Source organism: Lycorma delicatula, chromosome 10 (assembly GCF_047948215.1).
Source record: "Lycorma delicatula isolate Av1 chromosome 10, ASM4794821v1, whole genome shotgun sequence".
NCBI lineage: Eukaryota > Metazoa > Arthropoda > Insecta > Hemiptera > Fulgoridae > Lycorma > Lycorma delicatula.
In genome coordinates, this window is record NC_134464.1 from 15,181,503 (window position 1) to 15,253,591 (window position 72,089).

General features: G+C 30.6%; 1 protein-coding gene across 1 annotated transcript; it reads left to right on the plus strand.

Annotated features, from left to right (window-relative positions):
* Nucleotides 1-12,039: 12,039 nt before the first annotated feature.
* LOC142330841 (odorant receptor 56a-like) lies at nt 12,040-33,905 on the plus strand. Its single transcript, XM_075376301.1, has 5 exons — nt 12,040-12,133; nt 28,385-28,484; nt 29,559-29,660; nt 31,452-31,607; nt 33,786-33,905. The coding sequence occupies exons 1-5, from the start codon at nt 12,129-12,131 to the stop codon at nt 33,834-33,836; spliced, it is 414 nt and encodes a 137-aa protein (XP_075232416.1). The 5' UTR covers nt 12,040-12,128; the 3' UTR covers nt 33,837-33,905.
* Nucleotides 33,906-72,089: the final 38,184 nt, after the last annotated feature.

The following is a 72,089-nucleotide window of genomic DNA, read 5'->3' on the forward strand; positions in this document are numbered from 1 at the left end:
CTGCTCCTGGGAAGAGAGTATGCCCGGAACACGCTATGGTCAGTTAGAAATTAGGTCAACCAGTAGGATACCTCACCAAGTTGTTGTTGACCCACGGCTTGATCTGCCGTATCAGCCGATTAGTACTCCATCGGCCAGTGGAAGCTTCATCTTAGCGGGCTTGCCATTTTCGGAGAAGCAGTCTATCTCGTTTCTGTCAGCAACTGAATGATTTCAATCCTACTGCTTGGCTAACTGTTGAAACGAGTGAATTCCCGCAATGAGAAGTGCTGTTACCAATGTGATTTGAAGTTCAATTAACCACACGTCTCATAAGTGCTCGGCCTGAGTCTGTGGAGAATATCACATTTACATGCCTGTCAAATCATTTTCATCTCATTGGGCCTAGGGGAGGGAGCTTATTGTTCACTAGTTGAACATATTATGAAACGTATAATTAAGGAAGAAAAGAAGTAAATGAAGTTAAAATATCAGCTGTTTGAGGAAGATTAATGTTATCTTTTTTGCTAGTGGTGTATTTATAAGATAGTTTAAAATGTATGCCATGTGGAACTCTCAATTGCGACTTAGAGTGCTTAGGTATTTTATTGTTAATAATATTGTTGGAGTTTTATCGTTGCTAAGTATTAGATGCTCCTGATCAATTGTACTACTTACCTTAAGTCGCACATTGCCGGTGTCATTATTTTGGAACAGTTGACTGCTCATAATGGTGAGGGCGAAACAGCACCTACGAAGAATAACACTCCGATCAAAAGGAAACAGGGGCAAGCAATTGAATCCAGTAGAGATTCTCGAAAAACGAACGCTAAACTGTTTCGATGTTAATAGCAGTTTGTGGCACAGACATTCGGTCTTATGCTTTAGGGCGACCGAATGGTGTGGAGCCGGGAGAAATGCCAAGCAAACCGATTATATAAGGTTTCGAAATGTAGTTAGGGAACAGATTGTAAATAATTCTGAATAGCAAAGACATAAAAAATTAAATGACACTAGTAGTCCTATCAATCGTACGACTGTTGTCAAATTTGTTTTTCTAAATTCATGTAAACCAACTAACCGGGCTTTTCTGGAAATCCAATACAGGAACATTTTTCTAATATCAGTGCAAGGATATTTTATTTTTATTTTTAAGGTTGAACAAATGCAAATAAATAGATGAAAATAAATGTATAACTTGAACGTATGAGAAAACATTGTTTATGTAGTATACGTTTAAATTTTATATTGTTTTTTTTTTTTGTAGTAACCATAAATTTCAACCGAAGTGATTTGGTTAACCAACTTTAATATTACATAATATTTATTAGGTATTGTTTTAAACATAACTGAACAGAATTAGTTTTGCGATGCAACAGATGAAAGAAAAACATAAAAAGTTAAATATAATTAGATGGGATATTTATGCTGGTAATTAATTCGAAATTAAATTAAAACTGTCAATCATAATAAAATACAAACTTTTACAGATCAAAGTGTTGTATAAAAATCTGAAAATCTATTAATTTGTTTTCAAAGAAACATTTCTTGAAGGAGTTTTTTCGATGGTATAATATATCTTTGTTTAGTAATTTTAATGCTTGTAGCTGTATGAAGTTTTAAGTAATTTATTAAAATTACTTTTTATTAATACAGTGACACCGTTTTTTCAGTACGATGAAATGCGAAGATGTTTTGGAGAGTGTTCGTGGTTGGATAAACCACAATGGTTTAAGAAGACGTTACTTATAATGATGATCAGATCGGCTGCACCGTTGCACGTAAAACCTTTTGGATTATACGTCGTTAATTCAGAAAACTTCATAAACGTAAGTAGAGTTTTATATTATAAGGTTCTAGACTTATATAACTCGGTTGTTAAAAAGCAAGAAAATAAAAAATTATTATAAAACGATTAAAATTATCTAGATTTCTACTTCTATATAATTACTACTTTCTATAATATCAAAATAATTAATTTTATTATTCACATCAGGTGGCGCCTAAGGGTGTAATCTGCCGATTAATGTACCAGAAATATTTTTAACAACCAAACTTCCGAAAATTATAAGAATTTTTTAGAAATTCATTAGCTCATTTGTACCATAAAACGATCTAATTGGGTAAAAGAAAAAAAAAATTAACCATTATTTTTATATTTTTGTAATTTATTGGTGTAATTCTATTTTTTCTTGAACATTACAATAAAATAATATGAATGTTGATCTATATTACATAAAAAAAGAATTCGTTTCTCCGAGGATTAGTCAATACACCATATGTTTGTTTAACTAATTTTTGTTATTAAAACATGCGTGCCATGAAAATCGTTAGATTGGTATTTAGATTTGCATGTCTAAAAATATGGATTTTTTGGATGACCGCATATAGTCCGAGTGATTGCACAATCATGAACCACTTAATGTAGCCATTCATGAAATAGTGATTCTTTATTAAGCAAAATAATATCGTGAGTATAATGTGATAATTTCCCTTGTCTTCACGCTCAATAATCATCATCAATTCGCCTGAAGAAAAACAATTCTATCAAACTTCATAATTCATAAGTAGCTAATTTTGATGCACTATTTTACAAATTTATTTATTTGCATAAATTTAGAACTGATAATATTTATTTCATTATGCGTATCTCTTTATTGTTGAACAATGTGTTTAACACTGCAAACATGAAAAATTCTAAGCGCTGATTTTTTATTTCAATAGGGCACTAAAATAGAAAGTTACTCAGAAAGCTCAAGAATAAAGTTTAAAGGTCAAAAAGAAACTTTATAATATATTTGTGTAAACTTAATTAATTTTTTTTTAAGGATCACATCAAGAGTAAAAATATACGAGGGCAAGTCAAAACGTAACGTGAAATTAAAAAAAAAAAAAATTATTATTTGTACTTGCATAAATGATGATACATGCATTTTTTTCCAACATAACTCTCTCCTATTTCTATGCGCACAGTTCAATTTTTAACGAGCTTTTGAATTCCTTACTGCAAGAACATTTTCGGTCTGGTGTGCAGAAACCTTTTTACCGTTTCTCTGTCCTCTTCATTCAGATCGATAATGTTTACTGTTTACTGATTAACCTTTGGGTGTGAAGTAAACCAAAACTGAACCTTCCATATACGAAACATCTGAGTTTTAACCTTTTTTGATGTGAGAGGGAAATGATGTCTTCACACTAAACTTTGCCCATTACTCTCCGGTTCAACGTGATGGATCCACGTCTCATCCACAGTTAATATTTGTTTAAGAAATCTCCTTCATTTCCGTTACGTTTCAAAAAGCTTCTGGAATATTTCAAACGATTTTCTTTGTGGATGCTGGTCAATTTACATGGAACACAGCGAGCATAGACTTTTTGAAAGTTCAAAGAATTACGGCTGATTAAACGTGCTGAGCCATGGCTTATAATCAACTCTCTTGCAATGTTATAAACTGTAGCTCGTCGATTAAAAAGAATAATTTGTTTAACCGCTTCAATAATATTGTTAATCTTTGAAGTGAACGAGCTACCTTACCGCTGTTCATCTGAGACAAACGGTACTTCTTTTAAAGCGATCAATTCATTCCCGTTCTGAACTGAAGAAACGTAAGTGATACGTGAATGCTTATATGCAAGGATTTTAAGTAAATACTAATTATTCAACAAATTTTTTAATGAGGTTTTGCATACTTAACTTTTTTACATTGATAATTCACAAGATTTTTTTTTTTTATTGCTTTATTTCGTTAAAAACACTAATTTTTGAATAACAGTTTAAAATCCAGTATTACAGATTATTGAGATTCTTATAAGAAAAAAATTAACAATTAAATTCCTTCTTTTGTTTATTCGCTTAAGAACAGTTTACTTGAATAAAGGATTGGAGCTCTCTTAACTTTCTAAAAATGTAAATTAAGCATTTATTATTTTGTTATTTAAGTAATTATATAGTAAAATTTAAGGTCATTGGTAACTGATAATAACAAATTTTTTTTTTATTTTCTACAGGTATTAAAGACATCCTACTCATACTACAATATAATACGAACTTTAAAGTTAGCAACAACATGATCGTGAATATTTCAAGTTGATTAATAAGTGACTAAATTACTAAGAAAAGTAATTGTTTTTCTTTTGTTTCTGAAAGATTGTTTAATTTGCCATTAAATTAAGCGTTCCTGGATTAGTAAATTAATAAAATTATATCACTATATTCTCCATTGCTTTTCTTTAAATATAATTCATGAAATATTTTTAAGCTCAGATAATTATTTACAAAATCTAATTTTTTTTAATTGTGGAAAATTTCGTGTATAGGTACAGGTAAACTAAATTATATTTTCCGTTGACCTTATAGCCAGTGTAGAATAAAAGGGTATGCATAAATAAGTAATAATTTGAGAATTGGGGGTTCTTCTGTGTAAAATAAGATATTTCTTCACATTAAAAATACTTTAATCAAAAATTTTCGTCTTTATTTGTTTCTTTCTACCAACTGCTTTTTAGTATTGCCGACATGTAGATTTATTACTGAGTTTAAACACTGAAAAATAACTTTATAATGGAATACTCAATCTACCAATTTCTACCTTCAATTCGTAGATTTGCCACAATTTTTCGTAAAACTTGTTAGGCAGAAGTACACGGAAACGCTGATTTAATAATTGTAAATAACTACCTTTGGTAAACCTAATTTATCTCTTTCATTATTTAATTATTTTCTGAATGAGAGCAGACTGCACATAATACATTTTACGATTATTTATATTCCTGAACGGCATAATTTATTTGTAAAATCGAAAGTTTACTCTATCGATTTCAACAACAAATCTGCTGGTTACGTGTATTACTACATCCTAATCATAAACGACTACGACTACCATTTATTTAACCCATCTCTGTTTCATTAACCAATTTCTTTCTCATTACACTGTTAAAACTTATAATGAATTTTTGGATAATTAAGATTACTTCAACAAATTTAAGGTATCTTACTGTTTCTTTAATCGAGTAGTTGAATGTCTTTGCTCGGTACACGACGCAACGTTGCATTGGTAACATTGAAACCCCTGTAAATTGGTATCAACTAAAATTCATATTTCCTTTCAATCTTCCTGGAAAAAAAACCAGGCTTCTGACAAAAGTTTTCTAAATATATATTAAGGCATACTAGCCGACTTAACCTATTAACAACCATAGGAAAGCATTTTCAACAACGAAATGTACATGGTAACCTTACATTCAATATGTTGAATGTAAGGTTACCATGTATTGACAATGTAAAATGACAATACCATACGTACATTTCAACTCTATTCACATTAACAATCTCGTATTCGATTCTATCCGTTAAATTTTATGAATGCATGTACATTTTAATCTATGGAATTAATATAAAAGTAAAAAATGTTCCAACATGCTTATAAGTTGTGTTTACATATAAGATAAGTAATATACTTATACTTACATATGTATACGTATAAGATTCTTTGATAAATATCAATGGAAACCTCTTTGTGAATGTCATTTGTTATTTGTAATTAAATTTACCTATAGTTCCCGATAATTGGAACTGACTGTAAATAAAAATACTTTCAATGCCAAAACAAAAAAGCATCCCCGTTGGGATTAAAACATTAAAGAAGAAAAACGTAATGTTTTTACTTCATTATTATACAGAGTGCTTCATTTTAATCGCCCCGACGATTTTCTCATAAACTTTGAACAATACAAAAAAAATGACCTGAACAAAAGTTAATCAGGTTGGAGAGGGACACTTCATGGTGACCTTGGATTTGACCCTATTTTATTTCAAGATTAACCAATTTTTTCAAACGGATTGACTTATTTTTGAATCCACCAATGAAAATAGTGGAAAATCTAATATTTTAATGTGTAGTCACACATATGACTTTGGACCTTTTATTTGATGGTCAAAGGCTAACAACAAAGCTAGTGTTAATTCATTTTTTTTACCTGTTCTCATAGTGTGTAAGATAAATGACCTGGAATATAAATATTCTACGAATGGTGTATGAACTTCAAAAACGTGTAACTAATACAATACTATCTCTGATGAAAATTCAATTGAATGTTTAAAGATTTTAATTACTACTTTATTTCTATTTTATTTTTGTGTAATAAAAATAAAAATGAACAAAATTAAATCTCAATATACACATTAAAATAAAGAAAAAAATGTAGTAAAACTACAAGTAACACATCTCATATATGAGTTACATTGTTAGTATAAAGAATAATTAAAAACTGTTAGTGCGTTCAAATAATAATTAAAATATTCCTTTACTAAAAATACCTAAATAATTCGTTTACATAAATAGTGGTACTAAGCAATCTTAAAATAATATTTTATTTGTATTAATTACAAACAGAATTATAAATTAATATTTTTATTACAGTAAATGCCCTTTTGTGTAAGATTATCATTATGTATCTTAAAGAAATTATTTCATACCAAAAACAAAACTCAATTTAAACCTGAGGTTGTATTAAACAACCAGATATAAATAAAAAAATAAAAAATAAATGTTTGTTTTTTTGCTCAATAAGAATTATAATTTCAATCGGCTCTCCTGCGGAGCCATAAGTAAGTTTCCTGACAAAAGCACGTGATAAGAAGGTCCTTAAGGAACCCCGAAATTAAATAATACACAATAAACAGTTAGCAAGTAAACTTAAAGTCCAATATGAAATTTCAAGCTCAGTCGTAAATCACAAACCAATAATTTCAGCACTATGTAGTCCACTAAAACAAACATTAATAACAACGACAAAAGAAAAAGAAAGAGAAGTAACAAGAAATCAGATACGACACCACTAAACTTGACGGTGTTAGATTCCAAACTGTTACGCAGACCCTAAGTCGAGTACATGGGTTCGTTTCAACCGTCGGACGTCTCTGCTGTTATCGAGTAGATTAATTGCAAAGTGGTTTACATGATTCTCAAGCCTCTGTAGGTATTTGAGACTGCGCTGTTGTGCAATCTCACGAACCGATGGGAGCTGCAGATAATCCTGAATCTCTCATTCCGCGTGAACCGCGGAACTTCGGCAATTACCATCGCTACTTTGTTCTGAAGTCGTTGTATAATTTCCACATTACTAGTACTAGCCGTTCTCCACAATTCCACACCGTACATCCAGATTGTGCAAAGGATAGTCTTGTAAATTAAGATCTTGTTTGATAACGTGAGTACTGAGTTCCTCCGTAGCAGCCAATGAAGTTCCCTGTACCTTGCGTTGTTTCCTCATCATCCTCACGTGACACTTCCAGGTCAAACGCCGATCCATGTGAAGTCCCAGATACCGCACAGTCTCTGTTTGCGGGATCAAAACACCATCGAAGTACACACCGGGACAATCACCTCTCCGCATGGCAAATGTGACGTGCCTTGACTTACCCTGATTAACCTTTTTCTGCCACACGCACACACGATCCAGCGCCTATTTAGGGTCTGCGAGGCTAGGCCAGGGTTTTCGTTAACGGCTAGGATAAAAAAATAAGTAAAATAAAAAAAATGGTAATAAACTACTTCACTTTTATAAATTAAAAAAAAGCATAGATTGTTGCCGCTGGATAGAAATAGTTAATTTTTACACAATGCCAAGATATTACACTGATGTTAAACAGTGGAAAACGAAGGTTATTATTCTACCTGATGTGGTACATATGTAGCGTGTATATATATATATATAAATATATATAACTATGAGAAGTAGTTAACAAAATATAAAAAGGATTATTCTTTTAATTAACAGAGATTAGATAATTTTCTACAAATAAAAGTGACTCCCAAGTAATATATGAATTTTTCTCATGAGTACTCTACTCGAAGTCTGTGGTAATAGTACAATTTTACATTCGTTTCAATTCATAAGTGAAAATTTAAAAAAGAATATTTTCCCACCTCTAAGAGTATTGTTTTTGAGTTTCTTGTTTTTATCATGTATAACGATATCATATTCTATTTAATATATTTTAATATTATTAAGTAAATCCGTAAATAACATGTTACGTAAGGATTTTACTTCTGAACTTTGAAGCCATGTACTGGAAACTACTATTAACTATCTCCTACCGGGTTTGTGCAATTGTAAAAATTAGTCATAAATTAAGCTTTAATTTTTTTTACCATTTATAAATATTGTTTTGTTTTATTCAAGAAATATGGTAAATTTAAAAAAAATATATATCCAGCTGAGCATAACAACAGCAAAGCAACGTTTGAAAGAACACCAAACGTTTTACTTATATTTAAGAATTGAGGTAATAAATTTTATTATATTCAATGATATTTTGTAATATCATTTTTCAAATAATGGCAATATTACAAAATATTGTTGGGTATAATTTAATTAGATATTTTTAAATCGACCACAATTACGGATAAAAGCGATGGTTTTCGTTGAAAAAACTTATATAAAATTTTATATTTTTATGTTGCCTATCTTACTTGAGTAACTAAATAGATCACTTATATGTAATATGTAATTCTAGTAATTCGATAACAAAATTTATTGTTTCACGTTGACTTTATTACAGTTATTCGTGTAATATTTAAGTAAGAAAAAACAGGGTGGATATTTTCAACGAATATAATGAGATATTATCGAGTGAATTTATAAAATGTTATTCTGAAAATAATTGTTAATGTTCTACCAGCACAATGTGGCAAATGCAAAATTAAAAAAAAAAAAACCATTAAAGAAATAGTAACTATTTATAAAAATATGCAAACAACTGGATTGAGAGAACAAAAATCTCTCCCATAAAAACTGATTAGGAATACGTTACAAGAAGAAGCAATAATTTAGCAAGTTCAATTTTATTTTTGAATTTAAAATACAGGCTAATTCCTACGCTACAAAACTTGAAATTATCAGGAAAGTAATTTTAATTATAAACGCTGCTATTAAATTTTCAAACATCCAGTAATTTTAAATCATTGTAAATAATCTGAACATACAAAATATATATATATATATATTTTGGAGAGTTTATGGTATAATATATATTTAGGTTATAAAACGTTGGAGGCTAAATTACTAACCTTAATGCGGTTTTAATCATTTTTTAGATTAATATAAATTTTAATAACATATATTTTAATATAACTATCTGCGTAACTATATTTGATGGCCTATTATATGTAATGTTAAAAAAATAATAACAACATAAAACATGTGGTAGCCACATGTTTATTAAAACCTGTGGCTGTCTCCAATGTTCTAAAACGTAATAAATTTCTTGGATAACTAAGTAAAGAAAGAATATCCATTATTAGATTATAAGGAGCTAAATACAAACTTATGGATAATTTTTTTATAAAGGTTGACTAAATTGTGGACGGCCCAAAGAAAAAAGAATAACCTAACAGTTAGAAACTGTTAGGTCTGTTAGAAACTTTAGGGAATTGTTCTTTTCCATCGTCATATATAAGTACTGTAACAAAAACACTGCAATTTACTGATAAAAGGTTTATGAGCGGAGAGATCTCCGGTAAAGAGAAATGCTTCATACATTAAACCACCATAAAAAAGTATGTAACACAAAATAAAAATGGTGATGCTTTGGGATTTATTTTGATTTTTCTAACATTAAAAATGTGATGTGAGCACAAGGAAGTTAAGTTCCTTGTACGTCTATTAAATTATATACACATTTTTAAACGTACATAAAATTTTATTTCATTAATAACTTCTGATACTTTTTCATATATATATATATATATATTTGTTATTTATTATAAAAACGTTTTCACAATCGGAGGGTAATAATTATTAATAAATTAATATATTTAAATTAAAAAAGAAAAGTAAAAAAAAAGGAGATTAAGTCTGATTCTAACCGATGTGCCTTCCCCTTGACAGATCCAAATATTACATTAATTAAAATCTTATTTGGCGATAACTCTGGGACCAATGAAAATAAGTACCACTAATAAAAAGTCCAAAATACAATTTTTTTTTTTTAATTTTGGTTTCCTTTGGAGTCTTTTGGTCCATTTGATAGCAACTAAAAGGGGAGGTGCGCAACTAGATGTTATAACAGACCTAAATCCAAAATTTCAACATCCTATGCCAAATCATTTTTGAATTATGCGAGATTCATATCTAAGTACAGACTTCCCGCTGTAACTAATCAAAATGGAATCAGGGATGGCCAAAATGTATATTTCCGTTGAATTTTGAAAACCTAAATTTTTCTCGATCATAATAGATTTTACTTCGTACAAGGAAGTAAAAACAATTCAAAAAGCCAATTTTATAAATCTGTGTTTATGTGTGCGTCAGCGCATTTAAATTCAATAAGTATTACTAAAAATATTGTTTCGCCTACAGAAAAAAACCGTCCCAAAAATTATTTCTGAAGCGACAATGTAAGAAACGTTTATTTTCATAGCAATAATAATATTTCTATTAAACCAGTGATAAGATGTAAGTTTCGATTTTGAATTAAGATACGAGCTGAGTCAGAGTTAAAGCTTTATAAAATCCGATTGTATGACATTTATTTCCTTTGAATTTTTCTATTGTCATTGAACATTTAAGAAAAAAAATTTGTAAATTATTAAATTGGTATGAAGCTCTGTGCAGGTGTCTTTTAAGTACATAGCTCCTAATATTAATGATAAAAAAAGTTGTATTAAAAAGTTTTACGGTTATAATATATTTTTTATTAATGTATTTCACAATATCTAGAAGAGAAATAAAACGCGACTTCAAAAGTTTTTTAACCTAATGTGGGGTAGCCGGGAATTCACCGTACCTCCTAAATTTAGAACCAAAATTTATATTGAGTTACAAATAAAAAATGTGATATAGTAATGAATTATTTTATTTACTCACTTGATATACAGTATTAAATTTAAAGGTCCAGTGATCTGTGTGTTCGCTCTCAAGTTGCGCGCACAATATACATCGTGACATCATTTCTGTTATGCGACGGAGCATTTCTGGTGATACGTTGCAGAAGGCGTCCCTCACAGCGTCACGCCATTCTTCATTCGTGGTGTAGCCACGTGCAGATACGTGTGCCTTGATAATTCCTCATAATGAATTGTCTGGTGAGGTAAGATCAGGACTTCGTAGTGGCCATGATAACGGAGCTGGTGACAGTGAAGCGGCCGATCCAACGTCCGGGAAATTTTTCATTCAGAAGCGCGTGAACTGATAGATAAAAAAGTGCTGCGCCCCATCGTGCTGCAACCATACTCGTTCCATGAGATCCTTCTCTTGAAGCTGTGGTACTAACCGTGCTTTCAGTAGTTCTAAATATGTTTGTGCAATTCACTGGCTCGTCAAAAAATTAAGGACCAAAAAAAAACGACGAGCTGTCATTCCAGCCCATATCATGACGTGGATCTCTTTCAAACTTTCGCGTAATAAGGATTTTCTTTCGCCCAAAATAGCATATTTCTGACATGCGAACTGCTATAGATTGCATATTCGTCAGAAAAAAACACTTTTCTACGATGCACTGCAACGGGGAATTTTCTAATAAAGCCCGGCAGGATGCAGTACGATGTTATACGTCTGCATTTGACAGTTAATTGATGAAAATCGGACGAAATGACTTAATCGTCACGTCTTTTTTCATGTGGTGTTGCATTATCCTCCGCGGTACACGAAGTTCAGCTGACCGTTTCCGAGTTGATTTCATTAGGGACTGTTCAGTGGAAATTGCAACAGCAGCACATGTTTTTAACCGAGTTAACTTTTGCCCACTTCGCGGCCTGTCTTTAACACTGCCTAAGTCAAACGCACATTTTTCCAAGCCAACACTGTTGCTTTTCGTGGTCGCAGTTTATTAAAGCGTTACCGAAACATATCACTAATTAACTTCATTGCTTGATTTGTCTGCTGTCGTTCATTAACTCACACATCTGTCATTAACCGCTCCTCAACGCTATAACTACTCGTGACAGCTGTTTTAGCACAACTGTCTTTTACTTAGAATGTGTGATGTAAAAAACTGTTGCCAACTGATCCCGACGAAAATACCGCAGACTCATAGAAATCGCTTTAATAGGAGAGGAACAAGGTTTGAGTGCTCATACGAATATGTTTAGGTTTAATCGATAGTCTAGAATTATATTTTTATTGTACTAATGCAGAAAAAATAATCGATGTGGTAAGTTTTAATATTAAAATTACATTATTTAACGGTTTGATAATTACAGTTATTAGTACAGAGTTAAGGTTGAATTCAACTTACAATTTTTTCATTCTTTTTATATAACGTTGTTCTCATTTATTATTAAGGTAAAACATATGGGAACTTCAATGACTAATTTCGTAATCAATTTATTTTTAACTTCTTTCGAAAAACAAATTTAGATACCGTTTTATTTTTATACTTCTATTATGCGCCGAATCAACATTTCTGGTCACCCACCAGAACACCATTACCCTTGTTTTACATATTTGTACAACATCGATTTATAAAGTCTTTGCAAGTGTAATATCTTCATATTTGTTAACGATTACTGAATATATGATTTAACTGAGCTGAAAAATAAAAAAGTATACAAATTATTTAAAAACCATATGACTTCTTAAAATAGAGTTTTTAAAAACACTTTCTCCCTTAAAAATGATAACTTGTTTAAAAATATTTTCTGGCAGAATACTCAAATAAAATTCATTATAATTCACAGTTTTTTTTTAAAGAATGTGAATCGTTTCACATTATGCCATCTTCACGGATATTAATTTAGATATTAAAAAAATTAACACTAAAAAAGTAGTTTATATCGTTTTCCTAAAATCAGGAAACAACGTAAAATATTGTTAGTCTATTTTAAATAGAATACTATTTATTTTATTTTATTTTGAATACCTATTTATTTTGAATGCCTATTTTATTTTGAATACTAGATCGTGGATACCGGTGTTCTTTAGTGGTTGTGTTTCAATTAACCACACATCTCAGGTATGGTCGAACTGAGAATGTACAAGACTACACTTCATTTACACTCATACATATCATCCTCATTCATCCTCTGAAGTATTATCTAAACGGTAGTTACCGGAGGCTAAACAGGAAAAAGAAAGAAGCCTATTTTAAAATGAATTGTAATTTAATATAATTTTTTGTTGTAATTGTTTAAAAATTTAACGTTTAGATGAATATATGAACAACTCTTCTAATACGTGAGATGTAGGAAGTTTGAGATAAAACTTAAAATAATTATTCTATACAACTAATGGAATTATAAAATGACAACAAAAATTAGGATAAGAATTCATGAAAGATTTTATCGCATTAATCCAGTAATAGACAGTTGCTAACATTTGTACACATTCAAAGAATTAGTAGAAAAACTGAAGTTATATAAATATTTATACAAAGTTATTAAGACCTTGTAGAGTTCCTAAATACTACGAACTATGTATATAAATTTAAATGCGTTTCACATAAATTATAATAATGATACCGTAAAAACTTTCTTGGGGGCATTCAGTAAATATTGATTCAGTAAGTAAACAAAATAAATCTACTAGAAAGTATAACTACCAGGATTTACATCATGATGATGTAATGATTTTTTTTTTTTTTTTTTTTTTTTTTTTTTTTTTTTTTTTAGCTAGGTCACTGCGAACGTGTATTTTAGCCCATTAAAATATTTGTTAAGAATTGTTTTTTCTGTTTGTTTTTCCCCTGATCATTTCTATAGTATTTATTTATATAATAACATTATATAAATATAAATCTAAACTAATATAATAATCTAAATTTAAACTAATAATCTTTAGCAAATTTAAACAAACTCATAAAAATTTAGTCAATTTTACATTCTTTATATGTTTCTGAATTCGAATAATTTTTGTTAAATAATATAATTATATGCAAGATATTGCAATATGTGTAAGATATTACAATATAATTATGTGAAAGAAAAAGAGAAATATCCAGCATTCAACGAGTAAGGATTAAATAAATTTAACAACAAAAAAATAAGTGTCGTTATCAGCGCCAGTACACAGTATTAATATGGTTAGAAAATTTGAAAATCGATATTAAACTTATAGATGTTAAATTCAAAATCACTTTCCTTTTTATTGTAACTTTTAACATTTATAGCAAAAGGAATTAAAAAAAAAACCATACCGGAACATAATTTTCCAAGACATCAGCACAATAAAGCGTTTAGATTTTGAGCAGAATACAAATAGATCTATGGCAGATTGCGTTTGTAAGGGGGTATAAAATATGTACGTTTGTTAATAACAGTGGTCTACTTAAAGCGATGTAGTGCTGGTGCTAGCCTATTTTTTTTTTGCCTAAGGTTGTAAATCTTTTTTAAAAATTGTTAAAGCTTAAAGGTTTTGCGTGGGAAATTTAAATGGAATTTTGTAGCATATGAAAAATGCCTGGCCAAGATTTTTAACTCGGAACCTTCAGATGGAAATGCCGAGGCGCAACTATTCCGCCATGGAGATCGGCACTTTTTATAATACGACATTTGTGTAATGTCTTTCTTTAATTTTCCGTTTTATATAATAATAATCCGAATTTCCAATGCTTTTTGAATAAAAGTTTCAGCGGAATTCATCATGCGTCACTCATACTGTGATTTTCAAAGATTCGGTGATTGGTGACCATATTAATTTTAGAAAGAAGATAATGGATATACATTCTTTAAGAAAATTTGCAGTAAGTTCAGGTAAACGTTGAAGATACCACAAAAAATGGTAAAAAATAAGCTAAGTAGACACTTTAGTTCATTTAACGTAGCTAAATGATGTTAATTGATAAACTCTTTTATTGTCTTATGTATATATTCTTAAAATATTTAATGTCATTGAACAGATTACACTCAATCTGTCTAGAAACCAACGATGTTTGTACAAACTATAAAACAAATTTTATTTCCTCACTTTTGTTCATTTTTTAAAAAAAGGATATTATAAATATTTTAATTCATATATCATACGAGTTAGAACACGTTTCATTATTGATACAATCAAAATAATGACTAATTAATATTTTGCGGAGTAGTATAACTATAATTTATGTATCAGATTTTATAATTTGCACTCAATTTAGTGTAAATCAATTGCTCGAACTTCAAAAAGATCCTGAATAACCTATATATGGTGTTTGATAATCCGCCTTATGAGAGCAAGAGATTGATTTAATTAATTTTAAAATAAGTGAAACAAATTTATAAATTAATTTCTAATTGTTATTTTTTAATATTTTTTAGGTAAACCTATTAGGTTAAAAATTTTGGTTATTTTAATGATCTATACTATTATGTCAAAAACTAACTTATTAAAACGTATCTTATATTTATTTAGGTTTAATGAAGAAAAACATACATTCCAAATAATAATTTTTAGAATGACAACAGCAATAATGTTTTGTGGAACGGTATTGAAGATTTACAAAATATATATCTTCTTATATTGATGTAATTAAACGATTTACAGCAATAAGAGATTTAAATTTTCTCGTATCAAGGTTTTTCGTACATATAAAAATAATAGTAAAACTAGAAAACATATGGTCATTGATGAAAATAATTATCTTTACGAAAAAGAAACTATTGACCATACCCTGAAGATAAAATTGTCAAATCTACAACTAAACGTAATAAGACATAATAAAACGTTGCAAAACTTTTACTTGAAAATTATATTGTATGTGGTATCAATGATATCAATGATAACAAACGTAGTAGTGATGATGATTTTAGAGAGGATCAAGATGAAAGATCTTCTTATATTAAATCTAATTTTGTTAAAAGTAAGATCGATTCAAGAAAATTAAAATTATATGTTATGTACTTAGTAATCAATATAATATATTCTGCACATAAGTAAGGTATTAACTAAACGGTTTTAGCGCGTATATTTAGATTATACGAACAAACCAATCCGTCAACTGGTTTCCTCAGTAATGAGGCTTGAATAATTAAATGCAGTTCCCTGATTAAATTATGACTTGAAAATTCAATTGAAATACAAATCTCAAATCTGTAAACGTTACGTCTGCATTAAAATTTCAGTAAAATTGTTATTAATGAAGCCTCCAAAAAACAACCACCATCTGCTATATAATGTAATATTTTTACATAAAAGTCATTGTATAATAGCAAATAAAATGTAAGTCAAAAATGTAAAATGTCGCTTATAATAAAAGATGTAACTATTAAAATTTAACCCCGATAAATTTTGTAAATATACAACTTTATAAAGTGGAGAACAGATGAATATTACTATAATGTACTGAAGATAATCCATACGGAACACAATCTTCGGCATAGTTCACTATTTAAAAACAATTGTGTTTATTCTCACTGTAATTTTGAGCTTAGCCGGTATTTTTATTTTAGTAGTACACTAGAAAGACTAGTAAAGTTTCAAACCCGTTTAAACTTTAAAAAAATCATAATATAATTTAATAGCAAAATATAATGCTAAAACAAGCTCGCAACTCACATATAGGACTTTCCCGTCACGCGGCTTACAGGCGCAAACATACACAATTAATTTAGCTTGCCAGTGCTACACTAGCGCTCCTTATCGTGACAGGTTATACTATTGACGCAGTATACCCACTTAGCCACTAGTTTAGATCATTTTTTTGGGTAGAGGTGAGATTTTTCAAAACGTTTTTTGTAGATATTTATTTTTTAAGTGTTAACAAACGTGTCTAAGAAAAATAAGAGCTTAATTGGGTGAAATCTCGAGTTACTGAGAGTTACCTTACTCTACAGCCTCACCACTTTGACCCTTTTAAGTTGAAAATTAAATGGAATATAAAAAAGTAATCTAACTTTAATCACAATCGGTGGAGTAGTTTTGGAGATATAAGGTGATTTAGAGTATGATAGAAACACACACGTACATACAAACATTCGGAAAGTTCCCATCGGTTTTTTTTATTTATTGGGTTCCTTAGGTGTCACAATGTCAAGATGCGGTGAAAACCGCATTTGCCAAAATTGGACCGATTACAAAACTTTCCCTTGTAAAGCTATAGCTCTGCTATTGCGCTAGAAGGGAAAATAAAGTGTAAGATATGTTATTACTAATCATACATATATCTACAATCAAACAAGAATTATGAAAACAATGAATTTTTAGTTAACATTGGCGCTGCATCTTGTAAAGAAATTATTTCTTAAGAAGAAAGAAACAATTTAAACCTGTGATTTCATTATACGCTAAACATAATTTTAAACCGAATACTCTGAGAAATCATTTTACTTGTACATATTACACATTTGAAAAGGTTAACGGATTATTCCATCGGATCGAAAAGGTAAACTTTTACACGGTACCTAGCTCTTCTATGGCAGACAGAGTAATGAATGGGAACAGTTCGTTCTGCTTGTTGTAGTGCGTATATATACAAATAATTATGAGACATTGTCTACAAATTATACGTAGGTTTAGCGTAAATACAGACTTAGTTATTGTCCATATACAGACTAAGATAATTAATAAATTGTGAAGATCTGCTCTTCAGAGGTGGCGACAAGGACCCCACTGTAAGTTCTTCTTACCTTCCTCTGACGCTCTTGTCTGTTTAGATAAGGTTTTCGAGATGAATTGTACCTCCGTATTAATAGTAGGTTGACGTCTAATCTTTCGCTAATGGACGACCAATATGGTTTCCGTCCATGTTACTGACGGTAATGACGAAATAATACCATGATGAAATAAAATATTAGCAAAATAGTATGGTTAACGAATTATAATAAATATTAATGAAGTTTATATTGAAATAAAAGTGATGATAATGAAATAATTGATTACACATTTTATTGAAATGATATATATAATAAAATATGTTTTAATAATATGAGGATATAAGTTTATTATTACGCGAATTATTTTAAATATTTTACAGTATGATTTAAAATAAGATATATTATGCATTGTGTTAAAAAGGAATATTACTATAAGGATTTTTTAAAATTATATATTGTTTGTAAAGGAAAATGGATGTAATAACTAATAATGATGTTTAATTTGAACCAGAGTAGATATATTAAATGATTTAAATGTTACCAATTATAAAATACATTATTAATTGAATTATTATTAAACGACTAGATTTTAATGGAAAAATTTAGCTGAAACTTAAAAATGTAGAAAATACTTATGAAACACTTAACTGGAAATAATTTAATAACGTGTGAAAATAATATTTATTATGTGGTGTATAAAAATTAATTTAATATTATATGAGACTATATATCAAAACATTTTGTTGAATACTTGTAGAACTGTATTGCATATAATTTTCACAATCAGAACACGTGAAGATAAAATTACAAATTTATATTACAACATATGTACAATGATACAGAATAATACACACACACACACACTATATATATCTTTTAAAATTCAGTAATTATACGTTAAAATAAAATATTTATTAGCATCAGAAAATTTAAGAATAATTAATTGTATTAAGTAACAATTAACACGCACGCGCGCGCGTGTCTGTAGATACATAAATTGATCTAAAAGAATTTTGAACTTTTATTTTTAAATTAATTTTTTGATTATTTTTGTTATTTTTATACGTATATATTCCAATATAATTCAACAGTTCGAGTTTCAAACATGGTTTTATTTTTTCATAATTATTTATTTGTGTTCAATTTTTATAGTTTTTAATTGTAGTTTTAATAACATATTTTTGCTGAGGAATGTAATTTGAGATATAAAAATGTTTGTAGTAATCTTTAATCTTTTCGAAAACAGATAATAAAGATTCATTAGTACTAGATTTTTTGTTTGTTTTTTCTTCATTTATATGTATAAGTAATTTAAAAAAATTCTCAAAAAATCCTTAATATACTGTAAGTCGCTTTTGTAAGTAAAATTCTAAATATTAATTTTAACAATACTCTTGCCCTTATGATGAAAATGGGTTACAGACCCTGCTGGACCTCAGGTAAAAAGTAAAATTAGCATATGTGGTTGGGTAAATTGTGATCGTTGTAGTGAATTAACAACACGTAATAAGAACAACTAACTGTAAATTGCAAAAATATTTTTTATGTAATTAATCTATGTATTATACTAGTTACCGATTATCAAAATCTTATACAGTGTCTAAACTATAAATAAATTTTGTTTTGAATGACTTTTTTGCAAATTTTTTAGAATAAAATAATCGTTTTTAAAACTCCATCCAAATGAGTCGTGTTTGTTCAAAATCGTGTTTGAATTTTATAATTTTATTTTTGTATATTCATGTAAGATATATACAATTTTAAAAGGTTAAAATTTTGTCATTCGATTACACTGCTAACTGCAACAATTATTCCACGGAGAATTTGACAGAATTAACCTTTCTTTTTCTGTTTAGCCTCCTGAACCTCCGAAAGATGTTGCTTCAAAGGGTGATATGTATGAATGTAAATGAAGTGTAGTCTTGCACAGTCTCAGGTCGAGCATCCTGAGATTTGTGGTTAATTGAATCCTAACCACCAAAGAACACTGGAATCCACGATCTAGATTTCAAATCCGTACAAAAGTAGCCTTTTACTAGGAATCTTAATTAGGATTTGAACTTATAACTCTTGACTTCGAAATCAGCTGATTTTCAATGACGAGGTCACCTCTAGAATTTTTATTTTAAATCATTCTGTTTCATATGTAAAAATAGAGTCTGTGCTCAACATAAAAGAGACGTTTGTATTATATGTTGAAAAAAATAACTTTTTTCAGTGTCAAATTACTATTATTTAATTATATGAATTTTAAATAATTGGTAACTTTTAAAATCTGATGTGGGCACTACATGATTCCTTGTACGCCTATTAAATTACATATACATTTTTTAAAAAAATGAAAAGTACATAAAATTTTATTTCATTAATAACTTCTGATGTTTTTTCATTTTTTTTTTATTGATATATTTGATATTTATCGTAAATTTGTTTGTACAATCGGAGGATAATAATTATTAATAAATAAATATATTTAAATTTAAAAAAAGTTAAAAAAAAGGAGATGAAATCTCATTCGGACAGATGTGCCTTCTCCTTCTAACATACAAATATTTCTTTAAGTAAAATTTCATTTGGCTTTAAATTTGAAACCATGGAAATAAGTACCAATATTGATATTGTTGAAAAGCTCTCAATGAGAGCTTATTATTGCAGTTAAGAAAAATTCCAAAATCAATTTTTTTTTGGATTTTCGGCTTTTTTGGACACTTTTGGTTCATTGGATTGCAATGAAAAAGGGAGGTGCACAACTAGAAGTTACAACAGACCTTTATCCAAAATGTCAACATCCTACGGCTAATCGTTTTTTAATTATGCGAGATAAATTCATACATACATACTTACATACAGACGTCACGCCGAAATTAGTCAAAATGGTTTCAGGGATAGTCAAAATGGATATTTCCGTTGAAATCTGAAAACCGAAATTTTTAGCGATCACAATATTTTCTTTACTTCGTACAAGGAAGTAAAAATCAATAATTTTATTAATAGTGTGTGATTTTTTTTTAATAATTTGGTAACTTAACTTTATAAAATAATTTTTGGGTGCCATGCAACCCGCTTTGCATTCATTTATGTTAAATTTGCCTTGGCATTCCAGAGTTAATGTAGCGTTAAAGAAAGTTAACGAAAATTCAGAAGTATCACAGTATTTTGGTGTATATAGATGTTAAACTATTTTGATTATTCTGTATGTTAAGTATTAGGAGTTGAGAATTGAATATTTTGAAGAACGAGATCGATGATTATTACAAGGATAGTTAACATAATCCGTAGATTATAAAAATTTTAAAATGAATTTAGTTAAAAAATAAAAACATACAGTTTTACGTATGATTGCGTGCATATCAATAGCAATTAAACCAACAAAGACCTAGTTGGTAACATATCTATGCCGCTAAATTAAGGGTTCACTTTTGATTATAAGGTAGTAGATGTGGCACTTTGTAATAGGTTGATTTCCGGGATGTTAACTGGTATTCAAATTTCTAACAGACTTTCACGCCCTGAGTTGGTCTAGTGGTGAACTCGTCATCGCAAATCAGCTGATTTCGAATTCGGGAGTTCTAAGATCCTAGTAAAGGACTTTATACGGATTTGAATACTAGATAGTGGATACCGGCGATCTTCGGTGATCGGAATTCAATCAACCTCACATCTCAGGAATAGTCGACCTGAAATTGAACAAGACTATACTTCATTTAAATTCATACATATCATCCTCATTCATCCTCTGAAGTAATACCTTACGGTAGTTTTGGAGGTTAAAACAGAAAAAGAGAGACACGTTTAAAATAATCCAACAGAAAAAAGAAATGCTATATCGACGAATTTTCTTTGTCTTGATTTCAAAAATTTATGTCTACAATTGTACTGAGTATGATGTCGATTTTATTCTTTAGCATTAAATATTAAACTGTTTTACTTGTATCTCACGCGATCCTATTTTTTTTCAGTTTTTACATTTTCTCATGAATTACTTTGAGAAATATTCTTTATTATATACTACGTGTAAATTTTATGTATTGCCGACTACATCTTTTCAATTCGAACAATAGTGAAAGCCAGATATAGAAAAACTATTTTAATCCTACAGTTTTATATACATGTATATATATATATATATATATATATATATATATATATATATATATATGGAAGAGTGCGCGTGCTTGAGAATAAATTTTATATATTTGATACGTCAGTATATCCAAGAATCCCTTTAAAAGTGGTTACTCATTGTCTAAGTAAATCTAAATCGTTATATCTTCTGCAGCTATACGTAATTCTTTCATATGTGTGCTAAACTCAATACTGTATACGAGTATATTACAAAAACCACTTCGTTTCTAAAATATTGTATAAATTATAATTTACACAACTTATTGACCTAGAATTCGAATAAATTTTATGGAAATAGTTGTCGTATGATGAATGGAGATACGGCTTTCATTTTTAAGCAACTGAGATTAATTTCAAGAAAAGTGAAAATTTTTAATTTTGAGTAAGAGATTTAACCAATTTCAACCAATAGTTTTACAAATATAAGAAAAAGGGAATTTTTACATTTGCAGGTAATACAAAAAGTGAACTTTTTGTATCTCTTTATCAAATTGTTATCAGATCAAATTAAAATATAAGAGTAGTTTAAGCAATCTAAAAAAAAAAAAAAATCATACCTATTTTGTCGATTTCAAAACTTTTTATCGTAAGGATTTATGTTTTTAAATAATATTCTGTTTGTAATGCAGCTAAACAAACTAACTATGCTATATTCAAAAACTTCAGATTACAACAGTTTTAAATTTATATTAATTTCATGAAACATGAATAAAACCGTCAGTGTTTATTCTTACCGAGTATTTTTGACCGTAATCTCGAAATAGTTTATTAATAGACTATTAGTTAGAATCTTTCAAGGAAATAGACTTTTCAAAGCGTTTTTATAGTTTTAGAATTAAATCTATGCAAGAGTTTATTTCGTTAACATAAATCGGGAAGCTGTCACTTTTAGCAATGTGAACGGATTACAAATAGATGTGATAGCATGTGATTAGAAAAGATAGAAACAGAATTTGAATTATACAGGTCTACTCCAGTTTTAATAATTTTATTTAGTGAAGCTATCTTCTTAAAAAATAATATGATATAATACATTTCCTAATCCTTTCCATTGTATAGGATTGTTATAATGTATATCCTTATTGATTGGTGGATGCTTATTTAACGTACATTTATACTTTTTTCGGAATTTTTAGTTACTTCCCTTGAAATTAAAAGTATTTTAACTTTTATTGGTTAAAAAGTACTCCAACATTAATTCCCGTTATTAGCAAAGCAAACGAGTCTGTCACGTGTAAGCAAATATAGATGTCTAGCAACTTTTAATTAGAAGCAGAACAATAAACAAGCATGGTGTTGACTCCGGTCTGTTTATTGATTGTAAATTTCTATATTGTGATTTAAATTTAGTTTAATTATGGTTTTCTATTTAATACAAAATAAAATCATGGATTCAATAAAATTGTTAACCGTTTTCTACCGTTAATTTTACAAATATAAGAAAAATATATTTTACAAAATAAAAGAAATATATTATATATGCAGATAAAATATAATTTTACCTTCTGATTTAAAGTTTACGTCAACAGTTAATTTTTAAAAAATTGCATTCGATAAATGGTACGTCATACACTGCAATACTTTCGTTATCATTACATAAACGTCTTAGATTTTTTTAAATATTATCAAACTTAAAAAACAGATTGTTAATCTCTTAAACATAATAAAAGGAAAAAGATGTAAAAATGTGCCGCAAAAAATGTAGGAAGACTAATTAACATAACAAATATTTTTTATTTCTGTACTTGTTAACAGAGAGTTCTAATTGTTAACAGAGATCAACTATTTCAACACTTATTCTCATCAAGTAATAAAAAACAACAATTTCATAAAATAGTATTTATGAAATTTACGGGTATTTTTTTTAAAGAAATTAGTCGAATGCCACAAGTACTCAACTTGCGAGGGTAACAAGGAGGTACTTTTGCTTTCAAAAATATTTAATAAAGTTTACTTACCAGGAAACTTAGGGGTATAAGCAGAATTTGAATCATCAATTACACTGAAATGTGTATTTTCTGAGTATATATCAAAAAAGATTATTTCTAATGTATACAATACGATAACAAAACATACTGTACGTCATATGTAATAAAAATAAAAGATGTATTGTATTGTAAACTCTGATCACAAAACACTCAGCTGATCAAAAAATAAATGTAAGTAACATTTTATTTTTACACGCTTCATAGGAAAAATAAAAATAAGAACTTTCGTTATTCAAATTTGAAATAAATAAAAGAAGTTGTAGTCAGCAGTTTAACGAATGCGTCCGCTTCTGCTTGATTCAGTAAAATTAGAACTGGAAAAAGCGTTCCCTTTTCTTATTACTTAGTGAATATATTATAATTTTACGTCTATAAAGCATTGTTTGATTTACTGGTGTTGTGAATTTTCATAATCCGTTTACACGATAATTCTAGTTTTGTGATAATGTATTTTATGTTTTATTCTGATAGCGAAAAATAGAGGTACTATTTCTCGAATTACAAGCAAATTTATTTTCTATTTTTAAAAACAATGTTAATAAAATAAAATGATGCACAATAAATAAAAAAGAAACTTCAAAAATGAGATATATATTAAATAAAAGATTGCTTGCCTTTAATCCGCGGTACAACTACTCAATCGGGTATGTATATGCATTACAAAATATATAATTTTGGATACAATATTGATCACAGGTTGAAAGTGTCAACCCAGTACAGTTCAACTGTAATTTTTCTTGCATTTCAACAGAATATCTATCTTTATTTCAAAAGAAACATCTTTCTAGATCAATTACGGGGAAAATTGTTTAATTTCAATTGTAAAGTAAGTTAGATTTTCATTTTATACAGCAATTCATTTCTAATTAATTTTTTCTATTAGATTTAAGGAAACCTTCAAACAAAATTATGACAGAAACTAAACTATTGATAAACGTTTTATATTTTCTTGGATTTAATGAAGAAAAAAACTCTTCCAGGACCGTAATTTACAGAATTGTGTCAACAATAATGCTCTGTGGAACGGTAATGAAAATTTATAAAATCTGGAATGTCGATGTAATCAAACGATTTACAGCAATAAAAGATTTCAATTTTGTTTTAACTCTTTTATTGGTTCACTTAGAAATGATATTTAAACCAAAAACAATATGGTCATTGATGAAAATAATCGATAAAGATTTTTATAAAAATGAAACTATTTATAATAGCTTAAACATGAATTTGCCAAATGAAAAAATTTGTGTAATAGTAAAAACTAAAATATCGCAAACGTTTTATTTGAAAATTACATTTTATTTAGTGTTAAGCGTTGTTATTGTATCAGTATTTTTACCGCTGTTTATAATTACTTATTTAGGTTTCACAAAAAAACGCGGCGATAATATAAATTATCAAGAGATACCGTTACCGATTGAATTTTGGATTCCGGAAAAGTTTAGTCGTTCCACAATTATATTTCTTTTGATCGATTCTTTATCTTCGTTAAATTTTATATTAGCAGCTTGTTATGGTTATATTATTGTCGGTATGTTTAGTGCTACGGCTCGATCGATTATTACAGATTTGAAATTGTATTGTATTTCACTAAAAGAAATCGATAAATCCGTTGTATCAAACAATTTTAGTGATGAAAATGGTAACAAGTATCAAGATAAAAGATCGTTTTATATTAAATCAAATTTTTTTAAACATAAAATTGACTCAAGAAAATTAAAATTAATTATTAAGTATTTAATAATTCAACATAACTTAATCTGCAGGTAAGTGAAATATTATCCGTTAAAATGTAGAAAGGTTCAAAGTAATACTTATTTAATATAATTAAGCAAACTGACACCATACAGAAGTAGTTATTATTTAATATATCTGCACAATTTAAATGATAAATTCATTTTTTTTTAGATTTTAATATTATGAAAATTTATATTTCCCTTAATGTTGAACTTTGGTTTTAATTATTTGAATGGGAACAAAAAAATGAATGATAATAATTTTGTAATTCAAAATGAAATTCAATAGTTGAAAAACACGATTTAAAAATTATAATTTAATTTTACTTTATCAACACGTATCGACTCCAAAGAATAATATAATTTTTAGACACAAATTGCAATAAAGAAATTAAAAATAAATAAATAAATACTAATAGAAATATAAACAATACCAAACTCCTACTATGTATAAATTTCAAATTTTTTATATGGAACTACTAAAACTGAAATATAACTTCAAGTAATACTTTATTTATTGACTCTTGTGGTAGTAAGATACGTATCTTAAAATAATACCAAAGTAATGTGTAATTTCATATTTTATTACTGAATATAAATAAAAGAACAATCAAATAATATGTTGGAAAAAGCGCAAATTTTTTTTGATAATTATATATTTTAAATTGTTTATTAAATAAAGATGGTAGCCTAATTTAACTTTGATATTTTATCGTACAGCCACAAATAAATTAAAACTAATTACTTTTAGAAATCGTTATACGCATGCGTATTACATGACTGGAAAACTATTATAATATAACGGGAATTAATTGTTAATGATGGCAGAAAAATTTTCATTTAGTGTTATTTTATTATAAAACTAAATATAGATTAAAACCGAGTACTTCTAGGAATTATTTTAGTTGTGCATATATCACATTTACAAAACTTAACAGATCGTTCCACCGGATGAAACGGTTAATTTTACGTAATGCCGAGATATTATTTCCACAATAAATGTGTAATAATCAAGGGACGGTCCTTTCTCCTTGTTATGTACATATATATATATATATATATATATATATATATATATATATATATATATACGCACACATATGTATATATAAGGTGATACATAAAGGTCACAATTTTGAAGCATATAAAAATAAAAATTTATTGAGATAATTTACAAATTCGGTTGAGGCCTCATTTCATAAACACACACCAAAACACACCCAACATTCATTCGCTTTGGTTCGATATGACGTCCATATTTGTAATGCGACATACATACATCTGAAGTCTTTTTCACTCCATATTGTAGCCAGCAAATTAGACGTTACCTCTGCAGCTGCATCATTAATTCGAAGTCTTATCTCATAAAGATCAGAAGATGAAGGTGCTAAATATGCCTGATCTTTAATAAAACCGCACAAGAAAAGATCTAGATGAGTCAAATGTGAGAAGCGAGGTGGCGATGTAACTAGACTTCAGACCAATTGGTGCCAAGAGTAAAATTGTATGCCTACTAGGTGGTACCCTACCGTACTCTCTACGAAAATTATATTGAACTGCATTGCTGACTGAAAATCGTGAAACCAAAACACACAGCGATCACGTTTCGCTCAAGTAAATGTATCCATTTTTCTCAACACTGGTGACCGCTTTGGTGTCGAATTCGTTACTAATGAAGTAGCCAAGTTAAAACTTGAGGTATTGTGCTATGAGATGAGACCTCAACCGAATCTGTAGGTTATGTAAACAAATTTGTATATGCTTATTAAAGATGTGAAATATTTTTTGAATCACCAGTAGAGTGATTCACGGAGAATGTAACAAACAATCCTGATATAGTCTGTTGGTGAAAATAACATATATAGATTAAACGTAGTTCTGAAATGCTTCGTTAGCGAGTGTTGGCTAACAAAAGATTACACCCTTATTTCTCCGCCTCGATAAATTTGTGCAGGATTGTAATTTTTTGAGATCGAAATTCAGGGGTAAATTTTGTAGCCTTATAGAAATAATGACCTGAAAAAAGTGGAAAAAAATATGCCAAAGAACTCTAATTTTTGTTTGGTAAAGTAACTTAGTTAAATGAGTACGTAATAAACACGTAAACCTTAAAAACAAAACTTGTAGAGAATTTAATTCTGAATGAAATGGTGTGAATAAATTCGTCAAATACAAACGAAAGAATTTCGAAATATATTAAAATCAGACCACTTGCAAATATGGCAGGTAACGATTAAAATTAAAGATCAATGAAAAAAAAAATATATCAACAAAAAACGTCATTAGGCATTTTTAAAGTAAATTAAAAATTAATTTCTTCAAAATTTGTTTGAAATAGTTTAATTCACAAGTTGGCAATACTAAAAATCGATTCCAAAATTTAGGTTATTTGTATTGAATTTAAACATCCTGATCCCCGTAGGGAAAAATACCCACCTTGGAGTTTGGGGTCCACTTGTAATCATTTGTCTATGAAGAAAACTGTAATACAGAAAAATAGTTAGTTATTAGAATCCTCAGTGTAGAACAATAAACAATATAAAACTCCTGATGTAATACGGAAAGACATAAAAAATATAGTTTCTTAGGGAGCGTGATTTATCCACTCTAGCTGAAGAAAAATTTCATCAGTTTATTTAAATATTAGTTAAATTGTTATATATTGTTTTTGTCTATGTTATTTTTCTATATTAGTTTGTTTTTTTTTTTTTTTTTTTTGTAATATTGAAAGACTTTCCTTTAATACCTAGTAAAAGCTGCTACATTATGATAAGTTTCATACCTTATTGAAGCTTAAGCGGACTAAATTTTTGTCTTCCTTGTTGCTTATTCTATTCAGTAAAAATAATTCCGTAAATTAAGCATCACGTAAATACACAACATATTTTTCATCACTGAAATTCTATGCTAGAGACGTAAATTAAGCATCTTTCTTTTATAAGGTGAATATACCTAATTAATTAAAAAAATATTACATTTTAATTTGATTAGTTGCAATTTATATATATATATTTATATGTGTATATTTTTTTTGCTTTTGATTTTATTTAAGGAATATGGCTAATGTAAACAAATTAATCCAGCTCGGCATAACATCAGGAAACCAGTGTCTTTTCTTTCAGCTGTGTCTCTACTTATATTTAAGCATTGAGGTAATGAATTCAACAAAGAAATGACATTATCTATTTTTTTTTTCTATTATGAGTATCACTAAAACCTTTACAACCATATTCTTATTTCAATATTTCTAAAAACCCACGTTGAATTGTAAAAGAGATAAATCTCATTAAATTCATTTCGATTAAAATTAATGTTTCTATTTACATTTAAGTAGTGAGTTAATGACTGTATAAAACCAGTAATGTTATGTCAGTCTTGAAATATGGATCACTAAAAGGTTTACCCGTATATAGTTTAACTGGGTACTATTAAAAAGGTCACACCTAAGGTGAAAAGGGATGGTTTTAATTGAAAATTGCAAATTTTTTTCAATGTCGCTAATTATTATCTGAAACTAAACGCAACAGAATTTATTTTAATATGTAACTGGACAAATTTATCAGAATTCAATGTTCTCTACTCACTTTATTATTGGTAACTTTTCTTATGTAACTTAATTTTGGACAAATATGAAGGTATTTTCATCAGTAAAAAGTAAATGTTTGCCTTTTTAAACCCCGAAATATCTGAAAAAATAAAATAAAAGTAATCGACACCACGATCAGAGTAGTATCGAACTGAAAATTAAAAAGTAAAATATTAATTACAAGCAATTAAAGAGAAATATACAATTAACTGGAATAGGAGTATAACGTCATCTTCCAAACCCAATATCGTTGAAAAGTAAATTTTATTATCAAAGATAAAAATGTAAAATGCTTCTTCTCAATTCACCACGTAATCATATCCGTATTATTTTTTTAATTATTGTCAATGAAATTCTTTTTTTATACGACTCAAATTTTCAGTCATGTTCTTTTTAATTTATTATAAAGGAGCTTTATTTCAATAAACGAGCGAGTCAAGTAACATATTTATTAAAATTAGCTGAAAGAATTATTTGTACGAGTTGTTATTTGAGACTGCATTTATCAGGGTTAACAGAAGTTCATTTTAAAGAAGTGTTTTCTTAAAAAAAAATAATCTCTTATTAAGTTTTATAACATTTTGTGATTGGTTGGTATATTACTAACAGTGCATTTTCTAATAATTTCATTTCTTTTCAGGGTAATAATTACTTAATAAAAACTGGATGCATATGTATAGTTATAATGGACAGTCTTTTGTTATATTTTTATTGTAATGACGGACAAAAAATAATTGATGAGGTATGTTTATTTACAGATATATTAATTTTACATAATAACAATTTTACAATTATTCTATGTAACAACAATATACTAGTAAATATATTTTTGTTTTTTTTTTTTATATCTGCTTTGTGAAACATTGTTTTCATCTACAATTAAGGTAAAAGAATCGAGTAAATTCCATGTTTTGTTTCAAACTTAATTTTTTTCTTACGTAAAGTTTTATAAAATGCAATGTCTGAAATATCCCGAGTAAAATTTTCTAGGTACCGCTAGGATTTAAAATTAGGAAAAACATCCTTTAAGGAGTAAATTATTTACAAACTTATTTTTGATACCTGGGGAGCACAAGCATTGACTGAACTGAAGGACTCGACATAAAAACTATTGAAAAAAACATGATGACTCATAAAGTTACATAAATTTACTTTTTTATTAAAACATATGAGGCATTTAATGATTTTTTTAGAAATTTTGAAGGAAAAATTTCGATAGTGCACATAGAAACTTTTTTTTTTTTTCCATTTTCGTGAGGCTGCAAAGAAAAGCAAGGTTGAAAGGTTTTCACGGAAAATCGAGGAAGCGGATAACTGGCGCGGCAGAGACATCACTATCTCGCTCTAACATATCATTAGACGAAAAAGAAATTATCGGTTTTCAATTAAGCGGATAATAGAGTTCAGTTTGAATAATTATGTCAGCATTTTGACGCAAGGCACAATATAGATAACGAGTAATACAATGTGTTAATTAGAATCTTCTACTCAAGAGAGTTATTCTACGACTAAAAATTATTTTATTTAAATTACCTTATCGAAACGCAAAGACACTTAAGAAATGGAAAAGGTCTGTTATCTTTTTCCCTGTATAGAAATAGTTTCACGATAATGTATGAATAATTTCTTTACGTTGGCTTCAACCAATTAATTTAATAAATCAGTCACCCTCGTCATCTGACTAAAAGTCATTCTTGTCCTTTCAGTTGGTTCAAATGTCAAAGAATTTAATAGACTATTTCTACTATGAAATTGAAACGGATAGTAATTACATGAGCCAGAATGGTCATCCATTTAGTATTTTCTTACTTGCATTATAAAATAAAATAAACACGGTCGCAGAACGTACATTATGTTCTGTTGTTACTGTTTTTGAATATCTGACGAAAAAATTGGATCTCTTGTCATACAAAGAAGGTGCATTTTCTCAAAAGTATGAACCGTGTGTGCTGCCTCGCGGAAGCCGTGGATAATGGATACCAACGTTTAAAAGAATCTCTATCACTCCTTCTTAACCCTAGAATTTTCTTTGTATATTTCATTTTCAAAATATCTGTACGCAGAATAATCCGGCTTTTGTATATCGTAATAAAATATCATAATGTAAAATAAAAAAGTTATGTCTTAAATAAATACATAAAGGGAAACTGTGCAATTTGTTAATTATTAAAGATTTTTCAACTACCTCTTAAATTTTTTACTATTATAAAAGTTTACTGTTATAAAAGTTTTTGGTAATAACTTTTAAATTATTTGTATATCCGAATTTAATAATAATTTCGTAAAGTTAGGTTTACTAAGGTAATCGGTCGGGAATAAAATCCAAAACAACAAAATTATCTGATGCAACTGATGAAAAAATAAAATTATAAAACCAACTACGGTAAGATTACCTGGGAGATTTCTGGAATATGAGTTCAGTAAGAAACCCGAATTATAAATGAAAATTCATGTAAATCTTAATAAATTCTATAAAAAGTTTTAGAGAATTTATTAAATTTACTCTTTCAATAATATAAAGATATTTTTTCAGTACGATGAAGTGCGTAGATGTTTGGGAGAGTGTTCTTGGGTGGATAAACCACAATGGTTTAAAAAGATGTTACTTACAATGATGATCAGATCGTCAGCACCGTTTCATATGAAACCTTTTGGATTATACGTCATTAATTCAGAAAATTTCATAAACGTAAGTAAGGCTGTTATTATTGCATAAGGTTAAAAAAACAATATATAATTCATTAGTTTGTTAATAACATTAAAAAAAATATAAAGAAAAGTTATAAACAACGATTACATTAGTTTAGATTTCTATATTATCAAACAATCTGTTTATCTTTATAAAAACCCTCTCATTTTATATCGGCCTACTATGACATAGCGTAATATTTTTCTACCCATTAATCAATAATTGAAAACTTCCTTATGATATATACGCTTTTTAAACGAGGTGACATCAGAGACGAGTTGCTCCAAACGATCTGACTCAAGATAAAAAAACTAGAGAATTTTATTAGTTTGATTATATTAACTCTTTGAACCCCGGGCCTTAATTTTGACGATTAAAAGTTTTTGTTGTCAAATAAATAAATGTATTTATTTATCTATTTTATTTCAAAAGTTTAAAAATAAGAAATAAATATAAAATGTAAAACTAAAATAATAATATTAAATTTTTATTTAAAAAACAAGAAAGAATTTATCTCTGGGAAAATATTTTATTCCATTTCAAACGTAGTTTATAATGTACGAAAAAAAATTTTAATTCTAAGTAAAAAATTAAGTTCACAATAAATAAATCTTGACGTAGAAGGCAGGTCAATCATAAGATCTATCGGTAAACAAAATATCTCTAATATCAGACTCTGAATCATTTTCACGAATGTATGTGGGGTCCGCGTCGGTAACATCAAAGAGATTTGAAATTTCTGAGACCAATGATCAATCATCATTGTCAAAAATTAAAGAGAAATTGTAAAGTATTCTGATCTTAAATTTCGTAATCGAGTGAGTTGAAATAATTTTAACTCGATTGGTCTGTTCGTTTTTTAAACGAGAGATTAACTTCATGATACATAACAAAAAGATAAAAGAAGTTTATTTTTCTTAATAACATATTGAGAAAATTAAATAGTTAACAACTAGTATAGATTTTTGTTAATTAGTAAACTGCAATATCACCAATGACACCGTAAAATAAAAAAGTCATTTAATTTGATCAAATTTGACGAACGGTTTCATTATTCCTAAGATTGAAAGTACAATGCATTTCTTTTTTCACTGGTAGTAACGTGTTTCTTCCGTAAATCTCATCGATACCTCTAAAGAATGATTTTTGATGCCATTATTTACAAACAATAATGATGAATATAATCATTTCAATATATTTCTAAACGAGTGTGAACGAATTATAAATTGATTGATTTTGTTCTATATTATATTAACTGCTAAAAAACTAAATTTATATTTTGTAATAAATTACATTTTCAAGTTTTCATTCCTCAGTAAAAGATCACTGGACAATTTTTCTTGTTATAACCAATCGCACATTTTAACAATTTTTTAAGGCGTTTGTGATCATAAACCACGATTAAATTATAAATAATACTTAAAAAATTACGCGAGTCATTAAAAAGTAGAAGTAACGTAGCCATACATTTGACACAATTTATATGAGAATTTTCCAGATCTGTCTGTTATCATTTAAAAACAATTTATTGTTTTAATTTGAGAACTGTCATGCACCATTCAGCAATAAAATGTCCATCTTAATAAATGATTTTCGAAAAATAGTGGACAGAGTTTTGTGGTTTCAGTGCATGTAAAAGCCATCTGATATTAATAAAAAAATGATCAAAAAGTATGGAAAAATCATTATGAACAGACTCTAAACAAATACAATTTTATGGTTTGGATTTTATTATGAATGTACCGATTTATATATGTTTATAATTATTTTAAGCAATAAATCCCTCTACCGACCCGGTAGAGTTATAATAAACACTCCAACCGGTTAAAAATTATGCGGATGGATGAACATCTTTTTCTATTGGACTATTAACAAGATTATATTTTAATTAAAACTATTATTTAGATTGATAGTTTTTATAACCTATTTGGCATCATTAATTCGTATACAACTAAAAAGAGTATTTTTTTTTTTTTAAATGTAACGAACGATTACCATAAAATTTTTGTCAAAAATGTTCGAAACACAAAAATTATTTTAAAAAAATTAAAAATAAAATTATAAAAATATTTAAAAATTTTTTAAAAATTAAAATTTATTTTAAATTAAGAAATTAGAGGTAAGAATTTCGCATCATAATTAACTGACATTAATTACTTATTACTTGTTTGCTAACAGGTAATGAAGGCATCTTATTCTTATTTCAATTTGATCAGAACATTAAAATAAGCTACAAACATGAACAAGATAATTTCAACTATATAATTAAAAATTATTTATTTTTATCTTACTGTGTATTATACATGTAATGTTTAAAGCGTTGTGAATCACAATAAGTATTGTGTTATTTACGTAAGTGTTATTACTTTTAAGTTATATAATATATTATATAAAACTGCAATTTCTTTACATTCTTTCATTATATATACGTTCTTTCACTCTCTCTAAAACCCTGATGTGGACACCACATGATTTCCTTGTACGCCTATTAAATTACATATACACATTTTTTGAAGTACATAAAATTTTGTCTTACTAATAACTTCGGATTTTTAAAAAAAAATTATTTTTATTGAACTATTATTATTATCATTTTTTTTTTTAATAATCACAGGTTAATAATTAATTATTAATAGATCAATATATTTAAATTAAAAAAAAAGTTTAAAAAAAAGGAGATGAGATAAAATTCGAACCAATGCATCTTCCCCTTGTAAAAGCCAAATATTTCATTAATTAAAATCTTATTTGGCTATAACTCTAGAACCAATGAAAGTAAGTACTACTTATGACATATGGCGGGAAAGCTCTCAATGAGGGCTTATTACTGCAGTTAGGAAAATGTCCAATATGCAAATTGTTTTAGATTTTGGACTTTTATGGACGCTTTCGGTTGAGTCGATTGCAATCAAAAGGAAAGGTGCACAACTAGATGTTACAATAGTCCTAAATCCAAAATTTCAACATCCTACGGCTGTTGAAATGTGAGATACATATGTACATACAGACGTCACGCCGAAACTAGTCAAAATGAATTCAGGGGTGTTGAAGATGGACAATTCCGTTGAAATCTTAAAACTGAAATTTTTCGCATTTCAAGGAAGTAAAAAAGGATGGTGTGTGGATTTATTTGTTTGAACTATATGCTCACATTTTTATTTTTTAGCTGCTATTGGCGCAGAGCGGTTCACCGGCGGTCCGTGGTGCGCCGGACAGCTTGGTAGTTGCTACCTGATTTCTTCATCTTCGGTAAAATTAATCAGACTATAATTCTTTGCGCTCGACTTAAGAGGTAAATTTAAAGGCTTTATACAAAATCTGATTTGAAATACTGAAAAATAAATGTTCCCAGAAAGCATTTTCAGTAATTTGCAAGAGGTTGAAGGTAAAAAAAAACCTGTCATCGAAAAACACACTAATTTATATTTAGCGTAAAAAAAATCTTGCTAAATGTGTAACAAACATAGAAAATTGTTAAAAAACTTGTTGAGAATTTAATTTTGTGTTAAATGCTATGAATAAAGTACACATAAATGCAAAATAAAACATTATAATTTTGAATTTTAGTAAAAACAAAGCATATCAAAATGTGGCAAAGTTTAACATAAATTGTCAAGAGATTCCACAACCCATTGAATTCTGGATCCCAGAACAGTTTAGTCATTCCACAATTATATTATGATCGATTGTTTATCATCGTTAAATTTTCTATTAGAAGATTGTTATACAATTGTCGGTATGTTTAGTGTTACAGCCCAATCGATTATTATCGATTTAAAATTTCACTAAAAGAAATCGATAAACAGGGTGTATCTAACAATCCTAATGGTGATAAATATAAGAACGATAAAAATGGTAACAAGTATCAACATAAAAGATCGTTTTATATTAAATCAAATTTTGTTGAACATACGATTAACATAACATGAACATAAGATAAAATTATATATTAAGAATTTAATAGTTCAACATAACTTAATCTGCTGGTAAGGGAAATATTAGCCGATAAAATGCAGAACGACTCCTATTAATAATTTAATAAAGTAAATTGGCACTATACAAAACTAGTTATTACTTTATTCATCTAGCACTTTTTATGTTAGATCCTAGATGCCCAGAATTTTTATGTTTTCTTGCTCATATTTGTTGGTTCCATTGCTTGATACGTCTTCCAATAACCTTTGCACACCATTTTCTAAGTTGGAACCCTGAATTTTTGAATATGGCGATCATTTCTGATTGAATCTCTTTCCCATCTTATATTGTGTTTTCTCCGGTAAGTAAAACGTTACCGTAAAAGTCATACTTAGTAACTTCCGCGGCTGTGGGAAATTTTCCTTTTTCTTCAATCGCTAACTGTTTCAGACACCTGGTGGCTACAACTGGAGCTGATGAACTCCCATATATAACCGTTTTTAACCTGAACTGGCTGATCAGAGCCCACTCGCCACTAAATTCGTTATAACTGTCAGTCATCCGGATGTACGGTGATTGGAGATACATCTTCTCTATGTCTGAGGTAAATACAAACTGATGTTTCCTAAATCGTAAGAGAATGCTAAATAACTCATTTTGAAACACTGGACCGACTAATAATAAATCCTTTAACAAAATAGCACTTGATGACTTGCAGGAACCATCGAAAACTACTCTCATCCTTGTAGTTGAACTGTTTTCGTTTATCACTGCGTGGTGAGGTAGGTAATAAATGCCTCGGCACTAACTGTCATCACATTTTAACACCGGTTCCACGTGTTCTAATTCTGCATAATCCTTCATAAAGGCAATATATCGTTCTTTGAGACATGGATTTTTCTCCCATCTTCTTTCTTGGGATATTAGACATCGCAATGCTACCTCACTTGATGTACCCAGCTTGTATGAGCTTAAAACCGGTTTAATTCTCTTACTTGATTCAAACCTTCCTGTAACGACCCATCTCAATTGTGTATTTTGTAGGGCCATTGATGAACTTCTAAGATTAACTTTTCCTTCACATACTAAGTCGAAAAAATACTCGGCCTCAATGAGAAAATCAATCTTCGATTTTGTATAAAATTCCGGATCCGCTAACTGGAGATTTGGTGGCACCATTATATCCTTTTGCTCAATGTGAACGTTGGTAATTGCTCAGTAATTGTTTTCAATACAATGCAAACTTGATTACTGAGAATGACCCGCATCTCGATCTAATAGTGCACTGTGTGCACTGGGTTGTTTGTGTCACCGATCTACCAATTCCACAGATGCCAATATGATTTTGTTTTGCAACTAATCCAAGTTTTCGAGCTAGTCGTTCAGTGATAAAATTAGACTGAGATCCCGAGTCCAATAAAACTCTACACAAATACGGAACGCCATGGCGGATTGGTAATGAAACAACTGCTGTTGATAAAAGCACGACACCCTTTGAATAATTTGAACTTGAGTGTGAAGTGACACTGAGCTTATGACTGCCATCACCGGTTTTTCCAATTTCAGTTTTTTTGAGGGATGAATCGAAATGCAGCAGTGTTATGCTTCTTTCCACAAATTCTGCACGATCTTGATTCCCAACCCCGTAGGGGAAGATACCCGCCTTGTGACGCTTACGGTCGCCACAACATCGCCGTTCCTAGGCCTGATGGGCTTTAACGGGATTCGTCTTTCACCCTCTACCTTTTTACATCTCATAGTAATAAGTCAGCCTCGTTGAGATACCACCGATATAGATGCCTCGGTAGGCATTTACATCGGTAATTTTTAAACTCAGCTGTTGTCTTCGCTGTAGGCCTCGTCCGGACATCTCTAATTTCCTACATCTAATCCCTCTGAACTAGCTAACCGAGTTCGCGGAAGCACGAACCCCGCGCCTAGTCTACTTATATTCATCAGATTTCGAGAATTTCTTGATTTTCGAGGAAAATTGAAAAACAGCATACCACCAAAAATGGTGATCGCAACAACGAAATTTAGTCCTAAATTCCTTTACTGAACTCAACTCAAAGATGGGCAGCTTATGTATCAGCATAGGACTGGTACATAAAGAGTGACGTAAATGTAGTAAATGAAATTTCTTCAAATCAGTTCAAAGAGGAGCGGGAGGGTCCACGACTTGGTAAACTAGGTAGAACTTCGGTGTCCCGTTCATCGGAGTGGAGGATCTACTCTCAGATGATGCTCCCGGAAGTACTGTAGAAGAGAGAGGATCAGTTGAAGAAAAGCACATGGATCTATAGATTGATCCCGTACCTCTAGAGATGGTTATGCCTAAGACGCGGGAGCTAGGGTACGATTTGACAAAGTACCTTAGCGGTCACTGGTGTTTCAAGGCATACTTATGGGTGCGGAATACAATTACTGCGTGGAGGACATGCAACACGGTTTTCGTGTGCGATCGATACCTACAGCGTATAGAAGCATGATGGAGAGAAATCAGCATGCTTATCCCAGAGAACATCATTGGGACTATGCTGCAGATCTAACAATCGTGGCATGCAGTGTCCTCATTGTTGGTTAATCATCCAAACCAAGATGTCGGAAGATGTCTAGGTTAGAATAGCCTCCGAGTCGAGTCGCCCTTAGGGCAGGTATTAACGGCCACATAGTTAGTTTGAATATATAAAAAAATTAAAAACCGCAGAACCACGCTAAAATCAAAGCCAAGGGCCAGCAATGGACCTGCAGATTGTGACAAAACACATGGACTACTACGATAATACCAAAAAAACAGGCATGGGTGATGGCCAGCCATGTTGTAGAAGGGAAAGAGTTTTAATGTGTAGCCTTACAAGGAAGAATCCCACATTATTATGAGTTACGAGAACACATGGTGCCTATAAAAGGTTTCCTTCAGAAATAAAATGATATCTGAAACAAACACGTTATTTGCCACAATTTTGGGATGGACGATCAGGACTTAATATTGATTAAATAATTTTTTCTCGTCTCATCAGAGACTTTAAAATTACGTATCAAATTGGTCCCTTTGAAATATTTGAGTTACCTCTCACCCACTTCCATTTAAAAATCAGATAAAAGAATCAAAGAAAAAAAAAATAGAAATTGCTGTAGCACCTCGGTATAAGAAAGAATACAACAATCCGTATTTAGTTATCTCAATTATAAAAATGTTTAGTGGCCAGTATAATTTATTTTTCAGCCACTCTTTATCTTATCTTATTTATTTATAAAAATGAATGTTTGTTTGTTTGTTAGTATGTCACGTATGCATTCCTATACCATTCATCGGATTGCGATGAAACTTATGTGAGTTATTGTTCGTACGCCCGCGAATCTGAATTAGTTTGGACTCGCTAGGTAGCGGTGGGGTTGAGATATTTCGAAAAATTTTGTGTATGGTACGATTTGGCTCATATTCAGAATATATATTAGTTAACGTGAAAGGAAATATTTTTGTGAAAAATGGAAAAACGGATATAGGGAGTAAGGGAAAAAGGGGAAAAGAGAAGAAAGGAAAAAAGAAAAGAGGGAAAAAATGAAAAACACAAGATGCGAAAAAGGGAAAGGTTAAATATTGTGAAGTTCCGTAATGTTCAGTTATTTAATAATTTAGCTAACTTTAATTTAATCTATATATATGTATACACTCAAATCTAGCAACGGCGAAGCATTGTCGGGTCAGCTATATATATAAATGAATATTTGATTGTTTGTTTGTCCCGTATGCGTACCAATTTCATTCATTCGACTGCGAAGAAACTTCATCAGTTGTACGAATGCACGTGAAGGTTTCTAAATTAGGTTGAACCCCCTACGAGGCGCGGTGGTCGGGATATTTCAAAAAATTGTATTTGTGGTCCGATTTGGTTCATATTCAGAATATATAATAGTTACGTGAAAAGAAATATTTTGGCAAAAAATTGACACGTTAGGTACTGCTAGGGTAGATATTTTGAAAAATTGTATTTGTAGTATGATGTTGCTCATATTCAGAATATATGTCAATTACGTGAAAATAAATATTTTTACGAAAAAGAGAAGTAGGGAAATAGAAAAGATGAAAAGAGGGTAAGGGGTAAAGATTGAAGAAGGGAAAGAGGGGAAAAAAGGAAAGGTTAAATTTTGTGATGTTCAGGTTTTTAATGTTCAGGTTTAATGTTATTTTAATAAAAAGCTGTAATATTTCATAGGACAATTTAACGCGATATTTACTGAATTACGGCAATGTGTATATTTAAGAAAAAAGATTATATTCACTCTATAAGAATCATCTCCCGAATGCTTTTCTGGGAAACTGTTGCCGACTTGATAGAAGTCTCACAAATTGTCGGAAATCAGAAGATAAAGATTTTTGAAAGTGCTTGATATATATCAGTTAAGATATAAATAAAAACAGACAGATGATTTTACTGATAAATGTTTGTTATTTGTTTGTTTCATTTAGAATTGAGAAATAAAGTAAGAATATTCTGTAGAAAAACACCCCCCCCCCCCCCCCCAGCACAAGGATTGTCAGCTTAAGCCGTAAATTATTGAAACTAAAAAAATGATTAGGTTAAAAAATCAAAAAATTGAGATTTATATATACTTTATGTATATATAATTATAATTTTTAACACACATATATATATATATACATATTATATAATTCTTAACATATATATGGGTATATGAAGGGCATATATATGGGTATATGGGCATATATAAAGGGCAAATTTTATTTATTAGAGAACATATGTCATTCGGTACGAATACCTTGTGATATTTAATAGAAAAATGATATTAAGTATGAGTAATCCTACCAAACCCGTTTCATCTAATCTCAGAAAAAAAAATAAGGAACTCATCTATATGAAAAAATTAAAAAAAACCAAATATCTTTTTTGAATTACTTATGTCTTGTGTAGTAAATGTAAGTCGCTATAAATGTACATCATATGATATCGATTTTATTTTCCAGTATTAAATATTAAACTGCTTTACGTCTTTTGTCACACGATTTATTTTACCTTTTTTCCTTTCAAATGTTTTTTTCAAAGAACGCTTTTAGAAGAATTCTTTTGCTTGTTTCATATAAATTTTATGTTCTGAATTTTATGTACAAAATTCTTAAAAATATCACTGTTAAAAGTTGAAATTGTAAATTCTACAAATACTTTCATTTCACGAACAACTTTCATAGTAGCAAGTACTGCTTATTGCACTAGAATTTGATTAAACTTTACGGTGTGAGCTGCTGAACAATAAATAGAACAAAAGATCTCTTATTAATTAAGCAAGTGAAATCGATTTTAGCTACAAAAAAATGTGACTTGTACAAAGTGGTCATGCAGTTCAATAAAAATGTTAATTAATTTGAAATAGTAAATGAACACAACGATAAAAGGAGAATTTTTTTACAGGTAAATTGTTTATCCTCACCTATATTACATTTTAATAGAAATATTCTTTTGTCCTTTTGTGCACTTGTTAAGATTCTACTTAAAATTTAGGGTGCTTAGGATGTGCGAACATGTAGCAAAAATTTTAATGTGATGTTTAAAAATCGAAAAAGAAATGCGTTTCCATTAAATAGCAAGATTAGGGCATTTTATTCAATGTATTTAAAACCCACAAAAAATAACTTTAGATTAAAATGGATTTACGATTTTTTTTGCACCATATTTATTAAATTACATTTAAATACAAGCGTAGTTATAAGAAATAACTATTATTAATTTTTTCCTCGACTTTAAATTTTTTTAAATTAATTTATCTGTTTAATTAATATGGTACTCGTATATGCAATATTTAACAATTAGTTTCAAAATTAAATTTGTTCATGCACAAAAATTTTAATTATTAGATACTTAAGATTTAAATTAATAAATCTAATTAAAATTATTTAAGTTTATACATATCGTTTGTTTTTGTTGATATTCGAAAATGTTCACCTCAGTATCAGACATTTTCTGTGGTTTTGCAATATAAATAACAAAATTCATATAAGAATGTAATTTGACAACACAAATCAGAAAGCAGTATCTAGTAGAATTGCAGAGAGTATGCCAGATGTAGCATAGCTTTATATTAGATGATTGATAAATAAGATTTACATGTGGTGGTTAAAACAATGATGAGCTGCAGTAATTATTTGTACTGTACATTTTTTGATGGTAATAATAATAATAACGTGATGTGAAAATTTTCTTTATCTTCTATTAAATTATACATCCTTATAAGCAGTTAATCATAAATGTAGAATATGAATAGCGCTATAAAGAAACAAATGGCTTACCCTTATTAACCAAGGTGAAAAGGATTTTAGCTATAAAAAAAATTCGTGATATGTACTAAACGAGCATGCAGTTCGATAAAAATGTTAATTAATTTCCACTCGTAACTGCATAAAACAATAAAAGAGAAGATCTTTTTCAACAGGTAAATGTTTTATATTCACCTATATTATATTTTAATATATATCTTTTTTACTCACTCCGTACACTTGTTAAGATTCTACTTGAAATTTAGGGAGATAGAAAAAATTCTAATTTGACGTTTAAAAAAGAAAAAGAAATGTGTTTCCATTAGGTAGCAAACTTAGGACACTTTATTCATTGTATTTAGAATCCACAAAAAATTATTTTAGGATAAAATAAGTTTAAAATTTTATTTTTTGCATTACATTTATCAAATTAAATTTAAATATGAAAGCAGTTATCAGGAATAAAAAAGCTATAATTTTTCCTTCAATTTAACATTTTTTAAAATTATTTTTATCTCTTTAATTAGTTATGTGTATATGCAATATTTAACTGGTTTCAAAATTAAATTAGTATATCCAAAGAAATTTAAATTACTAGCTACTTAAGATTTAAATTAATTAAATTTTTTTAGTTTATTACATACCGTTTAATTCTGTTATATTGGAATATGAGTATGACAAGTTGAAGGCTAGCTTTATACTAGATGATCAAATACTATTTACATGCGGAGCATAAATAGGTAAACAAGGTGAGCTGTAGTAATACTGTGCACTGTACATTTTTTGATAATAATAATAACAATAATGCGTTGCGGAAACTTTCTATACCCTTCTATTACATTATATATCATTATTAACTGCTCTTTATTAATTTAAAGTAAATTTATACTATTTCAAGTCTTAGCTTATTCCCAAAGAAAATAAAAATATTTTAATTTTTACTGGTCAAAGAGTGTTTGAACATTCTATTTCCGCTACACACAGAAGTGGAGCACAGGTGGCTGGCAACTTTGAAATATACATTTTGCAAGATATAGATGTTCATACCATAGGGAAGCAAAATAAGTATAGTGTCATTTACGAAATTAAGATTACGGTTAAATTGAAAAGGATATTAGTATGTACATCTAGCACATTCGTTATCCTTTGTTATTACGTTTTTTTTCTTCTGATAAATAGTTAATAAATTAAAAACAGTATAAATAAATAATTTGGAATAATTTTTATAATCGTACCTTACGAAAAAAGACATCTAAAAAAGAAGAGCAAGATAATATACGGGGAGATAATAATGTTTTGTAGTAATTTGTCCTCAACGGAAAAAAAAGTAATTATCCCCAGCATTATCAGCGATTTTTCAGTGGTAATAATTGATCAGAACGGGATTAGAAAATATTCAAACTATCTTAAACTCAAATAAGATTTTGTTAGGAGTATTGATATTTTTCGCTTGAAACAAACTATAAGAAAGTATTAATATTTAGAGCCCAAATGAAGTATGTATTAAATGTAGAAAAGTGTTTACTTGTAAGAACGTTGCAAGACATAGAAAACCCAGCTAGTCGGGTAGAGATATGCGTGTTATTCAACAGCATCTTAAAAATGGTACGGATAGTATATTCTACAGTAAAAGATTAGATTTCTTACTCTTCAACCATGGTTTTCCTTCACGTTTTAATAAAACGACTTTAGAGTTCTCTTGGTTGCGTGAACCAAGAGAAATAAGTTGCAAGAGAAATGTGTATTGCTTATTTCTCTTGGTTCACGCAATTTATTTCTTTATTATCAATTAATTTCTAATTAATTTTTTTTATTACATTTTAGGTTAACATTACAGCTATGTCGGAAAATAACTTAATAAAACGTGGCTTATACTTACTTGGATTTAATAAAGAAAAAAATACTTCAAGAACAATGATTTTTGGAATTACATCAACAATAATGCTCTGTGGTACGATAATAAAGACTTACAAATCGTGGAATGTTGATCTAATTAAACGGTTAACCGGGATAAAAGATATCAATTTTGTAATTTCGACTATTTTGTTACACTTAGAAATAGTATTAAAACCACAAGCAATATGGTCATTGATGAAAGTAATTGATAAAGATTTTTATAAAACTGAAACCGTTTATAACAGTTTAAATAAGAATTTGTCTGATGACAAAAATTACGTAATAGTAAAAAGAAAAAAATTACAAAATTTTCATCTGAAAATTACGTTTCGTGTAATAGCAATGATTACGATTATACCAGTAATTATACCATTGTGTATAATCATTTACTTTTCTTTAACGAAAAAATATTTAACTAATTTAAATTTCCGAGAGATACCATTACCGACTGAATTTTGGATTCCGGAAACGTTCAGTCATTCCACGATTATATTTATCATAGTAGATTGTCTGTCTTCAATAAATTTTATATTAGCGGCTTCTTATGGTTTTATTCTTCTCGGCACGTTTACAGCTACGTCGAGATCGATTATTACGGACTTAAAATTGTTTTGTATTTCATTAAAAGAAATCGATAAATACAGTGTAATTACGCGTTTTAGTGATGAAAAAATAACAGCAAAGGAAATCGTAAGAAGGATCGACATGAAAGAGTATTGTATTAAATTAAATTTCAATAAAAGTAAAATCGATCCAAGAAAGTTATATTTATACATTAAGTACTTAGTCGTGCAGCATAATCTAATCTGCAGGTAAGTAAAAAATTTTCCGATTTCCCAACAAGGGAAAGATTTCCAAAAGTATACTGCTACTCATCCCAGTGACATAGGCTTAATTTTATTCTTATTTGATGCATCTACATAATCTATACGCTATATCAATTTTATTTTTATTTAATGTTTATTGTTTACTTAACGTTAAATTTACCTTGATTTTAAATTAAGTATTTAATGTTTTCAATCGATTTGCTATGACTGAGCAATAAAATAATATAATAAAATATTTAGAGATAGATTGAACTTTAGAAAAAATGAAAACTAATTTTCCGATTTCCGTTGTGGAATGGTATTGTCAAAGCCTTTCTTCTGGAAGTCCCGGGTTTGGATCCCGGTCAGGTATGACATTTTTATACGCTATAAAATTCGGTTTCCATACCCACGAATAAGATTTAAACTTATGTGGCGAAATTATCGGGCAAACAAACATCTAAAATCAAGTTATTTTGGTATTTTGTAAGATAAGAGTGCACGTATTTGATGATGTCATTAAACATTGTAAATTATATTCATAATACAAACATTTCATATTTTCAGTACTTAAGTTATCACATTCATTCTTGGGAGAGAATTTTTCCATTTTTATTTCTATAAAAGGTTGATTCGTACTAGTATACTAGTATAGTATGTTTCATAACGAAATACGTGAGTGTTGTTAGATGTTATTTAACATCACTTAATTTATAAGTAATAAAATCTTTTAGTGAATTATTCATATCTTCATAATGGTTTACTGAATTCTCACCCTTTCATCGTCTTTTGACAATTTAACTGTCAAATTATTATTTCCTATTGAAGATAAACATCTTTATTCTGCAAATTGAAATTTACTAAAACCAACTACTTTTATAAACCATCATACTGATGAATATTAAATATTTGAAAACAGTACATTGTCCCATACCGGTTTTTTAGTTTCTCCCTAAAATCTTGTGCTTCCGTTGAGGGAATGAAAAAACGGGTATCCTTTCTGATTACTATGTTATATAAAAATAAATATCAAAGTAGTTTACAAATATGCACCGTTCCAAAATGTACAATAGCGAGTCAATGTAGAGATAAAACTAATTTGGTACTTTATTGAAACTCATCCACTGCTACATTCTCTGCTTCGTTCAACAGATTAATATATTACAATATTTTTTTTTGTTCAGTGAATATATTGGTGTAAGTTACGCAAAACAATAGTATCACTGCAAACATCAACAAAGAATATATATCTTACATGTATTTTAATTAAGTACATTATTAAGACTTAATTTTTTCTGTTTAAAAATACGCATTTTCCCTTTTTTTTATTCAAGGAATATGAAAAATGTAAACAAATTTATCCAATTTGGCATAACAGTAGGAAACCAGTGTATCTTCTTTCAATCGTTTCTCTTCTTGTATTTAAGCACTAAGGTAAAGTATTTAAATTACAATGACTTTATAAAGTATAATTTTTTAAATTTGGGTATCAATAAAATGTTTAATAGTGGGTATTTTTGTCGGATATTATAAAATTGAAATTATCTGTCGATGAAAAGGATTTTTTTTTCATATGGTTCATTACTGCCGCCAACCTAATATTTTAGAATTAATTTTATTATATATATTCAATATCTTATAATAAAATTTTATGTTTCATACTGATTTTATTATATTTTTTACTATGATTTGTTTCTTAATTGCGACGAAAAAGGAAAAACGTACCGACAGATAAAATTACCTAAAAATTTAATAATAGAAGTTCTCAATAGCGATATCACAGTAGCAGTAAATTAAAAAACTAAAGAAAGTATAAATGTATTAAAAAATATTCCTCAGAAAAGCAAATAATTATGATTAGCAGTAAAATTTGATCTGCAAAAAAAAAGTATTTAAACTCAATAAAATATTTTTATTAAACATGATAAAATTTTAAATGCTACTAAATTCCAGCACAGAATTACAATTTTCAGTCACACTCATCTGAATTATTATTTTAAGTTAAAAATTGATATCAATAATTTTTTATTGATATGATGTTGAGATCAGTGTTATTACTGATATTGAGCTTTTATTTATAAATACTCACTGTAAAGTTTACCTTTTACATTAATGTAAATAATGCACCGTTTAAATTTATTTTTTCTGTAATTTACGTAGGAGAACGTTTTGAAATATACTCGTATCGTTGGATTTATGTGGATCAGTTTAGCTGAAATAATATTTATGCAAGCGTGCTAAGAAAATAAAACTTTTTAATAAGTTATGTTGTATTTTGTGATTCGTAATACAAATTATGAATTTTATTTTCAGAGTAATAATTATTTAATAAAATTTGGATGCTTATGGGTAGCTTTAGTTGATTGTTTTGTATTATATTTATATTCTAATGATGGACAAAACATAATTGATGAGGTAAGTTTCAGATTTTTAATTATGGTGTATGTAATACATTTTTTTAATATCTTCTTTACAAACAGATTTTTTTTTTTTTTTACCAATAAGTAAATAAAGGTAAGCTAAACGGTTAAAACCGTAATTGATATCTAATTTCACAATGCAATTTCTTTCAATAATAAAATTTAGGAACTTTTTCAATGAAATGCAACCACGAAAATCGCAGTTGTTTTGTCACAATTACACTCTCAATTGACCTGAAGAACCTGACATAAAATTATTGAAAAAATGATCTCATATGGAAGATAATGCTTTAAAATTACACATTACAATAAAAAAATGTTCTATTTAAAGATACTTTTACAAATTCTGTCTTAAAAATTTCAATAACATCAAAGCAGATTTACAGCTTCCTAGTTATGTAATTTACTATATTCCAAACAAAATAATAGTATCAAACAAAAAAAGAAACAAAAATTACAAATAAATTGTTTACATTTTGCTCCTGTATTATTTTTTTTTTGTCTTTAAAAATGCGTTTCTAAGATGAGGATTGAGGATTAGTATATAGACGCATCAACAGGATATGGCATCACATAGGTTACATCAATATGATATGGCATCACATAACTGATTATTATTTATTTAGCTTTTATTTCTCTGTAATACATTCATTTTGGGTTCACCTATAACCTAGGGAGGAGGTTGAGTGTGGAACAGCTCTTCCAATTGAAGGGGATGAGGCGACAGCAAGTTTTCAAACTATCAAATATTTTCTAGAAAGCGTTAACCCTTAGTTCCCTTGAAAAGGAATACAAGAAACAGTCTGCTGCGAACTTCTTAGAATATTTGAGTTTGATATGGCTGATTTCTCGAACAACGAGATTGTTTTTCTTACTACAGACTCGCAGATAACTTCAATATCATGGAAAGAGTACTCAAAGAGCGAAAGAGTAAAAAGCTATAAAAAAGCGTGATATTTTAGATATGGACGTGTACAAGGGGATGATTGGCTTGGTGCGTGAGTGATTTGATCAGTGTACCTTCACTAGGAAGGACAAAAGAACCTTCCGGTTTGTTCTAGGGAATTTACACTATTCCGTTCCAACCGAACTTACTAAACGAGAGCTTGAAGAACACGATCTCATAGTCCGAAGTAAAATTAACGATAGACGTCGGGTTATAAAAGAAACATTGTTTTTTGCTTACCTTGAGCCCAAAGACAATTATTTCTTTAATCTGAAATACATCGCCCGCTGTGGGGTAACATTCAAAACGCAAAGATGATCTTTTGGATTGTTTCTGTGTACTTCTTATCAGCAGTACGGCCACACGAAAAACTACAGCACGTTTCCTTTTAGATGCGTTAAATGCGCTGAGGGCTTTTGGATTAGATTATTCTAAAGATAGCAATACACCGGTAGTTTGTGTGCTTTGTTAGTCAGATGATCCTGCTAAATAAAAGAGATGCAGAGGACATAAGGAAATCATGAATAGAAAACAGATTCAAAGGATGTAATCAATTACGAAGTCCGAAGTCTCTCACTTGAACCGAAACTTAGGACAAACGAACATTGGTTTGGATAATAATAATTTCCCGTCATTGAGTAAGAGAACATCTAGGGAACCGGACGCTTGTTTGATTTCTGGTGCACGTTCCTTTGCTGCGGCTGTTGAGCATAATGCTCATAGTATGCAGAAGACAAATTAGAAAACTTACACATTATGTTAAAAGATTGCAAAATTGAGTTTCTGGAGCAGCAAATATGTAACCTTATAAGGAATTTTACCAAAGTTATTACAAAAATCTGGTAATGGCTAGATCTCTGAAAGTCTGGAATATCAATGCTTCCAAAGTAAGAAGACATCGTCTATCCTCTAGTATAAATGAGAAGAAAAATTAGGATAAGATTAGGTCGGATATTTCTGGAATAACTTGTATTTAACCAACTTAACCCCATCCCACGCCATCATATCATTAAAACTTCAATACACTTAAAAAACTTAAAAAATTTAATTTTGAATAACACCATTCTACGTTATTTTTCAGTATGATGAACTGCGTAGGTGTTTGGGAGAGTGTTCTTGGATGGATAAACCTCAATGGTTTAAAAAGATGTTACTCACAATGATGATAAGATCATTTGCACCGTTTCACATAAAACCTTTTGGATTGTACGTCATAAATTTAGAAAATTTCGTAAATGTAAGTAATAGATTTTTTTTTTAAATTAGTTAAAAGGAATATAAAACTCATATTAGTTTATTATGAAAAGTAAAACAATGAAGAAAAGCGATGTATATTTACTTGTAATTATATAAAAAAGCGATCCATTTTCAAAGAATTATAGTTTGTACCATTAGTTTGATTAATTTTTTCATTATTAATAAATAAATAAATGTTGCGAAAAATGTTATATTATGACATTCTGGAGAGAACAACTAATTTTTACTTTGCGCGCTCCGTAAATTATCTTACCTAGAATATAGTTATGCATATTATATTGTGGACAGTAAACAAATAATGATTTTGTAATTATCTAAACAGCAACAACTGCAGAATAAAAATCGGTATCATCCTATTATCTGCAGTGAAACATTGCGTGTACTCTCGTGCATAACATCGCACGATTATATTTATATTATATTATATAATTAAGGATTTATAAAACTAAAAACCTGCATCAAATAAGAAGAAAATTCCATCACAATTAGTTCTTTTCCATTTGATTATACTAAAGATTACACTGATAAACATAATTTTTGTTTCCTAACTTGCGATACAGGATATTAAATTTTTTTTTGATGCTGAAAACGAATATGAACTCAGAATCTTTCTATCCCTCACCATTTTTGATTAAAATTAAATTAAACCATAAATTAAATTTTAATTAAAGGTCTTGTTTTCATTTTTCAACGTATAGTGAGCATTTAATCTCCTATATTGTGTTTTTTATTAGCTAATTTTTTATGGTTTAACATCGTTAACATAATTTGTAACCTATAAATAGACAATATTAGACAAAAAAATAATCATATCATTCTCAAATATTATGACATCATATCTAATTCTAAAGAATGAGCCTTCATGGGCAACATTAATGAAGTCTGTGCAGGTCAAAACACGTAGCTCAAAAAACAGCTGTGTTGTTTGTATTAAGCACTGGATTTAAGAAAGAAATAATTTTGTTCAGTATTATTGCTGTGTTAAGTTTTTTAACAGTACAATATCATAATACATCGAAATTGTGTTAATGATGTGATTGCCTTTTGTTATGTATTTGGTGAGTTTACCGTAAAATCAAATAGAAAAAAACGTTAAAACTTTAATTACAAAAAGCACATCATTTGTAGTTTCAATATGATATCGGGATAAGGCGTGAACTCCTCATATAGTATGCACTAATTGTTCTCTATATTTAAGAGGATATCTGAAAGGTACACGGAAGGCTTTGCCATTTGGTGTACCTATGGTTTGATGTGAACCAAAGGATCATGTAACCGATTGTTACTTTTGTTTAACAAATGTGCCTGGAATTTAAAAAAAAACATACTGTAAAATATCCTTCATTGCAATCTGCAATCGATTTTGAAATGTCTTCCAATAAGCCGCATCTTATATGACAAGGTGAATTAAATGACTCGGTTATGTATTTATATTTGTCAAAAAATCAAGCTGAACTGTTATGATCAAAACTGCAAGGTTGAATTTACTTTTAAAAAATACACAAATTTCAGAATTACGAAGCCGACAAAAATAAATTTTTCACTAGTTTATTGATGAAAATAATTTGTTTTATTGCTCAAATATTGATGAGCATATGTTACACTTAGGACAAGTTCATAAACCTGTGGACTGGCGCCTTTTCATAGATTCGTCCAAGTATAGTTAAAAGTGGTTCTACTTTACAACGATAACATATATCCTTCGATACTAATCGCTTATGGTATTAATTTGAAAGAGACATACGATATGATGAAAGACGTTCTTAAAAAAAAAAATTTTTAAACACAGAAGGAACATATATGGTGATTTGAAAGTTATAGCTATTTTGTTAGGCATGCAGTTAGGCTATATTAAGTGCATGTGTTTTCTTTGCGAATGGGACAGCCGAGTTAGGGATATAAATTATGTTACGAAAAGGTGGAAGAAACGAGACAACTCAACTCCAAGTGGGAAAAATATTATTCATGAGCCCTTAGTTTAACTCAAAAAAAATTGTTATCCCCTATTCATATCAAGCTAGGACTAATGAAAAATTTTGTAAGAGCAATGAAGAAGGATAGTCTCGGATTTTTGTAAAGCAGGCAGAAATTTTGGAATGTAAGTCAAGGAAAAATTAAAGAAGGAATATTTTTTGGTCCTCAAATAAGCGAATGGTCAAAAATGATGTATTTAACTTGATTTTAAATAATGTAAAGTTCAGGTTGGGCTTCATTTAAAGACACTGCAAACATTTTCTCGGTAAACAAATTCCTACTATTACAACGATATTGTTAATCAACATCTTACTTCATACAGAGCTATGGGATGCAATATGTCTTTGAAAATACATTTCCTCCACTCACATCTGGATTTTTTTCCGGATAACCTCGGAATGTTGTAAGTGACAAACACGGTGAACGTTTCCACCAAGATATTTCGGTGATGGAAAGCCGCTATAAAGGGAAATGGAATACTAAAATTCTAGCCGATTATTTTTAGAAATTAATTCGGGATGTACGTGAAGCTATTTATAAAAGAAAAACATCAACGTAATCATTCTAACACAGGTATGGCCATGCAAAATTATAAATTTTACAGATTTTATCTATAGTTCCCTTAATTTTTTGAAACGTAATTTATTTTAAATTAAGGGTGATAGAAAAATTTATTTAGAGATCTATAATGTAATCAAAAACCAATTCAAGAAATGGTATCTTACACTTAGAGAAACATTAAAAAAATGTTTTTGGCCTATCAGTGATAGGTTTTTTTTTAAATTCATTTTAATAAATGGTACGGTTATATTTTAGCTCTTTATGTTTCGGAGATTGAATTTGATGCCTGTTTCAAAAGAAAAAGAACAACCGCTAAAGCGAACATTAGAGATCGTTATTCATGTAAATTTTATGATTTTACTCCTGTTAGTTTATTTAATTATTTCATCATCTATGAAATTTCAAATAGTTACTTTTAAAAGTTTTCGAGTTGCTCTTTAATTTGTTAAACAACATTATTATTTTTTTATCCATACAACGGTACAAACACGTTATTTTCACCTTGGTCTAAATTGATGGATATAATATTCGGTATAACGTTGCTACACATACTACATATGTTTGATTTTAATTATTGTGAATTCACTGATTTGATGAAGAGGCAAAATAAATACTAAAAACAGGTAAAGGATAATGCTGTGAGATTTCTTAGGCGAGTAGGAAATAAATTCGACTAGTTTATAAAAGTATCATTCAAGTTGATCCAAAATCTGATGGGCGGTTTTAGGTTAGTACAAACTCAAATTCCAATGCAAAACTTTCGGTTCCGTCAGAAACAACTTCCCAATATTAATACCTTCGTTACCCCTAAACCATTCTCACATTTCTTCTTTATGTCATAATATAATTAATGTATGTTGTATTAATGAATTTCATTGAATATGCGAAACATTACGTTAAAGTTACGAATAGATTAATTTTGTACTACTTTGTTCTATTTTGATTGACTAATTAATCAGTTTGTAAATTGATTAATTTTGTTTTGATTATTTTTCAATGTTTACACCTATGAAGGAGAGGGGGATAGAGAATTCTTCTCCCTGTGAAAAATGTTACATTTTAAGATTTTGCAAGGCATTTGTACCTGAGCACGATAAAAATTATAATTAAAGCTAAAATGTTACGCGAGTCATTCAACAATACGAAGACATAGAACTTAAGTAAATACATACATTCATTAAATACAATAATTCTGTACACCTATTTCCTAATTAAAGAAACTAAAACATTTACTTTATTCAACTTGAAGAACAGTCACCAGCAATCAAAATTGGTAAGTTCAATTTAACTTCATTAAAAAAAAAAGTGTACAAGGATTGTTGATTTCAAAGTATGTTGAAAAATCCAAAATATTAAAAAGAACGATCAATTAACTATTTTAACTCATTTTTTTAAATAATAAACAACAATGATAATTAAATCATCAGAGATTCTACACCGTTCATGCTACACAGAAGAATATTTTAGTGTTATGCATTTACAGAGGACGTAAATAATAATAATAATAACAACAACAATAATAATAATATATATATATATATATATATATATATATATATATATATATATATTACTCTTAAGCTATCAAATCAAACATACTAGTTATCAACAGATTTTTTAATCTTTATGTTTTATACTAACCATAAAATTAAACTATCCACATGGCACAATTATAATAACCACCGACTTGCTAGAAAATTATGGAGACATATTTTTAATTAAATTTGGGTTTTTGTTTGGGTAATTAACAAAATTATTATTTAAATTATACCCATTTATTTTCTGTGAAATATTTGTTTTTGGTATACACATTATAGCACCAATTGACTACAAAAATAAATTGTAATGTTTTAACAAATGTAAGGAAAACTTACTGATAAATTTTCATTGTATATTTTTGAAAGAAGACATTAAAATCCTTCGTAACAATAATAATTCGTTTTAGATTGAATTCTTAATTGCGAATTAATTTGATTCGAATGGTACATCACAATTAATCAATATTAATTAAATGTTTCTTTTTTGTTGACAGATTGTAAAGGCATCTTATTCATATTTCAATTTACTCCGAACTTTAAAATAAGCTGCAGTGGTGAACAAGAACATTTTAAATAAGCAATTAAAACGTTTTTATTTGAATCATACTTATGTATTACAAAGATTGTAAAAATAGTTCCTGTTAAATAAAACTTGTTAAAGCTTGGAATGGTGTTTATTTGTTGACGAAAAAATATTTGAAAAATAATGAAATTTTCTATAGAGTTTAAACGGTCAGGATTGAGACAGTTTAAACATGGCATTTTGATATTTCAGATTTGTTTCATTCACGATCAAATGTTTTACTTTTGACGTTCATCGTGAGACATGCGATTACTGTGAGAGATCATTGGCTGAATCGCCTAACTAACTGATTGGCATAAGCCAAGTTTTAATTATAGTAATTTATCCACAATCATTGCAATGCTGCTGATCACACTGATTGGTACAAGTAGTTGAGCGTCACCTGACTTAAAAATTGACTTAATTTTAGCACGCTTAAATTTAGTAGGGAAAAATAAATTGATTGTTCGTAGAAAGTTTATTAATAATTAATGTAAGGTGTTTGAAATAAGTGCAGAAATATATTTAATTGTGTCATTACTAATGCCATCATCAGTAAATCATAAATCATTGAAATTATAAATCAAACCAATCAAAATGAACACCGTATGCCATATTGAATTATCATTAAGGACGGTTATTATCCGTTTGTTAACTTCCTACACCATCGCCACATTCTGATTCGTCGATATCATACATTTCCTTATTTTACCGATGTACTCGGTAGCCGATTTCCTCCCCTAAAAAATGAAATAAAATGTATAAATATTAATTATAAGCAGTTTAGTGACACAGAGTAAAAGAAATTTCTTATGCAAATCTGTTCTTTTTAAAATTTAATTAAAGTTTTAATTTTATGATTAATTCTAATTAATCTACAAACATCGTTCAAAACTATAAGGATAAGAAAAATTAAAAAATGATAAAAGTTTCCATTGTGTGGATCATTGAAAACACAAACACACACACACACACACACCCAAATATTCAGACAGATATACATACAGACAGTAGGTATCATTAAGAAAATAATTTGTATCTACTGTGAAAGTAGATTTCAATATTGAATTTTAATTTCATTTAATCTTACTGAATTTTATTGAATTCCAATTTATCTTACTGTACAAGTAAGATTAACAAAAATTTTATATATGTATGCGTGTGTACTTGTTTATGCATTGTAAATGATAAACATTTAAAATGTTATTACAATAATTTCTCAGTTATTGCAAGTTGTAAAAAAAATATAAGAGTAACATTAAAATACAATTGATGGAGTTTTTGAAGTAAATCGTTTTTAATTATAAAGTGATTATTATTCAAGTATAAAATGTTAAATACAAAAATTTATTGAAACAATGAAATTAAATTATAATAAACTGAAGTTTAATTTTCAAATGATGAAAAGCAACTATGATTTAAGTAATAAATATTGAAAAAATCTTTAAATTTGCAATTTAAAAGATTGACTTATAATAGAAGGTTGTGAATTTCTAGTGGGTGAGCTGGTAGTTCGTTTGAAGGGTTATGGTAATATTAGGCCTGAAGATACTTTTCAAAGGAGGTGTTTGATAAAAGATATATTTATTTGTGTCGATCGAAATCGTGTAAGATTGTAGACATCATCCTGTGCGCCGGGTGGTGACGAAGTCCGTACACTTAATATAACCCTATAGCTAATGACAGACTTCATATTACTGCGTTAAATAAAGAAAAATATTACAGAAATGTTCAAATTTAAGTCTTAAATTTTCCATTTTTAACTTTGGAAACAATAAAATAGATTTTCAGTTTTGTAGAATAGAAACATACAAAAATATTTTATTTTTTTTAAATTTACCGAATTGTTGACCAACATTAAATGTAAATTGGAAATATAAGTATCAATTTTTTTTAGGTTTGTCATCATTTTTAAGTAGAAGTTGTTCTGCTGTATTTTTGTCTCCCTTTTTCTTTCTTTGTTCCCTTTTCCCCTTTCCGGACCCACAATTAAGTATTATGCAGCCCAGGAGAATGCACGTATACTCAAACAGGCCTCCCCATTTGCCGGCTATATATCCGGCATGAAAGGTCAGCCCGCCGGTCGATTATGTTTGTGATAAATTAATATCACTATACCAACTGGGTGTTGTGGTCCAAATGTGGTAGCAAATCAGCCATTTAAACAGCTGAATTTCAAAGGCCAAGTGTCTGAGTCAAAACCTAACAAAAATAAGAATCTTTTATACGGATATGAATACTAAAGCGATGATAATGGTGTATTTTATGTTTACGGTTTTAATTAACCACACATCTCATTAATGGTCGGCCTAAGTTTATACAAACTTTCATCTAATTTACACTTCATATATGTTATTCTCATCTCAATGGAATATGAAGTTAATTATTTTTCCGTTGTTGAACATATAATCTATTAACTAAATCCTTTTAACTTCAGTCGCAACAGGCCAACAACACAAATAACGCTTTTAATCTTACAGAAAGAGATAAGGAAGTTTGAAAGGTTAAACGCTACCTCTAATTAAAATATAGCACGTATCCTTACGTAATCGTCAATTTACCTGTTAATATTAATTTTACTAATTTCGTAATTGATTCCAGGTATTTTGTGATCAGTACGTGTTAATTTTAGTTATGAATAAATTCTTTTCCCAAAAGTTAAATTGTGCGTTGTCCGGCTTTCCAGTTCTGGAATAATATAAATAAGTGTGCGTGTGTTCAAATGAAGTAATAAAGGTATTAAAATTATTATGCGGGGGCCTGAGCTACTGGGCGGGTCTCAGGTGGGGAATAACGATTGGCTACCAGATATGGTGCTTAGCTCTGAATAAGCCTTAGCCAAATAAGTAGTCTCAGACCGACGCGACCACATTTGAGGGTGTGATCGGGTAATCTGCAGCGAGATTATCCTCAAGAAAAGCGATATATCCGTTGATGATGTAGTGATAAGGTGAAAATGTGCAGCCATCAAATAAGCACAACGGAGCGGAAACTTTCAACGGTCTTGAAGGCGAATGAGGAGAGTTCTAAACGACTGAAAGACGGGATGCCTAGGAATCGGGTTTCTGAATGAAATCAAGGACGTGTAAAGATTTCTAAGCTGGCAGTCCCTCTACTGATTTACCCCGTGCTAGTTTCAGATATGAAACTAGCGCAGGGTAGATCAGTAGATCAGGGTGTGAACCTTTTAAATTGAAAAAAAATTCGATGTTCCTCGAAATTAGGATCGGATGAATGGATGAATGTGACTGGAATCGTAAAACGAAAAAAATTTGTTAGGAAACATGGATCAACATAAATTGACAATCTGGAATATTCGTGGATTGGCACGTAAGGAAATGGAATTACCAAAGAACTCAAGGGGATGGAAATAAATTTAGTGGTCATAAAGGAGCATAAAAGAAAGTTTAAAGGTACGAAATGATTGGATAGATTCACAATGATTTATATTTGAGTGCAAGGTAGTTGGAGGGCGTCTTGTGGAGTTACAATTCTAATGGATTAGAAGAAATAGAAGAATAAGCTGTGGAAACATCAGTATATAAGTGAGAGAATTGTTGGAGCAAGCTTTAAGATAGACGATCATTAAATAGGGCTATTAGGACAGCAAAGAGAAATTGCTGGCGGGTATTGTGTGAGGAGTTAGATAAAGACCGCTGGGGACAGACGTATAAAATAATTACAAAGAGATTTGGCAGGCGCCTGCCTATTTTAAGTAAATCGCAAGCGGAACAGGAAATTAGCGAGTTATTTCCTTGTACAGAAGAGGTGATCGAGGGAATCATTAATTGTGAAAGCAGGAGGTTCACTCTTGGAGAATTAAACGCAGCGGTCGGGCATCTTGGGAATAAAAAGAGCCCCGAATTTGACGGGATTCATGCGGCGCTCCTAAAGGGTCTACTTAGGAGAGTCCCATGGGAAATGCTGGAGATTACCAGTCAGGGCATGGAGAATAGAAATTTCCCGGCGTGCTGGAAAGAAGCAAGAATTGTGTTCCTTCAGAAGGGTCCAAAGAAAAATGGAGATATATCTTACAGACCACTTAGCTTCATTAATACCTTGGGGAAGGTAGTGGAAAAAATGTTGGCCAGCCGCATCATCAGAGAAGTGGAGGAGGGTGTAGGTATTAGCAATAATCAGTTCGGTTTCTGGAAGGGGCGAACCACAATACATGCAATACAAAAAGTAATGAATTGGGCTCTAGAGACAAGGAGAGGAACTTGGAGGACAAGGCGTATTCCCTTGTTCATCCCTTGTTTCATTATTATGGGGCCCTGGCCTTTGATGGGATATTAATAATGAGGTATCCATGTGGAGTGCAGGTATTGGCTTACGCCGATGATTTGGCGATTACTGTAGAGGGTAAAACTATCAATGAGGTTCAGGAGAAAGCGAATATAACATTAGGGATAATCAGCAGTTGGGTAACAGAAAGTGGTTTAGAGATAGCTATGGATAAAAGCAGATACTTAATGTTTACAGGGCTAAGACAATTAGAATCTCCGCTCATTACTTTAAATGGACAGGCAATAGCAGAAGCCCATTCAGTTAAATATTTGAGCATTACCCTAGATAAAAGCTGTCGTTTTACGCAACATATCATAAATGCATATAATAAAGCAGAGATAATGACAAAGAGCCTTAATGTCATTATGTCTAATAAGGGAGCTCCTAGGCCATCAAAGAGGAGAGTTAGCGCATCTACAGTGGTATCATCAATATTGTACGCGGTGCCAGTTTGGTGGCCTTCAGTGGAAATAAAGAGAAATCTTCGCAGACTTACTGGGGTGCATAGGAGACTGTTGCTGGGGGTGGTCTCAGCTTACAGAACAGTCTCATATGAGGCGCTATGTGTTCTGTCTGGCGTCCCCCCTATAGACTTAATGGATACCGGTGTTCTTTGGTAGTTGGGTTTCAATTAACCACACATCTAAGGAATGGTCGAACTGAGAATGTACAAGACTGCACTTCATTTACACTCATACATATCATCCTCATTCATCCTCTGAAGAATTATCTAAACGGTAGTTACCGGAGGCTAAACAGGAAAAAGAGAGAGAGGGGATAGAGGTACAAGAAACAAAAAATAGATTAAGGACGAGGTGGCAAAATAGATGGAGAGTGCAGGGGACCGCCAAACGAACAAAGAATCTAATCCCAGATTTATTTAGATGGTTGGATAGAAGATTCAGAGAGCTCGACTTCTATCTTACTCAGTTCTTTACAGATCACGAAAATTTTAATGAATACTTGTGTAGAATTGGAAGAAGGCCGGAACCGGGCTGCATGTATTGTGGGATAGAAGACAGTGCCGAACACACCTTTTTTGAGTCTGGTAAATGGAGAACACTCAGGGCCACCTGAGGAATTGATGGGAAAAGCCCCATAGAAGTATTTAGATATATGATGGTCAACGAGAATAATTGGAGGAAGTTGGCGGACTTCGCGGGGGGGGGGGGGTTGTATCACAGAAGGGTGCGGATGAGAGTACACTAGGTTTTTAGGGATAGTGATAGGGAAGGGCGGACAGCCCCAGAGGTGAGGGTCGGTATGCTGAGGTGTGCCGGCTTCAAGGATCCACTGGGGACTCCATGGGAAATTAGGTTAGGGGAATAATTGCAAAATTAAATTAAATAAAAGAGAAAAGACCCGACACCACGTCAAGACAAATCATAGTATGGCGTGGTATCAGAAAAGAGGGCAAAAATAAGTACTCAAATGATCTGACCGGCGAACCGACCTGCCATGCCGGACATACAGCCGGTAGAGGGAAGGCTCGTTAGAGTATAGCAGACACTCCCCTGGGAGGCGTAATACCACCCAGTCGGACCGGCCCTGTACAAAATTTGAAGAGGGAAAGGAAACGAAACAGTGTTCTTTTATGAAAACCTTCAGGATATTTTTAATGAATATAAGAATAAGCACGTGATAATTGCAGGGGATATAAACGCGCGAGTGGGAAATACATGATATATGGGGTTGTTAGAACTTTTGGTGAAGATAAATTTTATCGGAATGGTGCAGTACTGAGGAATTTTACGTCTTGTAAGAAGCTAAAAGTGACCAACACGTTTTGTCGGAAAAATAATAAAGGATATTCATAAGTTTACGTGGTGTGATACAGGTAGCAGGTCTCTTCCAGGTTATGCGATTGTTAATAAGAAGCTGGTTTCCATACTTGTGAATGTCAGCGGATTTAGAGGCTTTGATGTTGGCACAGATCAGATTTTGTTGACGGAAAAATGAACTATATTGCTAGGAGGAAACGTACGGATTCAGATCGAAGGCGATTGCCTAGACTGAAAATTTTGAAAATGTGTTTGTTGCAAAACCCTAGTGTAGAATTTTATCAGCAGCGGTTTCAGGGATATCTTAATGAAGTCCCTACCTCGGATGAAGAGAAGTGGGCCATTATTCGAGAGTGTGTACAGGAGGCGGCTTTTAAAAATTTAGGGTAAAAGAAATCAAATCAGGTAGAAAGTTTGAAGATATGGAATAATGATATAACTGGAGTAATAGGAGAAAAGAAGAAAGATTATAAATTACATTTGCAGCGGAACACAGAAGAGACAAGGGATATTTTTAAATCCAAGATTTATCAGAGTTTTAGCAAGAACTCTGATAAGAAAGGCTAACAAAATTTCGCGCGAGAAATTTATATCGAAGATAAAGACAAACGTGTTTAGGAGACAAGTAGTTTATTGATTGTTGAAGGGTTTTCACACTCTTCAACGCTTACAGCGCTGAATGTTGTGAAAAGTCGGAAGGAAGAATAGCCCGATGGGCTAAATGGGAACTTTTTCGAAACGGAGCTCTCTTCTTAAAACTGCGATTTTTTACATCTGATGAAATGAATCCTGCAAACAGTACAAAATCCCAGAATGTTGGAGAACTGTCCTGGTTAAATCGATTGTCGAGAAAGGGAATAGGCGAAGTTGCAATAACTAAAAAAGGTATAAGTTAACTTAAATATACCTATAAAATTTTAGTAGGGTTATTACTGGACGAATGTGAAAAGTGTTTGAGAATTTATTTTTGTTTATGTAAAGACCTATATAGCCTTTATGGACCTTCAGAATGCTTTCGATACAGTAGATAGAAACGAGTAACTGGAAATACTTTGGAAGAAAGGGTATCCGCAACTTCTGATAAATACGGTTAAGAGTGTTTACGAGGAGATAAAAATAATTATTATTATTGTTATTATATTATGGACACAGGCTTTGAAATATCTGCGGAAATTTTTCATAATCTTTGTGTCCGACAAGGGCGCAGTCTTTTACTTATCCTTTTTAATTTTTATATAAATAGCGTAATAAGAAATTAGAAATAACTAGTGGAGTTAGGAATAAAATGAAACAATTGTAAGCTGGTTGATATTTGCGGATGATATAACTGAGTTAGAGGAAAGTGAATATAATTTGCAGAGAAGGCTGTATAAACGTTTTGAAATAGTCGGCTAGTATGGACTGAATTATTGTTTAGCATTATATAAAGTAATGTAGCATTATATGACGGAGGGTTGGAGCAGTTATACAATATACGGTATATTCGCTGTGATATTTCTTACCAGTATGACTATGATATGTATAAGATTATTCAATTTCATTTCGTGTGTAATCAGACTAATAAGTTGCCCCTAGGGGCATAGGACTGAATTACAAGAAACATTTTTAGAAGTCTACGATTCGTTCGTGAATGATATTGGAGTTAGTGAAATATTTTTACTAAGTCCTCATAAGGATTAAATAGGAAAATCTTGTTTTCTTTATATCTTCAGACCAGGGCCCCCAAAACCAAAACCGTTTGAGTACTGGACCAGACCCCCCAGTTTAACTTTAATTTTTTTTGCACGGGATTTTTTGTATCCCCCAGGAACATCCAAACTTTACTCCTATCACTAGAAATCCTTCCTTTCGATCCGGTGTGCCTACGGTCTGGTCAGTTTTTACATGGGAGTTTTCTGGGCCGAGTTACAGGTATTTAAAAAAATAATGAATATCCTAAAGCCAGGAAAAGGACGTGCATCTCTCTAATTAAGAGGAGGATGAAGAAGTGGAAACGGCGCTGATTCCTACTCACCAGCATCTGCTGGCCTTGCGAGAAGAAAAGGATAAGCTGTTGGTGTTGATTCAAGAGACCGTCACCAAGAAACGGGAAATATGGGTCCTTGATAAACATGAGGACATGGTGCGGAGACTGACAGAAGAGTGGATGCCTCAGGATACGGTGGAGGTGGCCACCCAGGCTGCGGGGCCCAGCAAATCAGCGACGGTGGCGGAAATTAAACACCAGCTGGAGATTGGAGTGAAGTCACAACTCGCTGGACTTATCGCTCAAAGTGGGAGGAGGATCTATTCCTGACAGTTACGACTGAAATGATGGAGATGCTAGAGTCACACTCAGGTTCGGACGTAGCTATGGTGCTGGACATGAAAGGCAACAAGACCAGTGAATCTCCAGGCGAGTGCGTGACGGGCACCCCGCATAGTAAAATTGCTTAATGAAGGGAAGCTTGCGTCAGGAAGTATCCTCAGGGACGCACCAAGGGTAGAATTACTGCTCGGAGAGGTAAAGGGATGTGTGGGAGGCACATTTGTGCTAGTTGTCGACTCGGCGCTGGAAGATGAGATGGTCACGCAGCACCTGGTTAACGGCATGGAGAAAATAGACAGCATGGCGGGAGCCACGCTCTCTATATTAAAAATAAAACATCCGCGGTATCCGAGGTATCCGCGGAAGAGGAACTCCAGGCGGTGCAGGAGGCTCTTCCAGCGACTGAAGCGTCAGTGATCAAGATGACGTCCGTTGGCTCGGCGTATCAATACGCAAAAAACGCGACGGTGGTGTTCCTAAGCACGCTGCGGATCGGCTTATGGTGGGAGGACTAGTGCAAGTGGGCTGGCAGTCGTGCAGGGTGCTCCTGTTGGAGGACGACCCTAGGTATTTGCTATGTTGGGAAAGGGGGCACCTTGCAGCGGCCAGCAAAGGGCCAGACCTCTCAAAGATGTACTACAATTGCGAATGGGAGGGCCACTTTCGCCGCGACTGCAGGGAATAAGCCAAGCGCATCAAGTGCGGTGTTAGTGGACACAGTTTCGGAGATGTGGCTTGTAGGTGTAAGAAAGCCACGCAATGAAGCTCGTCTATATGAACGCCAATAAAAGTAGGCTGGCCCACGATCTCCTATGGGAGACAGCTGTAAACAAGGAGGTCGATATAATATTGACATCAGAGCTAAATGGAGGGGTGGTCAAGGGCCGAGGCTGGTTGGTGGACCCCAGAGAGGATGTGGCGCTCAACGACTTGTCGGGCAGGTAGGTATGCGCTATTTGATCAGCGGACGGAAGCAGGATTTGTTTGCACTAAGGTGGAGGAGATCCTCGTTTATTGTTGCTCCCCCAACTCGTCGTAGCATATGTGATATCTATCTGCATCGCTTGAAGAGGAGGAGAACGGCGGGTTGCAGGTAATGTGCGACAGCTGACACAGCCGAACATACCTGGTTCGACTGTGTGAGGTGGAAGAACGAGAGACGTCAGATTCCGGTAGCCGTAACACCAGACAACGTTGTCAGACACATACTCCAGAGTGAGAATGGATGGAGGGCGGTTGAGAGAGTGGAGTCGAGTGGAAGCTTGTGTTGCGGTCGGACGTATTGTTGTGCGCTCTGTCTTATACTGTTTTTTTTTTTTTTTCGGATCAACGGTTTTATATCTGATTTTTGGAACTGGGAATTGACGGTGGAAAATTTTCGGAAGTTTTTTAATATAATTTGGTGATTTTTGGTTGCGGACTGACCTTTTTATTGAATTTTTTATCTGAGTAGCCTTATTGCTATTGGCAATAAGGTTCATAGTTGACTGCTGGTCGCAGTGGTTAGTGTGAGTTAGTAGTGGTGTACCTTGAGTTGTTTTCAATTCGGTTGTAGCTTATCTGTAGTGGATGGCATAGACAATTGTAACTGGCATCGACTGATAATATTGTTTATTATTATTCAAGTGATAAACTTTTGATATTGGAATTAATTTAATTAATTTCGGTTGTTCAGAGACAAATTTTGCAAGTCAAGCGACAAGCTCTGGCTTGTTCGTAACGTCATTGAAATACAAGTAAACAAGGACTTGTAAAATTTTCAGAAGTTTTACTGTGTACTAGTAGAAATTTTGCTAAGTGTTTGCGATACTTTACACGGGCAAACTCCTATCCACCATATCTCCTATAGTTTTTACCATAGAAACAAAATTCCCAAATATCTATCCGAAACCAAAGATTTCTGACCTTCTTGATTTGATTCTCATGACTCGGATTCGAAATCAGGGGTTGATTCCGAAATCAACCCCTGATTTCGAATCCGAGTCATGAGAAGACGAAGCTAGCTTCCAATAGAAGATAAGGCCTCTCCAGAGGCTGGGCCCTTGAGGGGAACTGCCGGAAGGAGGGATGGTGTTTCTGAAGTCTCAGAAGACATGGACATTACAGGATTAAGTCAAGGAAAAGGAAAGTGGAAGACAGTAGAGGGGAGAACCGCCAAGCGGCCGAGAGCAGGCTCATCAGAAGAAGAGAAGGCCCCCCTTAATTTGAAGGAGGTTACATACAGGCTGGGTAATGCACTATTACAGCTTAGGCAACTAACTGGCAAGGCCAGTGTAACGGCAATCAAGGCTTATGAGAGGGAGCTGACAGAAATTTATAAAGAATTACAACGAATAAATGATGAGACTCCAGACACAGTTGACCAAAGTACGCAAACCGAAAGTCATGGCAGGAACGAGATGTCAGATATTCTAGATGTAGAGCTGACAGATGAACAACTGATAGACAGGTTACCCACATGATGGTCAACCTGGGTAATGAACAGGCTGACCCAGGAGAAAGATCGAAGACCAGGAGATGACAGCTGTTTTTTCATCGATTTGAATGGATTAAAGCCATCCAGCCGGTATGCTGGGACGGTACCTGGGGCAATGATCTTACAAGACTCCACCATCCTCGAAGATGGAAAGATCACAAATACCGGAACTAGGTACACGGTAATCTATGACTCTAGAGAAGGAGATAAGATAATGGCCTCTCATATTATAAAGGCCTTACGAAGAACTGTAGGTAAGCTGGAGTCAGCTGTCTTTGTGGTTCCCAGTGGTCCAGCGGGCATCATAGTGAGGAAAATAGTAATATACATGATGAGGAAGGGTAAGACCTTGCTGAGGATGTTACTCCCCAGCCTGAGCGAACAAGAGAGGGCAAGGTGAGGTCAGTATCAACAAGAAGGGGAACCCCCCCGGTCGTTGAAAGTAAAACGGTCGTAGTAAGGGCCCCCGGTAAATCTTATGCCGATCTGTTGAAAACCATGAAAGAAAAGGTTAAGGTTGAGGAGGCCGGCGAAATACTGTCAATTAAACAGGGAAGGGATCAACAACTAGAGGTCCGAATTAGTGTGGCGCAGAAGGCGGGGGAGTTTTCCTCCCTGCTGAAGAACAGAACAGAGGATCTCCAGGTGGATATAAGAACAAGAGGAGACCGCAGAACAGTCGTTCATGTAAAAGACATGCTAGGCGACACTACTGAGCGAGAGGTCAGGGAAGCGGTAGAGAAGGTACTAGGAGAAGGAGAAAACTTTCAGGTCACATCACTAAGGGAGGCATTTGGAAACACAAAAAATGCCACGGGGGTCACAAGTCAAAGGAATGCAACGAAATTAATTGCAGCAAGGCTGAGAGTAGGGTGGGTGAGTTGCAGGGCCTACATCCGGACGGATATAGAGAAATGTCATCGATGTTGGGATGTCGGTCACAGCAGAAGAGTGTGCAGAGGCCAGGACCGTTCAAACCTCTGCTTCAACTGTGGTAAACCCGGCTATGTAATTAAAGATTGCAAGGAGGCGACCATATGCCTGGACTGTGGAGCCACTTCACATAGGACCGGGAACCCGTGCTGTAATAAAGGTCATGACTAAAGTAATACTAGTTAATAATAACAGGAGCCGACTCTCTAGTGATTTGAGCATAGAAATAGCAGCTAGATACGAAGCGGACTTCCTGGTGGCCACCGAACCTAATGTGTATTTGGCGGCCAGAGAACAGTGGCTGACCGATGGGAATGGTGATGTGGAAATTAGAAAGATCGTTGGAAATGTGGATTATGATCTGTATGGTAGAGGTGGCGGACTCATTGCTGTTGAGGTAAGCGATAAGATTATAATAGGTGTATATATCAGCCCTAACTGCAGCAGGGAATCTCTTAAGAACAGACTCCTTCCATATAATCTGTACTACTTCATATGTATCCTTTTTGCTTGCTGTCGAACAATAATTCGCTTACCTGCTAATTGTATTATGTTGCATAATTAAGTACTTGGTGTATAATTTTAATTTTTCTGAATCGATTTCGGTTTTAATGTATTTATAATCAAAATAAAACGATGTTCCTTTTTTATTTACGTTATAATTTTCATCGCTTTTATATTTAGTATCATTAAAATATTTAATTACAACGTATTTATCGATTTCTTTTAATGAAATGCAATACAGCTTTAAATCTAGGGTAATCGTTCGTACAGCAGCATTAAATGAAGCGAAATGAATGAAAGTAAAAATTACTGCAAATGTCATATTCACTGATGAGAGAAAATATATCGAAATAAATGTAATTATGGAATACTTTAATCTTTCCGGAATCCGAAATCCAATCGGTAATGGTAATTCTTTAAAATTTATCTTTCCTTCAGTTTCTGTGAAAAGTAAGTAAATAATAATAAAAACTGGTAGAAAAATCGATACAATTTCAAGCGCTCCTAACATATACGCTGTAATTTTCAAATTAACTTTTTGGAATAGTTTGGCTTTTGTTATTATATTAATTTTTTCATCCGATAACTTTATTTTTAAGCTATTATCAATCGTTTCTTCTTTATAAAAATTTTTATCAATTATTTTCATCAACGAACGTATGTTATGCGGTAACAATACTATATCATAGTATAAAAAAAAACAATGTTATGTTAGCATCTAAATCTTTTATTCCACTAAATAGTTCGATTAAATCAACATTCCACGTTTTATAAATTTTCATTATCGCTCCACAAAACCCGATTATTAAAGTTACTCTACAAATCATAGTTCTGGATAAATGTTTTTCTTTATTAAGTCAAAGTAAACATACAATATTTTTTAGTAAATTAGTTTCGGCCATAATATTATCCTGTGTTGTATTTTTACCTAAAATGTAATAAAAAAAAAATAGTAATTAGAAGTTAAATAATTAAACATTCTAATTCCTATTCAAATTATATTGGAAGTGTACAGCAAACGTATGCCTCCACCATCTAAGGTAAAAAGAACGGTCAATATTACAGAATCGTCCTTTCAGCTGAAAAAAGATAGTTATCCGAAAGTGAAATCTTTTATTTAATTTTTGTGGTTAATTGAATAAGATTTGAGCCGTACAGCCCTTATAAAATTTTATAGTTTTATTTCTGTCGAATTCCAACCGAGGGGTTTTCTAGTCAATATTAAACATTTATCAAATATAGATCTTATATTAAAGTTTTTATTTCAAGAAAAAATCTGTTTTATATTAAAAAATATATTCAAAACAGAAAAACAATTAACGAAATTTTAAAATTTTCTTGTCAAAAACGGTTAAATATAATTTTAAAATAAATTTTGTATTAAAAGTCAGAAGCTTAATCACAGTATTATTTTCAGTCCCTCCTGTTTGTTGTCGGATAAATTTTCACTTACCTGCAAATTAAATTAGGCTGGATTATTAAGTAATTTATATATGATTTTAAGTCTCTTAAGTCGATATTAGAAAGAAATGTTGAATTAACAGAAATCGATTCTTCACCGTGATTCATGTTAAGGTTTTACGTCGGTATTACATTTTTCATCAATAAAATGATAATTATACAACATTATCGATTATTTGAACGAAACGCAATACAATTTTAGATCGTCTTAATAGATCGAGCCACTGCACTGAATAAACTGACAATAAAAAAATCATAAAATTCAGCTAATGTAATGTCTAATGAAGATAGAAAATATATCATAAAAAAACATAATTTCGGAATGATTGAACCTATCAGGAATTGAAAATTCAAATGGCAGTGATATAATTAGTGTAATCTCCTTCACTTTTTGTGCAAAATAAATAAATAAATACAAAGATTTGTGGAATTACTGATACGATAACTACCGATGATGTTAGCCGAATTTTAAAAATACAATTTTAAATTATTTCTGCTGATGATCAGTTGTACGCTGTACAAATAATACTTTCAAGAAAAGAGAATTGCTATCGTAATACTACTTAAAATCGAAGTAATTGTAAAACTTACTTTATCAAGTTAGTCTCCGTCAAAATAGAATATTTTGTTTTAAGTTTACCATATGAAATAATTAGAAACTAATTAATATAGATATTTATTTTTCCCTCTTAAATTACGGTTGCAGTGACGCATTCTCGTACCCAAACAAGAGTAATTTCTATAGAACACCACGTTTTTATTATTATAAATTAGCTTCGCGCGGGCATATAGTTGTTCGGGCGATAATACAGACCTTACATAAAAATTTGTTCAAAAGACATGGTAGTACAGTACGTAAGCTAGTATGCTTTCATAAATAACATATGCATACCTACTTACAAGTCCGTTAAAAGTCATGTTCAGGTATATGTGCGTGAAGTTACACTGGCTATATAGCACTACCCAATCGAGTATTGGAAAAATACACGAATATATTTGCAGTGAACGAATTCCTGGCTAACGTGGAGATTTATTACAGCAGGGAATTAATTGGATTAGATAGTTTTTCAGATTTCGGTATCAGTTTTGATGTTTAATTGCCTATTAAATTTTTAAAACCTTTTCTATTATTTTCTCTGTAAACTCAAAATTTACCTTTTTTCACTTTCTTTATAATTTAAATTATTCATTTTCTACATTAACGGGAAATTAACTCCCGGAATTAATTACGGTTGTTTGGAAAAATATAAGTTTGATGTTTAATTGAAATGCAAACGGAACTTGATTTATTAACAGTTGTATAAGATAATTTTTAAACTTTTTTGAGTTTCCTAAAGAACATACGTGACTTAATTTCTTTTTAAAATGGTATAGCGTTCACAATAAACCTTTTACGAAATTTTTTTTCAGATACTTGTAGTGGATAATTTTATAATAACTTTACGGGTAACTTCTGGTTACCCATGGATAAATGTCAATTTCGAATATAAAAAGTTGTTTCTGTATTTAATCATATATCTCATGACTTAGATTATATTTCTGATATCCTTTTCTAACCCTATTTTTAATATTTATTCTACTGACGATATTTGATGATTATCAAAATTATTTCAGATAGGTTATTCAATATTAGTTTATTATTGTTTTATATTTTCAAAATTTGAATCTCTTATATCTTGTTTATATCATAATAATTTCTTGAAATACTGTATTCGGAATCCGGTGTAACGGAAAATTAAGGAAGTCTATTACATAATACTATACATCACGAGGAAATTTAAATTAAACCGAATTAAAGTAAATCATACGAAATATACCTATATACCTTATTACATACAGGTTTTATTTGTAACACGTATAATTTCAAGCTAGCATACAATTTTAAAAGTTTAAATAAAAAAATTAAAAGTGACACCAATCCGATTCTCAGAGCCGAATCATATTCTAAATTCTTATACGAATTTAATACTCAAATTAAAACTACAAAATAACTTTAATATTGAAGTAACTATTCCTGACTATGGCAAAAACGGCGGCCGAATATGTTGGAAAGGTATAATATTCGATTTTTTGTGGATAAGATAATGTAATTCTAATACAAATTGTTTACTATTTTACATTTTGTTTGAGTGTAAAACACACACACGCGTGCGCGTAAATTAAATTTGTATGACTGTATTAAATGGAAAATTAATTAGATATAGATGCCGTAAAATAATTCCAATTAGATGAAATACTTATCGCTTTTATTAAATAACTAAATTTATTCTTCTGGATTTATATATCGTCTAATAAATACAACATATCATTGATTTGTCAATAGTATTGACAAAGTACTTTTATTTCACCATTTTCATTATTACATTTTAACGTCATTTGAAAGCCAAACTAAACTAGATAATGGGAACGTTTTAATTCTACATGCTTATAATTTTTAATTTCAAAATAGAAAACAGCTGTAGATCTTCAGATAAAAGATCCATAGATGTCTAGGAGAAAGATTATATGACTGTAGAATGATAAAAACATTTTCTTTAAACAAAAAAATATATGTATCGCATATAGATATTGAATAATAATAAGTTTTCTACCCAAAGGCAGGTTTTCACATGACCGCTCTCCATTCTGTTCGATTCTGTGCCATTCGTTTCATTTTATAGTAACGAATTTCATGTTATAGTACTTTCATTAAGGTAATGTGTGAATGTGTCTTGTGATCGTTCACATGCATTTTACAGTTACAATTTGCAATTTACAAGTACATTTTTATTCTGGAAACGAAAAAAAATATTTTTACCTTAATTCGTTTGTCCATTTATTCTACGGCAGCTAATCCGTACAATATTTTGCGATTCTAGCAAAGACTATTTGTTATGATTATTGAAGGTATTTAAAAGAAAAAGCGATCTTTAAAAGATACGAAATACTGAATTTACCACGTATGATATGTAAGATTTTTTTATTTCTGATGAACATATATGAAATCAGTGTCCTCCCGAGCGAAATAACCACTCTGATGAAGAATATTTTACGAGTAATGATATTTTTTTGTGTATCGGGTTTCTGACTATTGTTAGATTTTTCTTGCAGTAAAATTCATACAATTTGGATGCGTCTACGAATAAACTTTTTTTTTATTCATGGAGATAGAAAAAGATTGGTTTCCGTGACGAAAAACAGGAAAAAAGTTAATATTTAATGCTCATGAATAAAATCGATACCTTATAGACATTTTTATGGATAAGCATAAAGGCATCTATTTTAGACTAAAAGGTAAATAAATCATACGGATTATTTCAGTACACCTTCTTTTACCTATCTGGGTTCATAGCATTAAAGCTATGTTGCAATAAAGTATAGTAATCAGTCAAAAAATGGGATATAGGTATTTTTTTCATTTCCCGGAGTTTATCAACCAGGAAAGTTTATCAAACAAAATCACGATATTATTCGTACGTACTACGTACGTATTTATGTATGGACATGTCTGAATCTTAATAACTTCTAACTTAAGATGTGTGGTTAATTGAAACCCAACCACCAAAGAACAACGGTATCCACGATCTAGTATTCAAGTCCGTGTAAAAATAGCTGGCTTTACTAGGACTTGAACGTTGGAACTCTCGACTTCCAAATCAGCTGATTTGGGAAGACGCGTTCACCACTAGACCAACTCGGTGGGTAATATTAATTTTACTAATTCCGTTATTAATTCCAGGTATTTTGTGATCAGTACGTGTTAAATTAAATTATGAATATTTGTTTTCCATACAAATCCATACAAAAGAAACTTTTTTTATACGGATTTGAATACTACATCGTAGATAACTGTGTTTTTTTATTGTTGGGTTTTAATTAACTATGCATTTCATTAATGGTCAAACTGCTGCTGTACAAGACTACACTTCATTTACATCCATACATATCATCATATTTCTTCCTCTGAAGTTATAACTTACGGTGGTACCGGAGGGTAAACAGAAAAAGAAAGTTCAAACAATTAAACATTATTTTAACAATGTAGGGTAGACCTATGAAGTTCGATGGTCATGAGAATATACTTCACGGTGAATTATGGAAAGAAAAACATGAAGAAAGAGATATCTTATTTTTTTACAGAAAAAATTTAGCGCAGTACTTGTTGAAATACTGCTTCAAAATTAGACGTCCAACTTCCTCTAAAACGTATGGAATGCCTATATAATCGTGAATCTCAGCATTCCTCGCGAAATACGGCGCGTGGTTTATGTTCCGTAGAAATTTGTTCTGAAACCATTGAATGATCTGCTGCCAATGCCCAGTCATTTTCTTAAGCTTAATTTCAAGCAACGTCCTCTTCCCGCTAACATGATTCCTTCACTTCAAATACCGATTAACGGAAAAGTCCAGGTACCTTACCGTAATGACTGTAAGTACGGCCGTAATGAAGGCGAATTTTTTTTCCTTTTTTTAGGATTTGTATCTGAAATTCCATAATGGACTGAATTTTCTGAAAATAGTTGGCGTTACAAATTTATTACAAATACGAAATACCATTCAAGAAATACGATTCAAGAAAAAAATAATAAGCACATCTGGAAGGAAAT

Coding starts and splice junctions, on each gene's coding strand:
- LOC142330841 (XM_075376301.1), top strand. Junction 29,661..31,451: donor GACAAAAAATAATTGATGAG/GTATGTTTATTT, acceptor ATATTTTTTCAG/TACGATGAAGTGCGTAGATG. Junction 31,608..33,785: donor ATTCAGAAAATTTCATAAAC/GTAAGTAAGGCT, acceptor GTTTGCTAACAG/GTAATGAAGGCATCTTATTC.